General features: G+C 36.8%; 1 protein-coding gene and 1 long non-coding RNA gene across 2 annotated transcripts; one reads left to right on the forward strand and one right to left on the reverse strand.

The window, feature by feature from the left end:
* Window positions 1-9,359: 9,359 nt before the first annotated feature.
* On the forward strand, window positions 9,360-51,882 carry LOC149146390 (uncharacterized). Its single transcript, XR_016264327.1, has 3 exons — window positions 9,360-9,955; window positions 35,929-36,061; window positions 51,490-51,882. It is a non-coding gene; the product is annotated as an uncharacterized LOC149146390 (long non-coding RNA).
* Window positions 37,630-39,130, reverse strand: LOC149146391 (uncharacterized). Its single transcript, XM_089450090.1, has 2 exons — window positions 38,466-39,130; window positions 37,630-38,342 (listed from the first exon to the last, which is right to left on the reverse strand). The coding sequence occupies exons 1-2, from the start codon at window positions 38,591-38,593 to the stop codon at window positions 37,850-37,852; spliced, it is 621 nt and encodes a 206-aa protein (XP_089306216.1). The 5' UTR covers window positions 38,594-39,130; the 3' UTR covers window positions 37,630-37,849.
* Window positions 51,883-72,089: the final 20,207 nt, after the last annotated feature.

Below are 72,089 nucleotides of genomic sequence, written 5' to 3' on the forward strand. Positions count from 1 at the left end.
AAGGAGTGCACTTGGGACAAGTGCCCATGCTGAAGTTTGAGGATTGGGATCCCGCGGACCATGAGATGTTCCCGCATCTCACAACTGCGCAGCTCATGCGCTAAAAGAAAGGCGCGCTGGCCGAAATCATAGAACTGGAGCCGCGTAAATGGATGAGAGGAGTTGAGAAAGAAGGGTTGCTAAACCTACTCCGGGTGTTGCATTACCATCGTGCCCCAATGACCATTTTTGTCATCAGGCAAATGCTCTACCTGGTACATGATGGGTGCTTGTGGCTGGAGGAGCCCATCCCCATCACAGACCATTTGTTTCACAAAATTACTCGGATCCCTTGCAAAGGGGAGGACTCGGCAAACATCTCGGAGGGAAAGAGCGATGACTTGGCCATCGTGGAGGCCATGAAGAAGAAGTTTAATTTGGAGAAGTAGAAGAGAGGGTACGCCATTTCCAGCATCAATAACCCTGTGGCTAAAGTCGTGATGCAAATATTGGCAGGGAAGGTTATGCTGAAGTTTCGCGTGGATGAGGTGCCCGTGCCGGTGGTTGCACTCGTAGTGCAATGCGCAGAAGGGGTCTAGTTTAAGTAGGCAAACTATTTATGTGGAGAGTTCCTTGAGAACTACTACGAGGCACAGGAGCAGGGAAAAACTTTTCACTATCCGTGGCTTCTTTTGTCAATAGTACTAGTGGCCTGGGAATTGCCCAAAGATAGCCAATTCCCAACGATCGTGCAGGACCTTCCGGAGGCAGTGAAGTACGCTTTGCTGTGGGCAACTAGGGACACAAAAAGGATAAGGGACAACAAAATATTCTAGGTTCTCATGGAGATGAACATCATAATGAGGATTAATCGCAAGCCGCGGTTATCGCCCACGGTCTACAATAGTCTGTAGAGCTTCGCAGAGTTCAAGGCAGATTTTCACCATATCTACATTAGGGCGCAGAAGGACCTCGCGAAGACGTGGCGCGAGTTACCCTATTTGGTGACAGACGATGTCATCTTCGCGGTCCTGGAGTCATGGCCGTCGGAGTGGCGCGCTCTAACTGGCTCCATGGTGGAAGCAGAGAAGTTCGCCCTGTAGTGGAAGAAGGAAGAGGCAAAATAGTGGATGGCGTAGTTGGCAGAGAAACGTAGGAAGGAAGAAGCAATAGCTAAGGCCTAGGCGACACGCGACGCTGCAAAGTTGGCAGAAGAGCAACAAAAGGCGGTAGAAGAAGAGTGTGAAGGACAGAAGTAGCCTTCGCCTGAGTCAGACACTGATATAGAGTAAGGTGGTGCAGACCCACAGACAACGTCCACTCAGCTAAAATGTCTGTGCCCAAGAGAGCAGCTAGGGCTGCGAAAGAAGTCAAAGGCTTAAAAGACTTCGTTCGACCTAATCACCCTCATTGAGGGGGATCTACATGACATTGGCGAGATGGTGAGGAACGTCACCGCGGAGGCCCTCCAGCAGTTTGAGGAGGAACACCAGCTGGTGTTTGGGACTCTTCGGGCACATATATAGGAATTGTAGGTGCGCACTCCATAAGTTAGCACTGTGTTAACCAGCCTCGTAGTAGGCACGTCCGTGATTGAGGAAATGCTACGCGTCCAGATGACGAACACCATAGTGCTGCCAGGTGGAGCACTCGTTACAAAAAATGAGGCCGACAGGCCTATGGTCAGCAGGTTGAAGGAATTGGATTAAACGTAGCTGCGCTCCTTCGGGAGACATTCTATATTTTGCAGGATGGAGTTACTGCGTAACTACGAGCCAAGTAGGGTCACGCGCTCCAGGTAATGAGCGAGCAACGCATCAACATTGAACAATTGAGCCTACAACGCGATGAGGTAGTGGTGCATAATAGACAAATGGTGTAGGTGGTGGAGGAAGCCTGCCATATGGTCTTGGAATTGGCCATCCAAGTAGAAGAACAAGTGGAGGTGGGCGCTCGAAAATTAGTAGTAGGGGTGCGTGAGGCAAAATAGGAAATGATCAGGGTTCAGTTGGAGCTGAACCTTTAGATAATAGAACTGCAGTTGAAGGCGCAGTCTTTAACTCCGCCAGAGGTTAAGGAATAATGCACCATCGCGATTACAACAACAATAGTGGAGGTTAACAGTGTAGTGACAAACTGCACAAAGTTGTTCGAGCAGTTGTTCGAGGTCCTCACCACCCTGCAGGAGGACTTGAACATACAATGCCTAGAGACAGAGGCGCGTGAGCTGTAGCAGAGATATGATGAAGTAAAAGGGACGAAGTAGACGATTACCCTTACATATAGGCTCTCCAGGATGCAGCAGGCTAAAGCGCTCAAGGAGCAGGTGGATGCTGCTCGGCATAAGGAAGTAGTTTTGAAGGCGTGCTTATAGTTGTGGATTGATGAGGCGTACACCATTACAACCTCCATTGAAGCAAATCTCATGCAGCTGCAAACAACGCAGGAAAGAATCTAGGGCAGCAGTTCAACCATAGCGGTCACTGAACAACGCGTCGAGGAAGTACAACAAGCAGCCACTTAATGCACTACCGAACTTGCAGCGATCCAATCAGAGTTGGGAGGTCTTCACGCAAAGATCTCCACACCAACAAAGTGACTCGAGGGCAAGTCATGATGTTTGTGTTGGGGGCCTGTTGGGCACGAGATCCCCCAAGGGAAGTTTTGGGGCTTAGAGTCCAGATTTTGATCAAAGATTGTAATTCCAATGTAAAGACTCCACATTTTGTGGGCGTAGAGCGTGTAGTTTGTAAAAAAGTCATAGGGTTGTCTGCCCTTAGTTTTGTTATTGTGATGTCCGCTGTAGAAATCTACCTATGGTTCGCAGACCATGGGATTGTATAAATAGAGCAAGGCTCTAAGTAGTTAGGAGAGGAATTAATAAGAAAAGATGAACATATGATGTATGTGAGATAGATTTGTGGAGCAAAGTCTAGTTTTGCGTCGTAGAGTAGGAGAAGGCTCTGCAACTGAGTGCGCAGTGGCCTAGTAGTCTACAGCTGAGTGCACGGACCCCTGCAACTGAGTATGTAGAGCGAGTCGAGTCTTTAACAATTGGAAGTATTAATAAAGAGAAGTTTCCTATCATTTATGTGTATTTATTTCTTGTTTTATGCGTCTGTTATTTTGGGAATGAAATTCACTTTTAATACTTATATGATGCGCGAATGTGTATAATTGTATTGATTAAGTGAATGCAAGATAGATTCTCTGTTTATGCAAATTTAACTAAGATCTGTTAAGAAGATAAGTAAGATACGCAGTGTAGTTTGAGGAAATAGTGCATTTCGCTTCCCTAGCAGCGCGAAAGCATCTCAGTCCCTGGTTAGGGATGTGCGAAGGACAATTATAACAGATCACGAATGTATTGAAGGTTGGAATAGTGCGTGAAACGACCTGTGTGAAGACAGATCTAGTTGGACTAAATTGACATCTCAAACATCTCAAGGGTGAAAAACTTGGTTCCAACATCCCCCCATACTGCTTAGGGTGAGACTTCAGTCTGCGCTCCGGGCGCTGATGCTGAAAGGGCCAGTAGTGTAGGGATTTGTTTGGCTAAATAACTCCGAACCTGGGTCAGACCCCACAAGCCAACATTGTTCAAACTTCCGGTTAGTGTTTACTTGTGGCACAATGGAATGTATTGTTATGTTTGGAGAATATTGCCATTGTTTTATATGTGATATGAGGGGATGTATTGTTAAGTTTGAATATTATAATGGTAGTGGTCAAATTTAAGTGAGAAGTTTAATTTTGTTTTGGATTTTATTAATTTAGAAAAAAAAGAAAGTATACTTGATTGCGAGGAAAGTTTCATAGTTTAGGTTGTTTGAGTCAAAGGTGATTTTGATGGTTGATTTCTAAGAAACAAGCCCAGAAAGTGATGATTAACCTTATGTGATTCATGTCACTAGTTTCAATACCACTTTTTCAACCCTCTTAGCATCACCAGACGCAATGAGTGCTAAGTGAATTATTCAAAAATCATGAGAAATTAGTCAGTATCCACTACCTCTCATGAAAATGATCATAAATGAATAACTTAAGATTGATCGTGTCCTGAAGATGAACCATACTTGTTGGTTCGAATTGCGTCGACCAAAATCTTCAATGTGATTTCTTCCAAAAAATTCTTATACATTATGAATAATTTACTTAACGGAGTTGAATGCCAAAATATGATATCTATTATATTTGATAATTATCATTGTTATTATAAATAAGTAAAAAATATATGTTTATTTATTAGTCCCTGCCTGGGACTCTTAGCGATCGATTGTGCGTTGACCGCATATTAATCTCTTGTTTGACCAAAAAATATCGCTGTGCATCACAACTTTAACCAAAGTTTTCATAGTAGAAAATAATATAAAATTTATTATGTAATTTTTGATTGGACAACAAAGTTGGGGGTCTTATTGCGGGCTTCGCAGCTTTCAAGACATTATGTTCGGCTTAAAAATAAGATATCCAAAGTTTTCGGAGATGAAAAGTTTTTGTTATCCAAAGTTTCCTCATATTGCCGAGCTTTTCCAAAACAACCTTTTCGAAATATGAGAGGTTAAAAATATTAGACAAGCAGTAATGTATATTTGTAATAAATAAAATTTTTTCCGAAAACATTAAAATATATATATATATATATATATATATACAAATAATCAGGAAAATAAAAATTAGTCATCTAATTTTAATATTACTTTAATATTAAAAAAATGTAAAAAGTTAAAAAAAAATAATAATCTAACCTTATCATAGTTATCGATGTAAAAAGCTAAAAACTAACCTAAGCTTATAATAATTACATCACCACATCCTAAACATTTCCAATTTCTCACCCAAAAAAATTATAATAAAATTAGCTCTAATAACTTTTTCAGTTATCCGAAACTCATTTTTCCAATTATAACTCATGAAATCCTACATTTCAAATTTTTATAACAAATATATCTCATAAAAATTATTTTTTTGGGGGTGTATGTTTCCACTAATTTTCTGCTATTAATTTTTTGTTATTTTCGGTTACTTTTTGTCTTTTTTTTTACTGTTACCAAATTATTAGTAAGAACTCATATTTTACCGAAATATTTGACATTACTTTTTAGAATAAAATAAAACAAAAGTCACTAAACACTATTTAAATGATTCTAAAATTTTCTGAAATCTAATTAAATATAAATTACTTGATAAGAAAAACATAATAATAGGATGTTTATTGAAAAAGTTTTTGGCATATCAAAATTTATTTCTCCAGGGATTTCTCCGTGTCCTGCATGCAGTGTCGTGCATCCTGCAAGTGCCAGTTGTTTGCATATGCAGAGACGTCCACGGTGGTTTACAAATGCCTTGTCCGGAGTCCCGGTGGTTTACAAATGCCTTGTCTTGAATCTAGAGTAAGTTCAGAGCAGAGAGTGTCGAGAGTGTCGAGCAGCTAATTCTCTGGAGTAAGGTCAGAGCAGAGAGTGTGGAGCAGCTAGTTTGAGGAGTAAAGGAGCAGAGAGCATCGAGCAGGTTCACCTTTACAACTTGTAAGTTCCATTTTACAGTGACTTAATATTACTTTCCACGATTACAGCAGTTCCACCATTACAATAGTTGTTTTTGTTCATGCCATTTCTTCGTCTTGTCCAAGTTCAGCCACTCGTCTTCAATAGTTAGTTAGTTCCTTAAGTTGAATATATTAGTTCCATTTCCATTTTAATTTTGGGATTTGTAAGTTAGTTCCTTAAGTTGAATATATTAGTTCCATTTCCATTTTAATTTTGGGATTTGTAGATGGTGTTTAAGGGTTTTTTTAATTGCGAAAAACTCTATTTGTTAGGATCATCCATAACTCACATTCGCGGAATTTACAGCAATAGGCTCTTACAGTGACTTATATATTGTGTTTCGTACCTTTATTAGAACATCTTTTTATCATAGAACCCAACACAAGGGAAGGCGAGGTCACAAGTTGAGATCTTCCCTATGATATGTTGTTTTGCAGGTTCTTTGTAGTGACGAATGCAATTGCATGTGGGTACACATTGTTTTCATTCATCTTCTCCGTAACCGGCAAATTTTCCTCCTCTACACTGTCAACCTTTCTTCTCTCTGTCACTGATTTGGTAATGCCTTTTTCTTCTTCTTTACTATGAAGGTGTGAAAGCTGCGTTATAAATGTTGTTCAAATCTCGAATTGAATTTCATAACTGTGTGCAGGTGATGGTGGCGCTCGTATCGGCGAGGGTCTCTGCAACGACTGCCATTGCTTACGTCGGGTACACAGGAAATTCTCATACTCACTGGGGAAAACTCTGCGGTATATATGATTGCTTCTGCCACTCCATTAAAATTCAATATGCTGTAAGATATATCCTAAGGGTTGTTATACATGAATATCTCTATCAAGTGGGAGACAGCAGCAAAATAGGCAACCAGAAGCAAAGTAGAAATAATAAGGGTGATAATTGAGAAGCTCATTCTCTCCAACCCAATCTAACAGACAGAAGATAAACAAAGAAGTGAGTTTATGAGCGAAAATAGAGATTCATTTCTATATATCTGCTTAAATAATTTGTTATAAAAAGTTGTTGATTCATGATCTGTTAGATTTTTTTTTAATTATTTGAATATTCATAGTGGTATTTGAAACGTGGACAATGTTAGCAAACGTGACGCCAGAGCACGCATGGTGTGTTTTAGAATATAAATTCGCGTGTAGCCCATGAAGCTTTCTCATCAAATAGTTAATGACTTTCGTTCGCAAACGATGGTTCTGCGTGGCTCAACATTTGTTTATTTGTTTTAATTCTTTTATTATAAATTATGACGAGTATATAAATTTAGTTCTTAAATAAAGTTAAGAAAATAACATTTTATAAATTAATATTATTAATTATAAAAGTAATAGTTAGATATCTACATTTAAAGGGATTTGCTAGAAATTTTTTAATAGTGGAGATTATTCATCAATTTATTATATTTATTTTATAAATAAAATTATTTAAAATATTATTCGTAAATATTATATTTTATTAATATTATTTTTAATTTATAAATAAGCTTGCTTAAAATATTATGAGTCAATATCATACTTTATTAATATTAGGTGAGAAAAAATTATGATTAATTTCACATTTAATATATTGTAGATAAATGTCCTAACATATGACTAATATTAGCAAGGAACTAATATTTGGATATTTATGGTTCTTATGCTGCATTTTACTATTTATAGTTCCTTATCTCTTTATTACTATTTAAAATTTTCCTATATTATGATTTATTTTGTGTAACATAATTATTATAAATATACTCTTAACATTTTCTTTTTCTTTTTACATAAATCATATTTTATAACAATTTCTTAATTCTTTATCTTTATTCATTTTTTGCAATATTATAAATTTATTTAATATATTTAAAATTATTAAATACACTCTTAACTACTTTATAAATATATAATATCTTTATAGCAATTCTTAACCCTATCCTTTATAAATCTATTAAAATTTTGTTATTATAATTAGTTTATTTAATATAATGAAAACCTCCAACAACTACTTTATATTAAATATACTAATTCTTATTTTTTAGAGTTTTTTTTTTAATTAAACTGAAAAGTAAAAAACTTTTAAATTACTAAAATATTTTATCAATATTTTGTAAAATTCAACTCTTTATTATTTATCTATAATTATAATTATTGATAATTAATTAAAATTTAAAAAATTATATTTTAATTTTTTTTTTATACATTAAAATATTTGAAAAATATTTTTTTTTTATATTAAATTATTTATCAAATAAATTATATATATATATATATATATATATAATTTAGAGTTAAAAATTTATTTAAATAAAAATAATAAAGAAAAATATAATAAATTTATTAATTTTTAATTAATGAAAGTAAATTATTCCCATATACTTATTTGAATATACCTACAATATTTTTTTACTCGTAACGTTTCACACGCTCTTACGTGAAAACCATGTTCTAGGGATTTCGAAAAATTTAAGCTATTGAGTAATAGGCCTAAACTACAAGGAAATATTATAACAATAAAATCACATTCGTGAATGTTAGTTTTTTTATTATCATAAAACCATCTATTTTTATGTCTTTCATTATGAACATCCAGTTCAACATCTTATATCATGTATTCCAGAACATCTTATATCATGTATTCCAGAATGAACGAGTTATGAATAACAAGTTCAACGTCTTATATCATGTATTTTAGAATGAACGAATTATGAATAACAACTTTAGTGTCTTATATCATGTGTTTTAGAATAAACAATTAATTCAGTAATTACATCGTGTATTTCATAATGACCAACAGTTCAATGTCTTATATAGTGTATTGTATTTCAGAATGAACAATTAATTCAATAACTATATTGGATTTCCCATTCATGGTTATACCACCACTGCTTTGCCAACAATAGACAAGACATATTTGTTAAAAAATAAAAAAAATTACTTCCCTTACGATTTCAACATTGTACTCTGACCAATACAATTTGTTTAAAAACAAATCTGCAAAAATAATCTGAAAACAATTTCGACCCACATCTTTTTATTACAAAATAAAAAATTACTCTTACGATTTCAGTATTGTACTATGAGTAATACAAATCATTTAAAAATAATGACCTTCTGGCAGACCCCGGCAGGGACTACCGGCTGCATGCAACACTTGTTATATTATATTGATAATTGTTTTGTTTGTCAAATTGCATAATTTTTTAATAATTAACAAATCTAATTTATGGTTTGAGTAACAATATAATTACCCCTAGGTCAGGGGAAATTTTAAGGACGGAAATTTATTTTAAAGTTTAGAAACCTTGGCGAATTTTATTAATCCCTAATATGGAAATTGTAAAATGTTTGGTAATATTTTTATAAAAACATTTAAGGTTCTAATGATTTTATATAGCCTTTATAAAATTTTGCTGATAGTCTGTATAAAGTTTTGGCGATTTTTAATGTAAAATAATTTTATCCTATAAAATTTTGACAAATCGATTTTAGGAGAAATGAAAATTGGCGAATCTTTTTTGGATAAAAACATAGAAAATTAACCCCTAAAATTTATATGCCATACTATCCTTTAATATAATTAGATTTTCTCTTACTAAAATTCTAACAAGTGAATACATCTGCTTTAAACCTTCTAAGTAAACATAATAATTTTTTAAATAATACCTAAAATTAATTTTTTTTTTAATATAACTATAAATAAATTTCTTTAACTAAATAAAAAAGGTTATATGTGTCTATATATTTTCACCGTCTAAATATATTTTATAATGGTATTACAATAGAGTAAAAGATAGGAGGACTGAGAAAATGGAAAAGCATATTATGACGGTATAGTTTGACTCGGGTTGAGGGAGGGCTTGAATTCCAGCCAGCTAGGGGCGGAGAGGATGAAACAAAAGTAACGGCATGATGTCAATGGCGCGAAAATTATTCCTGCAACACGGTTAAAAAACTGTACTTTTGTTTAGGGGTTTCGGAGGGTGGGGTTCGAATCGCGCCGATGGTGAAGTTGACGCAAAGGAGCCGTTGCAATGCAGCACCTAGAATTAACGGCAAGGTCATTCAGCTGAAAATAAAGATTATTTTCTGTCGGGGTATATCATCAGGTATGATATTCCCTATCTAAATCGACCTTGGCTGCGGTCGGTTTTTAACAGTGGGAGACTCAGTGCTCATGCGCGTTCAGCATCGGAATCAGCCGCCTTACGCAGCGCGGGTGGAGAAGATTGAAAGCGGCGCGAAAAAGAATGTGGAGGTTGGAGTACGGTGGTCTTACAGGCCGGACTCAAAAGGGGCGGCGGCAGTGACCTCTTCTTGTCTCCTCACTACGACAAGCAGAGCATGAAAAACATTGAGGATACCTGCGTAGTCCACAGCTTCAACCATTTCTGTCGCTTCGAATACACAGCCACCATTGGCGCCTTCATTCATGAGCGGGTAAAGATTCAATGCTTTTCATTTTCCTTGTTAATTGTGTCTCGAACCCGTGACCTCTGGGCCTCTTTACCCGTGGCTTTTGCGTTGAGGCGTTTTGTTTTACTTCTTTGGACATGAATGTCGAATCCCCGACCTCACGCCTCGTGACCTATACATAATAAAATTTCTAGTGTGAAATGTTGAGTCTTTCTAAAAGATAGAATATAAAAACTTAGGATATTGATAGCTGAAGTGTTTATGTTAATCAACTGATTTACTATTTTGCACTTCTTCTGGTGTGGAAATAAGCATTTCCGTTTTTTCTATAATAGCATGAGTATCCTTAGTACAAGGAGAATAGCAAATATTTATTGAATACAACTTATTTACTAGGGAGTTTTCGAAGTTATAGCATGGACTTGAGTACTTTTATTTATAGAATCCATTGTCATATATGGGACAAGGTATTTTGAAGAATGTTATTGTTCGGGTTGTGATTTTGTTCAAGGTTATGATTTTTGGTGGATGCAAAATTCTATTAGGTTTAGGTCAACTTTGATGGGAAATATGCATGTTTGAGTAAATAAAGAAAATGTGTTAATAGTAAAATAGGTTACTAATAAACCTGAAATTTCAATCCTCAACCTTAATCCCTTGTGGATTGAAATTCACGCACTTATGAATCCTTGTTTGATGCAATTCATCGAAAGATCACGTGGCTTAGTGTTGTCATGGCTAGTGACCTTTTGCTATGTTGGCCCCGTAGATTTAGGATATAACTTATTTTGCACATAAAAATCCCCAAGCATCACACTAGTTTTGTTTTCAGAAATACAATAGTCAAATTCTATTCTCACCCTTAGTTTCGGCAACATCCCATTTCTTGTCATTTAATTAGGTCTTCCCTTTTGCTCATATAAAAGGATTTTACATAATGATTGATATGAATTCCTGTTGAATTTTTCAAAACACAATGGCTAATGAGAGACATAAACCCCACCTTACTAGCACGAGGATGTTTTTGCAAAGAATAGCCACTATCCATTGGTTATGCATACATATTAGCTTGGAGCTACAAGGATTTTAAGTGTATAAAAGATATCGGTGTCATGCAAATTTGATTACTAGACAATGCTAAACTAGTGTAGTAGTGCCCACCTTCAAGCCCTTGCCATCTCCAGATTGTAGTAAAAGCTAATATTGACAAATTGCTCGCAACAAAATAAATTTCCTCTATCCAAAAAGGTGAATGGGTTATCCTTAAGCTACTAAAGGATGGTCTCCATCAACTACTAGCTAAAATAGACAAATTGTTAGTCACTAATTGAATTTTCCGTATCTAAGAAAATGAATGGGTTGTCCTTATGCAAAGAATAGATCTCCTTTGACTGTTTATAGATTTTTGCACAATAAGGTAACAATTTGTGATTTTTTTACCATCCCTTTCATTAATAAAATCCTCACACATGTCCAAGGAACATAATGTCACTCTTTCATAATCACACTCAACATACACTTTAAGTTTCATATCATGTATTTTGGAAGATATTACACCATTTTCCAAACTACTCTGTCTCTCTTAACCACATTAAATTCCTTTTTCTCCCATTGGGAAATTTTTTGAACACATTATATTGCTTGAAGACTTTCTAGGGTTTTCCCTCACAATAACTTATTTCTATAGACAAGTTGTTTCATTTTTGTTGTTGGTGTACTTGTGTACCCCCTTATTTTTGTATGGGTGTCTCATGATTGCTGCTATCTCTTTACAACATAATTTTATTTTTAGCAAACATCAAGATTCAAGATATATTTCATTTCATTTCTATCGGATGTATAATGGCTTCACTGATAGGAGTCTCGGTAGGATTATGATCACCTATAATAGGTTTTCTAGGGTTTAAGGTGTAAGGAGATGAAGTAGGATCTCTTAAGGAATGATCAAAGTTATGATAAAAGGCTTCAAAAGGCACTCTGTTTCCTATAAGAGACATAGGAAAAAGAGGCACAAGATCTAGGGTTTCATGATTTTAGGTTGATGGAGATACTCTCGAGATCAAGGGAATGAGAAGGGCTTCTTATGATGTACTTCACCAAGTATGATTTTAGGTTGATGGAGATACTTCCGAGATCAAGGGAATGAGAAGGGATTCTTATGATATACTTCACCAAGTACTAAGATCATACAACCGTCAAAGAAGTCGGCAAGTTGAGGAAAACTATCTAGGGTTTCCCTCTTAGGGCAACACCTAGGGAAAAATATTTTGTGGATTAAATCTAAGTGGATGCCCACCAAACTTTGAGGTCATGTAGTCAAGACCCTAGGCTTGATGTTAGACATCCTACAATTTCTCCCTATGCCCTAAAGTTTCTCCCTATGCCCTAGTTAGACATCCTACATAAAGAGGATTGAAATTTTGGAGAGAGAATTTATGGAAGAAAAGTGAAGTTGACCACCAAGGACTTGGATTAGTGAGTCTTAGAAGGCTCAAGATGTGCTAAAAGGTTGCTAAAATTGATGCCCTAGGTACCAATTTCAAGCATTTACCCACTTCAAAGATAATAGAGTTTGATGGACAGTTAAAGGATTACTCCACTAGGAAGATTCGTTACATGTCATCCAATGAATAATATATACAATTCTCAACTAGAAAGCCTTTCCAAAAAAATGATATTCAATAATTAGGGCAATTTAACACATTCTAGAAGCAACAATTCCATTCATTAAACAATTTCAAGAGAAAAATAAGTTTCATCAATATAAAGCACGTACAAGATAACATGAAACATATCCATTTGTCATCCAAGAAATAGCTCCTAAGACAACATCGAATTAGCTTCCAAATATCGAAATGGATCCAAAAGATCTCCAATAGCCCAAAGAAACAAGTGTGAGTTCTCAAGAAGTCAAATTCCAAGTGTGACGATGATGAGAGGATCAAATGACCTCTCTCTTATTTATGTGTCTAATGAACTTTAATTTAGCCTAAAATCCCCTCATAGTTGTCAAATGATGAGCAAAAACTAAGTGTGGTTACAAGCCAACCGCATAGCCAATGCAAAACATACAAATACGCTGGTTGAATGCTAACATCATCACTGTGTGGGACTCTTGGAGGCATGCATTGAGCTCTTGGTGACAAACTAAAAGAAGTGAGCTCCAAAAATTATCCTCTAGGGGTTGGCCCCTAGATATCCATGCAAATCATCGTGTGGGCCCCCGATTTGTATTTGGGGTACTAGATGGGTCTCATGGGTCTCCTGGTGATCAAACTACATGATTTTGCTCCAAAGTTGAGGGCTCAGAGTCAACTCCTTCTTCATGGTAGACTACACTTTTTTGGCAAGGTGAGTTTACCCCAAGAACCATAGGCTTCAATGCCCCCTCTTATACTAGGTTGGAGGACAAATTAGGTTATAATCAAATTATATAAAAAACCTTTTTCTATATGAGAGTGACTACAAGTGATCACAACCAAAGAAAATTGATACAATTCAAGATAGAACACTTCTTTGAAAGGAAGTTTTAACAACTATCACCTCAACAAGATTCTCCACCAAATTTACTATGAAATTAGTGAAACAATCACATTGATAAGCAAGAACATATTTAAAAAAGATCAATACAATAACAAATTCCCAAAAGTAATGTATAAACAATCGTAGTCAAGCATTCAACTAGACAACAAAACATGCCAAATACATAACAGGCAAGTAGTCTTTTCCCTTCATATAAACAAAATATGTTGAAAATGAGTATCAAAGGATTCAACCATCATCACATAGTGTCTACTACAACACAACTTTTTTTAATTGGCATCACTATTGGCATTCTATAAATGAGAGTGGAAACTCATGTTTACTTGCACACTATTTTGCAATGACAAGTTAAATTAGTCTCTACATACCCCAACTCTCCTAATTAATCAAATAGACATCTCAATTTGGGTTTAATCATCAATAAATATAATTAGCATCCCCCCTTATAGCGCACAAGTCATAGGAAAAACATATCAAACACATCACCAAATAACAAAATCTTGAGTCAAAAATAAGTTAATTGATACAATTGTTTGAACCTCAATTGAAAAATAAAATGGATCAATAAGAATATAAGATCCTCAAATGTCAAATAAACCAAAGGTTTAGGACAATCCTACACATATAACATTGTCATCTGAATTAACAATTTCCAAATCTAGCATCTAATTGTCAACGAAATGTTCAGTTGACTTAGTGAAACCATCATTAGACAATTCCAATTCTCTTTTTGTAGCTTAGTCATATGGTATCCACTCCACCTACAACAAAGCAGACAATAGTCGATATAGAGGCAATTCTATTTGTTAATGAATTCCAATAATATGTAACACTTGTTCTAGGTTGTTTTAGCTCATGAATGGTTGGAACAGCAACAACCTTCCCACTCTGCCCAAGTCGACCTCTTGTGTATTCCATCTTATTCAATAGTCACCAGTCTATATCCATCTTGTTTCTTAACTGCAGATCTACCAAAGTTGCCTGGTGACTCTAAAAGACGTTTGCACCTTAATAGATGGGTGCTTGATAGATTTAGAGTTTAGATGGATCTAGGATGGTTTAATTATTAATTATACTTAATTTAATTATTTATTTTATTCTATTTAAACAAAAGACATATATTTTTTTAATTTTTATATAATTTGATAGATTCAAAATGTTTTAATTAATTATTATTATTATTATTATTATTTGTCAGTCAAAAGGATTCTATTAATTCAGAAAAACGTTAAAATAGATTCACCCAATTTTCAAAAGTCTTTTGGCCTCACTCCTACTAGATTTGTTGGCTAGAATGGAGACACAAAAAATGATAACAAAATGCCAGTAACGATCCATAACCTAGAAATGGAAGGACCAATGAAACAAAAATACAACTAGGATAAGAATATAGCCCACAATCATTATGGATAAGAGGAATTAACCTAAGCTATGGTGTCTGGTCCATTTCTAGGAGATATCGGGGTTTAAAGCCACAATGGACATGAGTTTCCATGTGATCCATCCTCCCTTCCAAGTAATCCATTTTCTCATAGAGCCTCCTCTGGCCTTGTTGCAATGTTGCCAACCGATCTTGAATGTGCCATTGGTTGCACTGCATATCATTCATGAAGCCAATTATCGCATTTCAATCATCATGGCAGCCTTGGCCTAGCCTTTCAAGAAGAAGAGTGATATGCCGCAGTTGATTCTCAAGAACATCTAAGGGTGGTGGAAGATCCACCCTGCTAGGAGAGAGCACTATAAGGGTGGTGGAAGATCCACCCTGCTAGGAGAGAGCGCTAAGTTGTGGTCCACCTCCTCCCACAGCTCCACGTCAATCCTCTTGTGATATGCCCTTCGTCCTCTTGGGCCTATGCCCCTTCAGGCCTTGCCACATTGGCAATCCATAATTTGAACGTTTGTTCCCCCCAAAAACTCCACAACTAAAACAACATGGAATGGACTTGTAACAATACCAAATTATATCTCCCAACTCCAAGACCCACGCAGAGCTGATGGTCAATACAATTCCATTTATGACCAAGCAAAGCCACCCCCAACTAGCACTTCCCCTTCCAAATAATTCTCCTCACAATCACTATAACACACCTAAATTGCCACAACTTAAACAACATTGCACCAATCTCCACACCCACCACCACTTTACCACACCCCCTCAACAACACACAAAAGCTAGAAGCCTCTAAGGAGGACCACTTCGCAGTAGACATCGGGCAACAAACAATAAGAGGCTTCAATCCTAACCCATAAGAAAGACCTCCATTTGCTAAATTTTGAAAGACCCATCTCCATAGGTAGCCTAGGAGATTTTCAGGAAACATACAACCATCCCAAGACCTATAATAGACCCCATACCTCTTGCCATCTACATTCAGGACTGCATGGGAGTCCCAAAAGTAGAGAAAACACCAGGATACCCAACAACAGATGAATGCAATAAGACCCAAACTCTTAATTCAGAAGAGTGAAAAGCCTTCTGGCTATAAACCTTATAGACCCAAACTAAAAGACTCCCACTGGTAGTAATAGCAGGAAGAAACCAATGGTCTTGCCCAATGTTGCACGAAGCGGGGACGTTTTTTGGAAGCGGGGATGCGGAAGCGTCATTTTCCAAAAATCTAGGAAGCGAAGCGTCTGCTATATATATATATATATTTTCATTTATACTCAAAACAAACATCCCAAACACCAAATTAGTTGTAGAAGACATGAAAAAATGCATATTTTTGCATAAATCAAGATAGATATAACGTCCATTGTACATTAATGATTAATTATTCGAGCATCAACCATTTAGATGCATCAACCATCTAGAATCTAGATTCGTCTCCTCTTGTCTAGCCTTTGCCTCTACCTCAATTGTTTAGGGATATTAGTCAACATTGCCCAATTTTGATCAAACTACCTAATTCAAGACTTAAAATATGGTAGAAAAAGCTTAACATGCTTGATTGATGATTTTTACTTGATTGAAAGGTAATTTTTTTGCTAAGGGCGTGTCGCATGACAAAGGAGTTCAACAATTAACACCACCAACACTAGGGTACATATAGGGCTTGGTGCTCTTGATTAAATGCTAATCGCATACCTTCATACTTGATATAATCTAATGAAATGCCACAATCCCATTGATCCTGAATTCCTGAAAATTGTTAAGTCTGCTGAATTTTGAATAGGATATGAAATTCTATTTTCTCCATATGAAGTCCAATGAGGCTGGAACCACTCTCAAACATCCTGAGTCATTTCATGGTAATGTTAAAAATTTAAGTAAAAGGATGAAAATGAAAAATAAAGGAGAATGTCACTTTTATTTTAAGAATTTAACATTACCATGAGGGAGCATATGCTATATTTATATTTTTTTTTTGCCTTCATTCCTCACCCTAACCCAAGGTGGACCCACCCCCAACAAGCAAACTCACCTAAAATTAAAAAAAAATTGATTTTTTTTTTTTTTTTTTTTTTTTTTTCTAAATAGTGCGGCACTTTTCCGGAATCGTACGGAAGTGCCATGCTTCATACTGCCGAAGCGCCGTACAAAGCATGCTTTAGAGGTCTGGAAGCGCGCTTCCGAAAAGTCCAAGAAGCGGCAAAACAATTCGGAAGCGCGCTTCCGGCGAAGCTTCCTAGGCGCTTCCGCATGGGACGCGCTTCCGGGCTTGGAACCGGGGGGGGTGGGGGGACGCTTCGTGCAACATTGGTCTTGCCCAAGGATACAAACAACTCACAAGGGAGAGGAGACACATCAATGAACAAGAAAAGTCTTAGCATGCTTATGAGACTATAAAACACAAGTGTGGGCTTCAAATTTCCTTTGCACACTAACAAAATCAGATTTGCTTGTATGAAGTTGAACTCTGCTCACATGAAAGCCACCTCCACTAGTACCCTGCACTAGGATCCCAAATTTTCCACCCCTGTGCTCCCTTCAAACAACCAACTTCACACCAACAGAATCCCCACTCCAATGCAGTGACCCCAAGCATAGGATGTCGTGCTAGGAAAAGCATGACAAGACTACCAACTTGCATAACCAAAGCTTGACATCTTCCTCCTTCTGTTATGCCCATAATCTGCCAACGCCATCACTGAATCTATCAACTAGTTAATATAGAATACACCCAAATTTTGGAGAGTTTTGTGCATTAAATCCTACATTCGAGTAAACTACTGCGTACCATGTGAAGAGACCGCATAAGGCAAGGAGTGGTGGGTCCTCCCCCAAACTCACTATCACCACACATCGCCACCCCCATCAGGGAAATTATAATAATTATTATTATTTTTTGTGTAATTTGACCAATTCAATATTTTTACATAACAGGACAGGACAAGACAACAACACATCTCTTCCATACTAGGCTGGAAAATGCCTCTTGGCACAACAACCCAATACTTGTAACATGTTTTTCGAAGATAGGAGAATTCATAGCAGTAGTAATTAACAAGGAACGAGGAGGGGGCATGCAATCATCCATTTTACAATAAACATGGCTACAAGCAACATCATTATATGCACCATCATAAGTGGTTTTTAACACACCATTAATATTCTCAACAATAGACTTCCCTACAACAATTTGTAGTCAATTAACTTCAACTTCAAGACCTTGTTTTCAATCTTGTAATCTTCGATAGTCTCATGTTTCTTTGTCATCTCCAACAATAAAAGTTACAATCATTTTTCAAATTGTGGTATTCATTAAGAAGCTAGAATTTATCTACTTGGAGGCTAGCAAATTTGATGATCAAAGAGTCCTGTAAGAAGGCATCCTCATTCTCTAATTGAGTATTGGATTGGCTTTCTCCAACCCATTGATCCTTTTCTTCTATCCTCCATTCTCTGTCGACAATTGAGCTATAGTATATTGCAAGGCAATAACTATGTGTCAAGTTAATCATGGAATTACCCCAATTTCATCAAAATCAATTCAAATTCACCTATATTTAATTAGGATTTAAAACTTTGTAATTCTATTGTTGCAATTTGTTGATCAATCTTTGACTAAGCCAAAAAATACACTCTCCAAGGTAGATAAGCTCAATACACGTCAATATACCAGAAAAATATAAATTCCCAAGGATAGGTCCTTGGTCATTTAATCACAAGCAACACATGAGGAAAAAGGTGAAGAGACAAAGTACTGAACTTTGTCCTTCTTAGCTCCAATGCACAATTGTCTACAAAGGATGTTTAGCATACAAGGCAAGCAAAAAGGCAACTATCAAACTTATACAAGGAAAAATACTATTGTTTGATATGATGACAACACTTAGTCTACTCAACAGTTGACCTTCTAGGAATTCACCTCAATTTGTGTAGGCATTGATAGATATCAAAGAGCTTGATATCAAAAAACTATGGTGCAAGACTATGATAGATTTCAATTTTTAGATAACAATCGTCTATCAACTATTCTTGTGCCCATGACATTTTAGTGTGCAATTAGTCCAAGTATGCCAATAATATTCCTTCTTGGTTGATGGATTCTCCACGCAATCAATCCACTACCAACAAAGCTTAACCATTTTTTTAAATCATGCACATAATTAATGTTCTTACTCTATCTTCTAATCTACACATTTAATGCCATAGCATGGATCAAATCTTGATTTGTTATCAAGAACTTGAATACAACATCTCACACTAATGTATACTAGTTGTCAATGCCACATATTTAATTGCAATTGATACTACTTGAAGTTGAAGTTGCACTTTACACACTTAATTAATGGAACCTTATTTGAACACATCCAACCAATCCACACTTAATTGATTACTACAATGTATTTGACATTAGCCCAAATGTATTTACTTGGTAAGAAATACCTATCATCCTCGAATCAAACCTTTTGTTGACCATACACAAAAAGCTTAGTTCAACACATTGCCTGTGGTTGATACTTCATTTGTAGAATATGATATCTACATTGGGGGTTGTTTCTATCTTTCTTCAAAAGTAAACTCTAGGGTTAATTTGTCAAACAAAATAGTTATTCATGGCAGTAAACTATACTTGCGATTTCTATTTAGTTGATCAATACATTTAGTCTACTACTAGTGCAGAAGGAGTTGTGCCCATAGTTAGTGGATGAGTAATGGCCCAATGGATTATATGTGTGGCTATAATTATGGTATGTAGTGTTGAAAAGTGTAACTAGGTTCGGTCTTCATAATGACATGTAATAGTGACCTTTGTAAATGGTGTAATAAAGGAAATATAATTATTTTTGTAAGCCTTGCTTCATGGGTTTCATGAGAAAGTGATTTTATTTTAGATGGCTCCCATTGAGAGCCTTAGGATTTGTCATTAAGGTCAAAGAATTAATGTCATGTATGAAGGGCTCTTCTTGAGCATACGTAAAATGTATATGAGTCAATCTAGTGTTTAGAAAGCCCTCCAAAAGACAAGCACAGTCCTCTTGACTTGATGTCAGCCTGCAATATAAAGTAATAACTTAAGTCGTCTCACCAGAAGTGTCACAACGATTCAAATGGTCATGTTGGGTTGAATACATAAACAAACCGCTATATGTAAGAAGCTACGCTCTTCACATAATCACAGAGAACATCTTCGCAAATCTCTAAGTTTCGGAAGAAGGAAAAGAGACTCGGTTACCTTTGTTTCGGTAAAGGTTACAAGGGAAATTTAGATCACTCTTATATAGAGATGACATCAACAACATGTTGACGGTGTTGGACCTGCCAACATGTCAAGGAGATCTCCCTGGTAAGGAGTCCCAATTAGACCTCAGGCCGTTTGGTATAGGAGTCCCAATAGTGGGTCATATAGCAATGCCTTGACCGTGATTTCGCATAGACGCAAGTAAGATAACTCTGTTGGTAGCAAGGGTGTGACTGCTGTAGTGAGTCAAGGAAGGTGCATGAGAGGTTCTAACACCGGTGGGTTGAGATGAGTGCACCCCTTGGCAACTTGTAATAGTACTCGGATGGGAAGGGAACACACGAGCGAAGATGCATCACACGCTGGAAAGCAAGTCAGCTGGTAATCCAAAGTGATGGTTAAACAAATCAACACATTTCATAAAGATTCATACATGCTCATACAGAACAATCCATACATGCGTGCGTAAGAAAGCAAATACATATGCCATTTAGAGTAAACAAGATAGCTGGAATACAATACAACATATGCATGAAACGAGTTGGCTCTTATTATATAAAGAAGTGTAAGTTCCAGTTATACAATACCTCCATGTACACTGCTAGCCCCAATAGTGGAATGTTGCAGCCACATCCGCCTGCTCCTCCAAAGAGATGAACTAGCTCCGTGCAGTGGAGAAGCCAAGGGGCGTTAGAATACTGTCCAAGCTCTTTCCAAGATAGTCTTATCATAAGGTTGGCTGACCAAAAGCCCATACAATGAGTTACGAGGTTCTATTTATAGCAAAGGGTGGGGTGACCCTTGACATTCCCCTTTGTGATAGTTCATCTACCCTCATGACTCTTCATTTATTCTATTACTGTTACATCCAACTATTGACACTTGAACTTCCACTTGACACGATGTTACATTACAATGCACATGTGCTCAATGGCTTGAGCAAGCCATGCAAGACATCACTGACACTTGGTCTGTTATGGTGAGACCAACTCTTTGACATGCTTGTGATGGTGAAGGTGGTGAGATGATGCCAAGCTTGGTCGTCCGTGATGGTGTGCATGCACCCCATGGTGACATCTTGCTGAAGTGAACTCTTGTCTCTGTTGCAACCGGTGCATTGGTTCGGCTCCTTCATCCAACTCGTCTGCTAACATGCGTATGGTCTTCTTGGGTGCGGCTGAAGTTTAAATCGACAACACACTGATGCATGGTGTCCATGCTAATCTTCAAGTGTTGCTGGTGGCCATGCGCATCAACTTGCTGAAGTACATGTTTAGCTCCAGTTGGACTTGCTTCTTGTCTTTGCCTTGGTGAGTGTGCTGAATGGGTTGGATCGCATGCGTGTGCACAATGACATGAATCCCTTGCATGCGATCAACAACACTGCTCACCATGTCTACTCTGTGCTAGCTGCTGGGATAGATCTATAACTTGTACGGGCGCAATTTCATCCGTGAGTACATGTTGCGCTCATTGCTGTTCCTGTTCCTGCTGCAACTCATTCATCTGTTTGTGCAGCTTCATGTTCTTCCTTGAGTTGCTGCATTGCATGCAACTCCTTCTTTGTTCCATTCTCTGTCTTCGCGCGATCTTCATGTCGCGCCATCACCTCATAGCCTGAGTCTCCAAAGTTGCTTTCATCATTAGTGGATCTGCTTGAGCTTGCAACTTTGTTTCGCCTCTGTGTTGTCAACAACCTTCCTCATTGCATTAGTTGCATTCATTGCATTCGTTTCATTTGTTGTGTTCGTTGCATTTGGTATGCTGCCTTCAGTTACTGTTCATGATCTTGCTTGCTGTGATGCTGTTGCTGTCATATCTTGATGTCCTTGTCTACGAACAACTTGATATCTTTGTGAGTAGGCAAGCTCATAGACATTTGATCGACTGCATCTCCAAGTGTGCTCTGGATGGTGTCTTCGACTCTACTCTCTTGGAAACCATTGTACTTGCACGACTGAGAGCCAGATGAACACCTGCAATACTTGGAGACATGGTAACACTCACGGAAAGCAATCTGTCAGTCAAAAACCAAAATGAACTTGAGAACTGACTTGCAACATACTTGTGTGACTGATCATGAAGGTTGCGCAATTTTGGCTGGGAGGTCGGGAGATTGATTGCCAAGATTGTGCAAGGCACAATCTTGGCTGCTGGGAGACTGACTGACTGCTAGAATTGCGCAATGCACAGTCCAGTCTGGCAGTTGATTGTCGGAATTGCGCAATGCGCGATCTTAGCTGGCAATGGCTGTAGGCTTAGTGACTGCATTGCGCATTTTTCTGGGCCAACAATCACTGTCCTTCAGAAATGCACAAAACAGTCTTGGAGGACAGTCATTGGGAAAAAATGCGCATTTCTTGAGAGGAAGATAGAGCCTTCCCTCTCAGGATTGGGCAATGTTGTCTTGGTGAGGCAGAGTCCGGGCCAACACTGCCCAGACTCGTCGACGGGCAAATGAACGTGAATGTGAGTGCGAATGCATGGTGATACTGAGTGTAAGCATAAGTGAATGATCATGCATGCAAACGGTGAAGTACAGATTCAGAAAACGGAACAACATGCATGTGGGTGAAACGAGTTGCCGAATCGGCGACCGTTCGTGAAAAACAATATCATGCATGCGACAATAGTGAGATAGCAACGAGAACTGAAACAGTGCTAGGACAAGCTAGCATACATGTAAACGACAACAAGGGCTCACTGAAATCAAGCAGACAATGTTCATATGAAGCGAAACACAAAAAGTGCCAGAAATGCAACACAAGTCATGGAAAGTGGGCTTACCCCAAAACAGTTGAGCTGAGTGTGCTGACAACTCCTAGAAGTGACGTGGGATGTCAAAGCTGCAAGGTTGATATGAGGAATGAGCTCTGTAGCATCTGGTTGATGAGTTTTGATAACATTGAGGTTTGTGACGCGCATGCCACAAATCTAGGGGAAGTGACACTTGGTGGGAGGTTTCTGAAATGATCCTTGCATGTAACCTCCAACTGTTTCCAAACCAATATGGTAAACTTACACCTAGTGAAACATGTGAAGTTCGCCATTGTTTACTTGAACAACAACAATTGGACGAATTTGATTAGACAAGCTACGTGCATGGTGCTTAGATATGTTTCATGTCTCCTTGTGCTTTTTCCCCAATTAATGATTTCTTCATCCACTCATCCACATCGAGGCTCATATCTTGTTCCTTGGCGATTGGAATTAAATGTCTTGATCCAACATCTCTAGGGCTTTGGGTAATTAGAGAGCATACTCATGTCGATATTGTGGAAGATATTATGGAGGATGGTTCATTTGAATTTTTAAGCTCCTTAGAATATCTACATATTGGCATTAGATCAAACAAGATGGAAACATTGATATGTTAGTCTGATAGGTTATAAATTTAGAACACTTAATTATAATGGCATACACAATGGTTTTTAAAGTAGAGTGAAAAATTGAAGCCAATAGAGAATTGTCTTCAAATGTGTTGGAGAAGAGAAAATTATTGTAAGATATCAACTGGTTCTTGTAAGAACCCTGATTTCAAATTAATTTCAAATACTAGAACATGAAATTTGAATACTGAAATTGAAAGATTAATCTAATGAATACCAACTTGTCTGCTCTGCTGCAAATTTGTTTGCTCTTTTGCGATTCTTGTCTGGCTACGTTACCAAAACAACCAAAACCTCCCTGCTAAACTGGGTACAACGTAGGTACTCAGTGTCAGAATGCTTTCCAATTGAAGCAATCTGATTCCCCCATGCCCAAAAACTCCAATATAATCAAGACTCAAGTTCCCTTCATAGCTGTACCATCGTGTTCCAAAATTGTTCTCATGTCTGCTCCCTCCATAAAAATGGTTTTTCTCCCCCTCTTTCAAGATTTCCTTCCTCCTTTTATTTCCTCATCCACCGTCTTCTTCCCATCTCCGTGTTAATATTTTGTTATGTGTAACTTTTATGAAATCAAATCTCATTTGATTTCGTTGATTTTATTTGGATACGCAGTTTTGATTTAATAAAGTTTATTTATTATTTTAATGAATTAATTTGATTTATTTAATTTATATTATTATTTTATTAATTTTTAAGTTTTATATTTTAATTTGTAAATTAAAATTAACATTTTTTGTTGGTTTTAAGGATTTATCATATATATGATACTTTGGTGAGGTATTATTTCATTACCTTAATTTATATCTCTTCCTGTAGTAACTAGCTTATATATAGTGCGATACATGCGGGTCCATGCATACGTAGCTATCATATGGAGGTCTCATATGTATGCTAATACTCGTATTTTATTTATAGGTGGGTCATTACAGTTCCTATGTGTCATCCTCAAGCTACGTATCCTTCCATTGTATTAGGATCTCTTGGATATTGTGGTGGTAGAGATGACAATATTTTTTGTCAAGGATGGCCTCTAGTTGCAACCAAATGGAACCTCCTTCATCTAGTTCTAGAAGGGTAGTTTAAACATGGAAATCAGATCCAACCACTTTCTTTAAGCAGGAGACATGAAATATTGGATGAATTATAGAGTGGTCTAGATTTATAATTTGTAGGCCATTGGCCCAATATGTTTGAGGACATTATAGGGGCCATAAAACCTTGGAGAAAGCTTCTGTTGGTGATTATTTTTAGAGAGAGGTTTTCTTATTAGGCTCTAGAAAAAGTAACACTCGATTCCCTCCTTTAAAATGGTGTTTGGGTTTATGCTTATCAATTTGTTGCCTTAGTTGATTTTGAGCCATGACCAAATTGTCTTTCAGAGTGTGAACAATGTTGGCTCAAGATGCGAGGGTTTTGTTGACCTCTTACTCTTAGACACTGTTCCTTCCATTTTCACTCATACCTTTATCTATCACATCAGTTGGATAAGAAACTATCTTACTTGTCCTTCAACATTTTTTTGGAATTTCTGTCTCTTGTGCTACCTACATAACATCATATTGTGCAACATTTTGCATTTTACCTTCTTGTCTAGAAATTGAATTTTCATCTTCAAAACTACCATAATCATCTATTAGATTATAACTTTAATTGATTCTCACATCCCTAATTACAACTATGTGATTTATATAAAGATCCAAAAAACCCTAGATGCTTTTGATCAGTTAAGGGGTCCAACAGACAATAAAAGGATTATAAAAAATCTTACCTTTGGTTTCTTTCTAGACCACATCTCCTTAGGTTTCACTTTTTTCTGTCCTTTGGTAGGACTCCTATTTGGGAAGTATACTATTGTATGCATTACTTTTGTGCAATTTATATCTGCAATTGATTTTCCATGCAACACCTTATTTTCCGTTTATTTTACTTCTTGTTTTTACCAGCACTTTTTGTTTTTGAACTCCCTCTTTCTTACAAAATCAACAAAAATATTGAACTTGTCTCCATTATTTTATTAGAGCATTCTTATCTTCTGCAACATTATTCTTCTATGAGGGCATTGAATTTCATCAAAGAGTCTAAAGCATTAGACTATTGTTTTAAAAAGAACCATAAATTCCAGAAAAGTCATCAACAAGTGAAACATAACTATCACCTCATAATGAGGGTGTGATCATTGTACCAAGAATCTCTGCATCCTTAAGGTCCAACGCTCTTCTTGTTCTTCAAGTTTTACTAGTGTCCACAATCTCATTGTGCTGCTCCATTGCATGATGTACTTCACAGTTCCCATCCTTCTCTTGAATTGCGAGTAGATCATCTATTTAACCCTTTTGAAAAGTGAGATGCACAAAACACAAATGTCTATACCTTTGATGCTAGAGTGAAGCAACATTGATGCCCCTTGGGCATTGAATAGTTAGCTATACAGTGTATTGTTAAAGAAATTATTTTTGTGAAGATTATCTATTCAAAACCCCATAGATTTAGCTAACAAAAAAAGTATAACTAGCAGTATTCATCCTTCTCTTAAAACTCATCACATCCTTTGAATTCTTCATTTCCATATCCTTACACTTGTACAACCCTTTCTTTTTCACTCCTGAAACTAAAATCTCTCATTTCTCTTTGTCCTTTTATTTTTATCTATTGGTTTCCATACCACACTGGTTAGTTCGTTCTCTTCATAATTGAGTTTTTATGGTTTGGGTGACCAGTTCATCTTGTTTAGACCAATGTTGTTAAAAGCGCGAGCGGGATTTAATCGGCGCCGGGAAAAAAGCGGAAAAAATCGACAAAAGCGGGAAAAAAGCGGGAAAAAAGCGTTTGGCACAAAAATATTCATTTTTTTTCATTTTTTTAATATCTAAACCATCTACAACATAAAATAAATACATTGACACATAAATATGATAAAAAAACTAATATATAAGATGTTTAATATCATTTCTAGCGCTAAAATCACACATAACATTGAATCATGTCCTGAATAGTAAGTCCTGAGTCCCAACTCAGCCTCAAAATATCAACAAAAAATATGATAATGTATCTCATCATGTCATATACAATAAAATGAAAGTCTAATCCTATTGATTTCCTCTGCCCCTCTTGCGAGAAAATGGCACAACTTTCTCTTTCCCTCTAGATGTAGAAGTTGGTGCCTGTGCTGGTGGAAATGGCAGTGGAGTCTGACGTGCTCTAGAAGCTGAAGAACTAGTAGTAGCAGCTACAGGAGGCTGAGGTAGACGGAGACCACGTCCTCTACTGGTGGTAGTGGTAGCCCGGGTAGGCGGTGTCACCTCCTCCTCCTGCTCCTCCTCCTCCACCTGCTCCTCCTCCTGCTCCTGCTCCTGCTCCTCCTGCTCCTCCTCCTCCCCCTCCTCCTCCCCCTCATCCTGCACTAACCAATCATCAGTGGGATCCATGAGAGGCCTCTCGGTCTCAACCCTCCATTCAACAGTGGTGTCAATCCCATCCAATGAGATGGCTTCCGTATCAGGTGTCTTCTCTAGTTGTCTCACCCACAATCGAAGATTGTAGTAGACATAGACCATGTCATTAAGTCTATGGGACTCCAACCTGTACAAAGTTCATGAAATAATAATTAATAATTAATATTATAAAAAAAATATTGTTTAAAACTTTAATGAATTCAAAAATTTATTTGGAAATTTGCAATATTTTAAATGTTTAAGTGTTAACCTATTGCGCTTCTTGTTGTGTATTTTTTCAAATACACTCCAATTGCGCTCACATCCCGAGGAGCTGCATGTTTGGCTGAGGATGCGTACGACAAGCTTTTGCAAAAGGGGTACTCTGCCACCATACATCTTCCACCATGCGTCTACAACAAAATTACAAATAAAATTTTAAATAAACATAAGAAAAAAATGGAATTTGAAGAGACAATGAAATTTGAAACAAAGTTACAAAGTACAAACTAAAAAATACCTGGCATTTTAATCGTCCTATCAGTGACAGCCATCTCAAAGCCAAATGTGCCACCTGACATCTTATATGTCTCAATTTGTCTAGAGATCTCTATACGTTCTTCTGGAGATCTCACCATCTTCTGGACACAGGTTAATAATCCTTCCACGACCTCAACATCAAAATCAAACCCACATGCATAAGAAAATGCAGGGTTCAGGAAAAGCCCAGCAGCATGAATGGGACGATGGAGTGTGTTGTTCCATCGCTCATCAATGACTTCCCATAGAAGGAGTTGTCTCTGAAACCCATCATCTCCCTTATCATCATAGTAGGACCGAATGGCTTCTTTGGCCCTGTCCATGGCTTCATACAAATAGCCCATTGCGGGCTTCTCACCATCAACCAACCGAAGAACCTTTACCAAAGGTTCAGTAACAGCGCACATCTCCTGCACTCCCGCCCAGAAGTCTTCCTGGTATGAAACTAGTCTGCACATGGCCTCTCCTTCTGGTTTGCGGCTCATTGACGAAGCACGCCACTCCTCTGAAAGAAACATTCTCTTCAAATCCCACATAGAATTCAAGAGGGATTGAAGAGATATGAAACTCGTCGCAAACCGTGTAATGGCGGGGCGCACCAACTCTTTGTTGTTTGTGCATTTTCTCATCAAGCTAAGCACAGATGTGTGATTGTAAATAAATTTTGTGATGCTTTTTGATGAGTCAACAATCTCTTTGACAAAGGGAATTTTCCCTATGTCCTCTAACATCAAATCAATACAATGGGCAGCACAAGGTGTCCAAAATAAAGTAGGATGCCTGTCCATAAGCATTCTACCAGCAGCAACATAATTTGCAGCATTGTCCGTTATGACTTGGACAACATTTTCTGCACCCACCTCCAAAATAAACACATCCAGCAAATCACATAAAGTTCTTGCATCTTTGATTTGATGAGTTGCATCAATAGATTTGATAAACATAGTCCCCTTGGGACAACTAACCAAGAAGTTTATAAGGGTTCTCCCCTTTTGGTCAGTCCAACCATCTGACATAACAGTGCATCTTGTTTGTGCCCATGATGCCCTAAAATCCTCCAATCTTTGGGTGCAGTCACGCTTTTCATCTTGAAGAAGCCGGCCTCTGAAATCATGGAGAGAAGGGATTTTGTACCCCGGGCCAACACTGGCAATAGCATCAACAGTAGGTTGGAAAAATGGATTATTCCTTACAATGCTGAAAGGAATATCACTCCAGAGGAGAAATTTTGTCATCAACCTGTCAGCTTGTTCTTTTTCAGTTCTTTTTAGCATTGAACCGATAGTTGGTTGTGAACCAGGTGTGGTTCGAGGAACAAAATATGATGATGCAGCTACCGGATTGACTGACGCTGCAGTAGAACCAGTGCCACTTGGCCCACTTCCTTCAGCTGACCTTTTTAGTTGCCTTTTGAGTTCTTCTTTGGCCTCTCTAGTGTGCTCTAATTCTCCCAATGCTCTCATGGCTCTTTGGATAATTTCAGGACTTGTATTTAGACAGGGCCCCACATCATGTCCAGGGATTTGTGCAAGGTGGAACTTCAACCTGTACACCCCCCCGAATATCTCCTTTCCACACAACTTGCAATACAAGTTTTGTCTATCATTCGGAGTTTTAGGTTCACCATATTCCCAGAAAGGATCCAATTTCCTTGGCATGTTTGTTTTTGAATTTTGAATTTGCAAACCTATGGAAAAATAAGGATTAGGAAATAGGAATTTAGGATTACATAATACAAATTACAATTTAGCATTTACAAAATTACAAGTTAATTATTTCCAAAATCCCAATTTCCAAACCCAAGTTACCCAACCAAATGCCAATGGCAAATGCCAAAAAACAATGAAAATTCAAAAAAAATAAACAATGTTTAAAAAAAATGAGAAAATAAAAATAAAAAATTGGTTCTCATAGTCATAACAAATTACCCATCCCAAATCAATGAAAAATTACAAAAAATTCTTTAAAAACAATGAAAAACAAAGTTTTTATAGAAGCAAAACAAAAAAAAATTAATCTACATAACTTTTTTATGGACAAATTGGTGATCTTGTCTTGGATTTCTCCTAAAAACACTTGGATTCGCTCCCAAATTCGACGGAAACCCTTCAGCTCCTCTCCCTCACCTCTTCTCCTCCTCCTCCGCGCGGCGACAGCATAATGACATAAAAAAAAATCGTTTTTGCCTATTAAAAGCCCGCTGCCCCGAGCCTCTGCGATTTTTATGGAAAAAATCGCGGTTTTTTTCCGAAAAAATCGGTATAAAAAAAGGCCGCGATTTTTTGGGATAAAAATCGCGATTTAAGCGGGTGGGGGATAAAATCGCGATTTTAACAACACTGGTTTAGACTACATCCTTCAAGAAAACTAAAAATCATCAAACAAAAAGAAAAAATGCATATTTCGTGTTTATTGGTTTTGCACATGAATATATACATATGTTTTATTTTTAAATCTTATTCTTTTTATTTTTTTTTTATATTTTTGTATTTCAGTTAACCAGTTGTTCAACCTGAATTTTCATCCCATTTTAGTCCAGCTTTGGTCCAGTAGTAGCAGGCTCTTGGTTGGTTTCATTCTGATAACTTTTCTCTTCTTGTGAAACAACTTCTTCATGCAAACTTAGCTGTACAATCTGGTTAACACAAAAGAAATTTCTACTTATTTGCAGTTGTACATCCTTTTCCCTTCAACCACATGGAATAGTTTTTCCTTGTGTATATGCCTCTATAGTGGATTTAGTTTTAACAAAGGAATGATACTAGTCCTTTCTATCCGTCATATGGTATGAGATGCCCATGTCAAAATATGAACTATCAAAATTCATCGCACATCTAGAAACACTTTACTAACCATAGTTATGTGAATATGAGCTTTGCAGGTTTTCAATCTTTAACAAGCATTCAAAAAGTGACAATTGAATCTCAAAACAAGAGCTTATCTCCTTTTGAAAGAAAATGACCCTCATTTTAGCTGCCTCCTAGAACTTTCTTTCACCTCCAGCTGTGATTTCTCTAACTGGTATTATTATATTATATTCCTGCCGATATAAAACATTATTTGTCTAGACCTATGGTTGTCTTAACAACTTTTCTTTCCCATCTTATTAGTAAAAACACTTCCTTTCATTGTCCCTGCTCCTCTTGTCCTTTGGTCTCACAGCCTAATGGATGTTGTGCTGGTAAGCACCAATATGTGCTTTCCATACTTTCTTTATGTGGCAACAACCAAAATTCCAGTTCTATTCATTTTAGAAACTTTGCATCGATTGAAAAATTTAGTTGTAAACACTCTATCTGTTCACTTCTCCAATTGCTCAGCTTTTTCCTGCCATGGCACATCACTGCCACACACCTCTTGTTGCTTCTAGCACTCGTTTCAGGCTTCTCTACAGCCAAAAATTATCGTCCTTCTTCCAAGTTGCTCATGGATATTTGATTGTATCTCCAATACACCATCACACCTTTGCAAATTTATTTTCCACCCAGAGGATTCACTTCAGGATTTTATGACCACCAACTCATTCCCCTAGCTTGCCAACCACTTCTATCAATACATAATTAAAAGTTTATTGTTTCAACATTACCCAATTATCTTTTGCCCTCGAAATCTATTGCTCTCTATGTAAGCTAGAGAATATAATTCAATTAAAAACTCATTGCAGTAATGTTAAAGTTACTATCCTAGGGTAAGTTGCAGGAAATGCACCCGCTCTGGTACGAGGCGCGTTTAGTAAATGCCCAAATGTGCCTGAAAGTTGTTTCAAAGATTGTACAATGTGTTTAAGCTACAACTGTGTGCAGAACACAAATTAAAAAAAAAAACAATAATCTATGAGTGGGGCAGTCTAGTATTCAACTCTAGACATCTAGTAATGCTATGTAATTAATGGTATTGTTAAGAATATGCTATGTATGTTAGGATCCCTAAATACCTATAGAAGTGGTGGTGTGATGGTGTCTAAAGACACTGTTGCTGGGATCTTAATGGTCACTAGGACAAATTAACATGGAGTTTTTCGGCATTTGTATATGCTGCATTGGAGATGAATACCATGGAAAAAATCACGGGTTCTCGTAAACCTAGGGCCAAAACCATGGGTATCTTGACCTAGTCAATTTTACCTAACCACCCTAACAATACCCCCTTAAACACTCCGGAGATTATCTCTTTATGTTGAATTCCATATAAAAAAGTTTCCCTCTACTAGATTGAATAGGTAACTAGCCATTGTATATGCCAATTATCTCAGATCCTCTTCACATACATGGTTCATTAACCATCTCACTTGACATGTCACATTCCTCCCCTCAAGCTAGGATACTAGTACACCTTGATAACTCCATTTGTGAGTGCACTACATTTGTGCCTGATCAAATGTATGCCTATCAAAGTCTTAAGGCCTTACAAAAATGCATGCTCCTTTGCAATATGTATGGCTGCAACAAATATACATGCTCCTTTGCAATATGTATGGCTGCACCAAATATACATGCCTCCGACCAAAACCTTTAAGGTGTTCACATATCACATGCTGACTCCTTCACTAAACTTTAAAATCATTCACTCCATCTTCGTTCTTTCTCTTGTCCATGCCACCTCTCTCTGCCTATATCTTGCCTGAACCATACCTTGACTTGGCTTTTAAATACCATTTATATTTTCTTGCTCCATGCAGACAGTCCAACTCTTCTTCATCACCATGCATTACGTTCAATCTTTCATGATTGCCAATCACTTTCTGTGTTGTCAAATCCAGTGTGCTGCCCCCAATATTAGCAGCAACTTCTTTCTCCTGCGACAGTTTTTTGACAGTAACATCATAGGAAGCCTTGGCAAATCCTTGGTTCTTGTGAGCATTTTCTATGTGCTCAGCTACCACTCCATTTCATTTCTCTCCCCCAAGACTCCTTGGCTTGTTTGGCTGCTTCGGCCGTTTTTTGCTCAACTGATTCTTTCATCTAGCCTGCCTTTTCTGCTATCTTATGGGCCTTTTCCCTATCCCACTGTTCAATTTTATATCTCTCTAAACTACCTTCTCGAACTTGACCCCTACCATGTCTTGGACTGTAGCTCCGCTTGTGACCTCTTCTACAGCCTCCAGTACTACGGATTTGAGTTCTCCGCCCACCATAGCCATCCCGATCATCATCACCATATCCACGGCCTCCACTGCATCTTCATGGCCATGGTCTGCAGTTTCCCACCTTAAGTCTCTTAACATTGAACCCCAGACAATGCATTAGCAATGAGTTTGAACTGTCGGATCTCCATCTATCGAGTTAATGCTACTGGCAGCTATGTTACCGGATCCGTGGGGCTAGGTAGTTGGATCCGCGGATCCCCGGATCAGATACGGATCCGGATCCGGATCCACTGGGATCCGCACTGTGCACTTTAAGAGTCACTTTCAAAAATAATGAACCTTTCGTAGTAAATAAATCCAAACCTACAAAATCATGTGTTCTATGGCGGCGGCTTGATCGATTCTGCAAATGAAGGTGCGTTGGTTGGACCAGTTGGGTAACAAAAGTCTGTCAGAACATATGTGCGACGATTATTCAAATGGGCATTTAACATATTATTTAACATTGATAAATGTCTGTCGGAACATATGTGTGTCACGCGATTGTTAGCCTCCAGTTTCCACGTAATATAATTTTGCCCACATAGCACTTAACGTGGATTTTAACTTCCCATCTCCCAAGTGTTTGGTCTCTAATACTTTATCTTATTAAATTTCTAATCCAATTCATTTTATAAATGAATCTAAATAGTTTTGTTCTTTAATTTAATTTATAATAATTAAATATTTTAAATTCCCAGCTCCCAAGAGTTTGGTTTCCGATACTTTATCTTGATAATTTATAATTCAATTCACTTTAATTTAATTTATAATAATTAAATATTTTAAATTCCCAGCTCCCAAGAGTTTGGTCTCCGATACTTTATCTTGATAATTTATAATTCAATTCACTTTATAAATGAATCTCAATAGTTTTGTTCTTTAATTTAATTTATAATAATTTTTTTTTAATAGGTAATTTATAAACTATAATAATAATAATTTTTATAATAGTTATTATTATGTTTTACGTTAATTATAAACTATTTAATTTGTATGAATACTTATTATTTAATACATAAATAATATATTAATTCTAAGCTTATTAATGGAATATATTAATTATTTTATATAAGTATTACATTTTACAAATATATATAAACTATATATTATAAAATTTATAATTCTTATTTTTAAAATTATAAAAAAAATATTTATATTATTTGTACTTGTTGTTTCCTTCGCGTATCCGGATCCTGACTTTTCAAAACATTGGCGGATCCGGATCCGGATCCGAATCCGTATCCGTATCCGAATCCTGGTAACTTAGACTGGCAGTTTATCCTCTTCTAGTGGTGGCTTACATCTATACATGTGACCACTGCAGCACAAGCTGGTCGCCTCTGCAACAGAAACCTCCTTCAGTACAAAAATATTTGTTTTTCCTTTTACTTTTCTTGAATCTGTTACTGAAGCCTAGTATCTTCATTGTCCTCGTCTGAATACGTAGTTGCTAGCCTTTATCCTCCTAACCATTGCACCTGTAGTCCCACAATGATCCCTTCGCACTCCCTAATCATGGTCAGGTCATTGAAGCCAATCTCTATCACTCCTCATCATGCCACCTTAAACCATTTCAGTAAGTAGGAAATCATATGGCTTTCCATGGGGGTTTCTAAGCATTCACCAGTCACATCTTGTCTGACCCTGTCGACTCGTTGTCTGAGGTGACAGATCGTGTTGCTGTCTGGGCTGGTTGTGGTATTGTTATTTCTGGTTGCCATGATTTCTTCTAGGTTATCTCGGTGGTTCCCCGTAGGCATAGAGCATCCCACTTAGGCTTACAGTGCCTAGAACATCTCCCGAATCATCTACACTAGATTCCATTCTTGCTGTTCAACAATGAAGAACGACTTCCATGGGATTCCAAGTCTCTACAGGAATGCAACTCACTTCATATTCCCTCACTATGTAGAATAAATGCACGTTCACGAGTATCCATATTCAATAGCTTCTGTCATACTTCCTCTTCAATAACCTTTGCCTTGCGGCACTAGACCTGGGTTTGCATGGCAGCTAATTCTTCTGTGCTGTGCTACACTGACTCCAACAGATATCTAGGCCTTTTTGCGCTAGAAAATCTCATTACTTACCTGTTCCAAAAATTGACATGCACATAGTTACTCATCCTCTGCCTGCCCATTGGCTCTCACCATGCTTTAATATTTGCCGGGCACTCATGGGCATCCATATGTTGATTGCGGAATCGGATGGACATGGGCGAGATCAAACAATTGACCTCACCCATTAACAATTGACTTAAGCTATGGGGGTTCTCATATATATATATATATTCAATTTCTTGATTTTTTGAGGGTCATATTTCCTGGGTCTTCTATACACTTTTGCAGTGCATACGCTTACACTCACAAGAAGAATTATGGTTATTTTTATGCAGACACTTAAGATTTTTGTGTTTGTTGATGCTTTTTAGCAGATTCCCTTTTGCTATTGTAAATTCAGTGAGATATTTTCCCATAAGTTCTAGGTCTATTAGGATTCTACACCCCAGGCTTCTGTAATCCCTATACTACTGTGTTATCTGCACATTCTATGGTAATGCACATTTCTCTTCCGTGTCTTGGAGACGTGTGTAGATGCTTATTCATGTTCTGAGTGCACCATTAAATCTATTCAACAATGCCTGGAGTTCTATGCACATTTTTGTTTTATGACTTGCTAAGTATGCCTCAGGTCGGGTGCCTGTCTTGTCCTATTTTTTATTGTTCCATATGATTCCATACTGTTCTATACAGTCCCTAGTTCTGTATCCTGGTTTGTGTGTATGTGATGGGATGAGTGCCTTTCTGGCCCTGTTTGTTATACACATTCTGAATTTTTGAGTTCCAAATTGACTATTGAACTGCTATTATTACATATAAATTTGTGGTTTTTTTTAGGCTTGTGGTTTCATTAAAGTGAGTGATTGTCCATATTTCCATACTAGGGAATAATTAAATGTTAAGGTAAGATAAATATGACATGTAACTTAAAATAAGTATTGTTTTTAAACTACAATTAACATCTTCCTATTATAATAATATAACTTTAATATTGTTATGCATTGTGGTTTCTTAGTCGTAATTTTTTCATATCCTTCACATTGAAGTGAAGCAAAACATAGGAAATAAGGTGTCACAAGATACATATTCCATGAGGTTTGTCCTTTTTTTAACTAAAGTCTTACTTCTGTTATTTATAGTTTCCATTTTAACATTGTAGTTTGAAAAGTGTGGTTTACTATAATCTATTTACTATGCTATTGTATACATTTGTATATGTATTTGATTTCAGTTTTCTAACTGTTATGATGATTTGTATAAATTTCCTTTAGGTTTCATCCTGAGTGCATAAGTGTCAGTATAGAAGAAGCAAAAAAGATGAAAGATTTCCTTTGCTTTGAATGCATAGAAGATGATGACAATAATGCAAGAATCTCTGTGAATGATTCTGTTCCTCAATAAATGGTGAGAAGACGCCATTTTTTTATGTAGTATCATTATAATGGTTTTATAGATTTGTGTACAAGAATCTCAAAAAATCTTCATTGCATATTCTATGTTTCTGACTTAGAATCTTCATTCCACTTTATAGGTTAAGGATACATATTTGTATGACAATTTTGAATGTGTAATTGTAAAAATTTACTGTTAAGTGATGAACGTAAAGAAATTATTATTTTCTTCTTAATATGAGATTTCAATTTAAAGATTCCATGTAGATGCAACTGGAAAAAGCAAAGAAAACAAAGGATATCAGTGCATCCATTTCCAGGATATTCCAGCCTTACTACCACCTGATGAAATTACATGGGAATTTAATAGAAATATCTAATGCACATATTCATAATATATTCTGACAAAGAATATACTAGTTCTCCTAAAAAAATTTACAAATGAATATGATCTACTTGAGTTACCCTTTCCTTGGCATTACCTTTTCCACCCTTTACTCAGCCTTTTCTTTGCTTTGATTTGGCTTTCTTAGCAAGATTTCATCAGTTTCATTTAAGACCCCTCCTTAGATGAGGTAGTGCATTGTTCATTGGGGCTGGAGGTTTTCTTAAGTCTCTTTTATTTCAGTAGGTGTGATAAACATGGGACTAGGGTGATTTCCTCACATGAGGGGTAGAGATCAAGTTACATTGGCTTTTAACATTCATGCCTTGCCATTATTTTACAGTTTCCAAGCCCCTCTTCTGCTAGCCCATCACCTCTAGGAATTTTTGAAACCCCTCTTTTCATAACATGAGGCAAATAGGGAACCAAGATTGGCTTCTTATAATAGCCAAACAAAAGAATGGACAACTCATCAAGGAAAATTGATGAGCATTAAGTATGGAGGGATATGGACTGGCTATCTTTATCGAAAGCGTCCTACTTATGCTCCCCCAAGTTCGTGAAAGAAAAGACACCATGCATGCACTTGACTACGGAGAAAGGATGACCCCCAAGTTGAATTAAGTCAAATCCCCTCATCCAATGTCAATGTCCTACAGGTATGAGAGAATCGTCATCAACCTCCTTCAAAGGACCAGGACCATATCCATATCATCAGCTAGCATTGGCTTCAAGAGTCAAGTAAAATCTACTAGCATGATCACATACGTCAATCAAGGATAAAAGGTGGACCATATTTGATGTCAAAGCCATATAAGTATATCACACAAAGTATCTTCTTCATATTTCACATTGGCTTAAGAAATTCTACAAGTTGTCAATTATAGGTATGGGAACATCTTCAAATGCCCCTATTTGGTGCTTTGAGTACTATAAGGACAAGTATTTACTAGTGACACTTGTCAATCAACAGTGGTCTGTGATATTTGATATGGTTATGGTTTGTGGTGTACTTCATGATAGGTGTCATAATAATAAACTAGGCTATGCAAACCAATGTTGTTAAAAGCGCGAGCGGGATTTAATCGGCGCCGGGAAAAAAGCGGAAAAAATCGACAAAAGCGGGAAAAAAGCGTTTGGCACAAAAATATTCATTTTTTTTCATTTTTTTTTCAATTTTTTTAATATCTAAACCATCTACAACATAAAATAAATACATTGACACATAAATATGATAAAAAAACTAATATATAAGATGTTTAATATCATTTCTAGCGCTAAAATCACACATAACATTGAATCATGTCCTGAATAGTAAGTCCTGAGTCCCAACTCAGCCTCAAAATATCAACAAAAAATATGATAATGTATCTCATCATGTCATAATGTCATATACAATAAAATGAAAGTCTAATCCTATTGATTTCCTCTGCCCCTCTTGCGAGAAAATGGCACAACTTTCTCTTTCCCTCTAGATGTAGAAGTTGGTGCCTGTGCTGGTGGAAATGGCAGTGGAGTCTGACGTGCTCTAGAAGCTGAAGAACTAGTAGTAGCAGCTACAGGAGGCTGAGGTAGACGGAGACCACGTCCTCTACTGGTGGTAGTGGTAGCCCGGGTAGGCGGTGTCACCTCCTCCTCCTGCTCCTCCTCCTCCACCTGCTCCTCCTCCTGCTCCTGCTCCTGCTCCTCCTGCTCCTCCTCCTCCCCCTCCTCCTCCCCCTCATCCTGCACTAACCAATCATCAGTGGGATCCATGAGAGGCCTCTCGGTCTCAACCCTCCATTCAGCAGTGGTGTCAATCCCATCCAATGAGATGGCTTCCGTATCAGGTGTCTTCTCTAGTTGTCTCACCCACAATCGAAGATTGTAGTAGACATAGACCATGTCATTAAGTCTATGGGACTCCAACCTGTACAAAGTTCATGAAATAATAATTAATAATTAATATTATAAAAAAAATATTGTTTAAAACTTTAATGAATTCAAAAATTTATTTGGAAATTTGCAATATTTTAAATGTTTAAGTGTTAACCTATTGCGCTTCTTGTTGTGTATTTTTTCAAATACACTCCAATTGCGCTCACATCCCGAGGAGCTGCATGTTTGGCTGAGGATGCGTACGACAAGCTTTTGCAAAAGGGGTACTCTGCCACCATACATCTTCCACCATGCGTCTACAACAAAATTACAAATAAAATTTTAAATAAACATAAGAAAAAAATGGAATTTGAAGAGACAATGAAATTTGAAACAAAGTTACAAAGTACAAACTAAAAAATACCTGGCATTTTAATCGTCCTATCAGTGACAGCCATCTCAAAGCCAAATGTGCCACCTGACATCTTATATGTCTCAATTTGTCTAGAGATCTCTATACGTTCTTCTGGAGATCTCACCATCTTCTGGACACAGGTTAATAATCCTTCCACGACCTCAACATCAAAATCAAACCCACATGCATAAGAAAATGCAGGGTTCAGGAAAAGCCCAGCAGCATGAATGGGACGATGGAGTGTGTTGTTCCATCGCTCATCAATGACTTCCCATAGAAGGAGTTGTCTCTGAAACCCATCATCTCCCTTATCATCATAGTAGGACCGAATGGCTTCTTTGGCCCTGTCCATGGCTTCATACAAATAGCCCATTGCGGGCTTCTCACCATCAACCAACCGAAGAACCTTTACCAAAGGTTCAGTAACAGCGCACATCTCCTGCACTCCCGCCCAAAAGTCTTCCTGGTATGAAACTAGTCTGCACATGGCCTCTCCTTCTGGTTTGCGGCTCATTGACGAAGCACGCCACTCCTCTGAAAGAAACATTCTCTTCAAATCCCACATAGAATTCAAGAGGGATTGAAGAGATATGAAACTCGTCGCAAACCGTGTAATGGCGGGGCGCACCAACTCTTTGTTGTTTGTGCATTTTCTCATCAAGCTAAGCACAGATGTGTGATTGTAAATAAATTTTGTGATGCTTTTTGATGAGTCAACAATCTCTTTGACAAAGGGAATTTTCCCTATGTCCTCTAACATCAAATCAATACAATGGGCAGCACAAGGTGTCCAAAATAAAGTAGGATGCCTGTCCATAAGCATTCTACCAGCAGCAACATAATTTGCAGCATTGTCCGTTATGACTTGGACAACATTTTCTGCACCCACCTCCAAAATAAACACATCCAGCAAATCACATAAAGTTCTTGCATCTTTGATTTGATGAGTTGCATCAATAGATTTGATAAACATAGTCCCCTTGGGACAACTAACCAAGAAGTTTATAAGGGTTCTCCCCTTTTGGTCAGTCCAACCATCTGACATAACAGTGCATCTTGTTTGTGCCCATGATGCCCTAAAATCCTCCAATCTTTGGGTGCAGTCACGCTTTTCATCTTGAAGAAGCCGGCCTCTGAAATCATGGAGAGAAGGGATTTTGTACCCCGGGCCAACACTGGCAATAGCATCAACAGTAGGTTGGAAAAATGGATTATTCCTTACAATGCTGAAAGGAATATCACTCCAGAGGAGAAATTTTGTCATCAACCTGTCAGCTTGTTCTTTTTCAGTTCTTTTTAGCATTGAACCGATAGTTGGTTGTGAACCAGGTGTGGTTCGAGGAACAAAATATGATGATGCAGCTACCGGATTGACTGACGCTGCAGTAGAACCAGTGCCACTTGGCCCACTTCCTTCAGCTGACCTTTTTAGTTGCCTTTTGAGTTCTTCTTTGGCCTCTCTAGTGTGCTCTAATTCTCCCAATGCTCTCATGGCTCTTTGGATAATTTCAGGACTTGTATTTAGACAGGGCCCCACATCATGTCCAGGGATTTGTGCAAGGTGGAACTTCAACCTGTACACCCCCCCGAATATCTCCTTTCCACACAACTTGCAATACAAGTTTTGTCTATCATTCGGAGTTTTAGGTTCACCATATTCCCAGAAAGGATCCAATTTCCTTGGCATGTTTGTTTTTGAATTTTGAATTTGCAAACCTATGGAAAAATAAGGATTAGGAAATAGGAATTTAGGATTACATAATACAAATTACAATTTAGCATTTACAAAATTACAAGTTAATTATTTCCAAAATCCCAATTTCCAAACCCAAGTTACCCAACCAAATGCCAATGGCAAATGCCAAAAAACAATGAAAATTCAAAAAAAATAAACAATGTTTAAAAAAAATGAGAAAATAAAAATAAAAAATTGGTTCTCATAGTCATAACAAATTACCCATCCCAAATCAATGAAAAATTACAAAAAATTCTTTAAAAACAATGAAAAACAAAGTTTTTATAGAAGCAAAACAAAAAAAAATTAATCTACATAACTTTTTTATGGACAAATTGGTGATCTTGTCTTGGATTTCTCCTAAAAACACTTGGATTCGCTCCCAAATTCGACGGAAACCCTTCAGCTCCTCTCCCTCACCTCTTCTCCTCCTCCTCCGCGCGGCGACAGCATAATGACATAAAAAAAAATCGTTTTTGCCTATTAAAAGCCCGCTGCCCCGAGCCTCTGCGATTTTTATGGAAAAAATCGCGGTTTTTTCCGAAAAAATCGGTATAAAAAAAAGGCCGCGATTTTTTGGGATAAAAATCGCGATTTAAGCGGGTGGGGGATAAAATCGCGATTTTTTGAAAAAATCGCGATTTTAACAACACTGATGCAAACCTTCACCCATGACATCATTTGTGAAGGGAGTGCTTGCATCTACATGGGTTACCCTTTCCTTGGCACTACCTTTTCCGCCCTTTACTTAGCCTTTTTTTTTGCTTTGATTTGGCTCGCTGAACAAGATTTCATCAATTTCATTTATGACCTGTCCTTAGATGAGGCAGGTTGGGAGGTTTTCCTAAGTTTCTTTTTTTTGGATAGGTGTGTTAAACATGGGACTAGGGTGATCTCCTCACATGAGCGGGTAGAGCTCAAGTTACATTGGCTTTTAACATGCACGCCTTGCCATTATTTTACATTTTCCAAGCCCTTCTGCTATTAGCCCATCACCTCTAGGAAATTTTGAAGCCCCTCTTTTCATAACATGAGGCAAATAGGGAACCAGGATTGGATGCTCACAATACCCAAACAAAATAAAAGACAACTCATCAAGGAAAAAGGACAAGTATTTAGGATGGAGGGATATGGACTAGCTGTCTTTATCAAAGCCTCCTATTTGTGCCCCTCCAAGTTTGTGAAAGAAAAAACCTCAAGCAATACACTTGACTAGTGTGAAAGGATGACCCCCAAGGTGAATTAAGTCAACATCCCTCATCCAATGTGCAATGTCCAAGGTATAGTGGAAGGCCCTCAATAGGGTGTATAATCAATGTCCTAGAGGTATGAGAGAATCATCATCAACGTCCTCTAAAGGACCATGAGGATATCCATATCATCATCTGGCATGGGCTCCAAGAGTCAAGTAAAATCAACTAGCTTGATCACAAAAGTCATTCAAGGATAGAAGGTGGGCCATATTTGATAACAAATCCATTTGAGTATATCACACAAAGTATCTTCTTCAAATTTCACATTGGCTTAAGAAATTCTACAAGTTTCCAATTATAGGTATGGAAAGATCATCAAATGCCCCTATTTGGTGCTTCCAGTCCTATGGGGAGGAGTATTTACTAGCCATACAGGTCAATCAATAGTCGTCCGTGATAACTGATATGGTTTATGGCGCACTTCATGAGAGGTGTCATAATAATAAACTAGGCTATGCAAAATCTTCACCCATGACATCCTTTACCCTTTCCTTGGCACTACCTTTTCCGCCCTTTACTTTTTCGTTGCTTTGATTTGGCTTGCTTAACAAGATTTGATCAATTTCATTTAAGACCCCTACTTAGATGAGGCGTTCATTGTTCATCCACATTGGGAGGTTTTCCTAAGTTTCTTTTATTTTGATAGGTGTGATAAACATGGGACTAGAGTGATGTCCTCACATGAGGGGGTAGAGCTCAAGTTACATTGGTTTTCAACATTCATGCCTTGCCATTATTTTACATTTTCCAAGCCCCTCTTCTGTTAGCCCATCATCTCTAGGAAAATTTGAAGCCCCCCTTTCATGAGATGAGGCAAATAGGGAACCAAGATTGCCTGCTCACAACAGCCAAACAAAAGATGGGACAACTCATCAAGGAAAAATGACTAGTATTAATTATGGAGGGATATGAACTGGCTATCTTTATCAAAGCCTCCTCTTTGTGCCCCTCTAAGTTTGTGAAAGAAAAAACCCCAAGCAGTACACTTGACTATGCAGAAAGGATGACCCCCAAGGTGAATTAAGGTAAGAAGTACATCTTCCAAATATAACCATGCATTATGTAATTTCAAGCTGTGATTCTTACTTAGATGCCCTATGATTTCTCACAAAATAAAGGCTAATGTAGCTCATGGTTAGTGACATACCTCTATTCGGTGAGCAATCGGATCAAATGGATGAGTTGACCATTGTGTGGGTGAGAGGCATATGAAAGGCTGTTGTTTGAGGATCATATGAGGCTGGTTATCTGCATCTTGGGAGAAAATTTTTCTGGTCAAGTTATCAGTGTATATGCAAGGTATATACATGGATAACAGTGTGTTAAGCTAGTAATACTAAATCTGAATCTGAAGTAAAGAACTTTGCAGATTATTTTAAGATATGGTGTGATCCACAGTTTACATATCAACAAAATTCCTAATAAAGTTTTGGAAGAAGTGCTTTTGTCTATGTATGTTTGAAAATAGCTTGATGTTGCAGGGAATAGGAAAATGGTGAAAATTCCAGTCATTGCTTCTTTCTCTAATACAATTTTGAGGTTGGGTATGTTTTTAGATATTTCTGACAGGATCTTGCTCTTCTTTTGCACGCTTTATTTCTGTTCAAATATTTCTGGTGTTGCTTCACTTTAAAAAACTGTTTACTAATTGTGAACACATCTGTTCTGTTATTTTGAGTTCAAGTCTAATGTAAGGGTCGAATTCATGCAAACACTTTTTGCTCTGTTCTTGGTTTCAGATCAGCACCTTTTGCATGGGTATGTGGGTGAGTGTTTATATTTAAGGTTCAAATGGAAATGGTCTGCATCTTTTGTTTACAATCTCTTCTTTCGTTTTGTCAGACTCCTTTTTGTGTATCCAAAGTGCAGGTGGTCTGTATATAAGCACAAGCTCTTCTTTGTTCGAGTATGCATTCATTTTGAAGTCTAGTCTTCTTTGCTTCCGTGTTTTGTAGTGTCCTTCCATTAGGCATCATCTACTGGGTAGATGCGGCTCTTCATCCACAGATATATGTCATCCCCATTGGGCATCATACTTATTTCTACATATATATCCTGTCTGATATTCTGTTTCTTTTCAATGTGCTTGTAAAGCCCTTGCCCGAGTATTAGAAAATGCTTCCTAAAATTTAGAAGGCTAAGGTTTTAAAACCTTATTATCTCTAATAACTTGCCTTTTGAACTTTCATTAACTTTTGCCTGACAGGATCACCTTGGAAAATGACTCTTTCCTTAACCTTCAATAGAGCTATGGTTTAATTATAGCTCTGATGCCACTCTTGGTAATGAAATTACTGGATACATCAACAAGGCATTTTTTATGTACAATGAAACAAGTAATCTAACTACTTATATAATTAATCTCTAATTTGGCATTTTTTTTATATACCATGAAAAAAATAATCTAACTACTTATATAATTAATCTATAGTTAATATGGGTCTTCTGATCAAGCTAGCATTAAGACTCCTAAGAAAATTGTATTTGACATTAGGACTGCTAAAACTACTTTAGTGTTACCATTATATAGCTTCGCAACTTTGCAGTAAGGTAGTAAGGACGCAGTGTATCTTTCTTGAAATTTCATCTTGGTAGGAAGAGTGGATAAGCTTAGGATTATTTCGGCATAACTTTTTCATTTGGAAGGAATTAAAATTGGTTATAAATTTAGTAAATCTTGAGCAACTTTTAATATGCCCTTCTTGTTTTCTGTAAAATCTTAATCAAATACCTTTTCTATACTGCCTTTCACTTCTGTATAGAGTGCTCTTTGTTTGTAGTGTTCTTTTCCAAACACACTTAGTTGTCATTCCTATACTGCGTTTCACTTCTGTATACAGTGCCCTTTGTTTGTAGTGTTCTTTTCAAGACACACTTAGTTCTCATTCCTTTTGCAGACAAAGGATATGAAGAAGGCTAAACATTCTACCATTTTGTCCTTTTCCAGTTTGTCATTATGAGAATCCATCCATAAAAACTTTGTTGAATTACAATTTTGGATTGTTAAAAGCATTTTTTTTAATTCAAAAAGAGATTCACTACCCTGAAATACCCATACTACACAACTTAATTATGTAATGTTAACAAGTGATACCTGCAATTCCATCAATCCAAAATGAATTGTCTGTTTAGAATGTTTTGAAAATGCTTACTTTAAACTCAAGAGGAACAATATATCCCTTTGGAAGGCAATTAGCCTGAAGAGGTCAGGTACCACAACCAGCCCACTTGCAAAGTCAAAACAAATCTTGAGGGCTGAACCAACGATCACAAGCAGTTCTGTTCTGCTAATCAGCCACAATAAGTTTTCCTAGGATTCGTACCTAGTCCTACATGTTCATTTATGCCTTCAGAGAAATTGACCTTTGGTGGATTGCCCTAACATGCCACCATGACCTTTGGTGGATTGGCCTAATATGCCACCATGTTCACTTTGGAGCATGATAAGATTGAGATCTTCAATGACATTGAAATGACCTCTTCAGGTCAAAGGAATCTTCGAGAGTATATGCATTGGTTACATTCCCAAATATGTTTGCCCTCTCTAAACACTGCTTACCTAAACATTTCACCAAAAAAGTCCTAGAGCTATTTAATGTAGAATCAGTTAAGGAGAGATTATGTTGTTTGAAAAGGTGAATGAGTAAAGAAAGAAGGCATTTGCAGTTATACATTAACCAAGAAAAGAATATAACTAACAGGAAAACTGAATGCAAACACACAAGTAATAACACAGGATTTACGTGGTAAAACCTTGACAGAGTGTCAAGGAAACATCCACGGGGCAAGGGATTGGAATCTCTATTCAATCAATAATGATTCTCCCTACAATAGTTTGGGCATTCATTAGTTTTATATGGGTCTCTTCAGTTACATAACCGATGTTTCGATATAAAACTAACTTGTTACATTTTACCCAAATTTACATAATTAGTTGTCAAACTTCCAACAAACTCCACCTTGACAACAATTTTCCTAATCCCTTGCCCATGCCCATTCATCATATTTTCTGCAAGCTAAGAGAAGCTAAACACCATCGTAGCTTCTCTATTGTAACTGGCTTTGTGAATATGTCTACACAATTCTCTCGCGTATGGACCCTTTGAAGAGCTACTTTTCCGCCATCGATCACATGTCTCAAAAAATGATACCTTACATCAATGTGCTTGGTTCTGGTGTGATAAACATGATTTGTAGCTAAGTGAATAGCACTTTGAATGTCACAAAGTACATTCACTTTCTCCTGCATCCTTCCAATCTCATCAAGTAAACCCTTTAACCAGATTGCTTCTTTACTGGCACCTGAAGCAACTATATATTCTGCTTCGGTAGTGGACAACGCAACTGTTTCTTGAATCTTTGACATCCAACTGATTGCTCCACCTGCAAGAGTAAAGACATAACTTGTAGTAGATCTTCTTTTGTCCAAATCACTTGCATTATGAACATCTACATATCCGCAGACTGATCCTTCACTACCATTAAAGATGATGCAATGGTCACTTGTGCCTCTTAGATATCGAAGCACCCATTTCACTGCTTGCCAATGTTCTTCACCTGGATTTGCCATGAACCTTCTGACAACTCCAACTGCATGTGAAATGTCAAGTCTTGTAGATACCATCGCATACATTAAGTTGCCTACAACATTTGCATATGGTACATGAGACATATATTGATTTTCTTCATCAGTTCTAGGACTCAAAACCGAAGAAAGCTTAAAATGGGAAGCTAATGGAACATTAACAGGTTTCACATTGTTCATACAGAACTTTTCAAGTACTTTCTCCACATACTTCTGCTGTGATAACCAAAGCTTAACATTTTTCTTGTCTCTATGTATCTCCATGCCTAAGATATGTTTTGCTGCTCCAAGATCCTTCATATCAAACGTCCTAGAGAGCTGAGCCTTTAACCTGTTGATCTCTTCCATGCTTTTGCTTGCAATAAGCATATCGTCAACATACAAAGCTAAGATAATGAATATGCCATTGAAACCTTTGAAGTATACACAATGATCATACTCACTTCTTATAAAGTTTTGGCTCACAATGAAGTAATCAAACTTCTTGTACCATTGTCTGGGAGACTGCCTCAGACCATCCAATGATTTCCTGAGCTTGCAAACTAATTTTCTGCTGCGGCCTTGTACAAAACCTTCTGGTTGTTCCATATATATCTCTCCATTCAAATCACCATGTAGAAAAGTTGTTTTAACATCTAACTGTTCTAACTCAAGGTTAAGTAATGCAGTTAGTGCCAACACAGTACGAATAGAAACAAGTTTTACAACTAGTGAAAAAATCTCATGAAAGTCTATACCTTCAACCTGAGAATACCCTTTTGCTACCATTCTCGCCTTATACCTTTCGATACTTCCATCAACTTTCCATTTCAGTTTGAAGACCCACTTGCATCCAACAACACTTCTTCCTTCAGGAAGTTCTACAAGATCCCAGGTTTTGTTCTTGCCTAAGGAATCCATTTCTTCTTTCATAGCTGTTTTCCATTTTTCGCTATCTATATCATCTACTGCTTCCTGATAACAAGAAGGTGCCCCATCTTCAGTAATCAAAGCAAAAGATGAAGCATAATCTTCATACCTTTTGGGAGTTTTTCTTTCCCTTGTAGACCTTCTTAGAGTGACTGGTTCCTGAACTGGTTCAGAAACTTCAACAACTTCCTTTGTATCTTCAAAATCTTTTTCTCCAGAAGTCTCTCCTTCCTTTTGACTGTCACCGAAAGGTCTAGCCTCCAACTGAACTTGTTGATTTGGCGATACCTGTTCCTGTTCAATTCTTTCAACATTTGATTTTAAAAGATAAGATTCATCAAATGTTACATCTCTACTAATGACTATCTTCTGCAATGTAGGATCCCACAACCTGTGTCCTTTCACTGCATAGTCAAACACAACAAAGACATAACATTTTGATTTTGGATCTAATTTTGAACGCTGATTTTTAGGAATAAGAGAATAAGCATCACAGCGAAATATCCTTAAATGTGAATAATCACAAGATTGACTTGTCCAAACTTCTTCAGGAATTTTACAATTAATCGCTACTGAAGGTGATTTGTTAACTAAATAACAAGCAGTGGATACTGCTTCTGCCCACAACTCCTTTTGCAAGTTAGCATTGCTAATCATGCTTCTGGCTCTTTCCATAAGAGTCCGATTCATACGTTCAGCAACACCATTTTGCTGAGGAGTATAAACAATGGTTTTGTGTCTAATAATTCCTTCATCCTTACAGTATTGTTCAAATTCTATTGAAGTGAATTCACCACCATTGTCAGTTCTTAAACATTTAATTGATTTGCCTGTTCTTTTCTCTACCATTGCTTTAAATTGTTTAAAGATATTGAATACATCAGCTTTCTTTTTTAGCATAAAGACCCAAACTTTATGGGAGAAATCATCAATAAACGTTAAAAAATATAGAGCACCTCCATATGATACAACAGGAGATGGTCCCCACAGATCAGAATGAATATAGTCTAAAATATCTTTATTATTATGATTTCCAGTTTTAAATCTCTGTTTACACTGTTTTCCATACACACAATGTTTACAGAAATCTAACTTCAAAGATTTTAAATCGGGAAGAGATTTACGTTTCATCAGTATCTGAAGACCTTTCTCGCTCATGTGACCCAATCGCTAATGCCATAGACGAGTACTTGCTTCTTTTTTTTCTGACGCAACTACTGTTTCACTGACCTGAGTACTTCCTTTGAGTCTGTAAAGATTTCCGACCTTTTCTGCTTTCATAACAACTAGGTCGCCTTTAAAGACTTTCAGCACGCCATTCTGACCTGTAAACTTATAACCATCCGAATCCAACACTCCCAAAGAAATCAAATTTTTCTTCAAATCAGGTACATGTCTAACACTAGTTAATGTTCTAACCGTGTTATTATACATCTTAATCCTAATATTTCCCATCTCAACAATCTGACATGATACATTATTACCCATAAACACAGAACTACCATTTACATTTTCATACGAAGTTAACGAATTTCTGAGTGGACACGTGATGAGAAGCACCAGAGTTTAACAACCAGCTTTCTAAACCCTGAGAGACGTTACATTCAGGTGAAGTTTCATCTATCTTACATAATTCTTTAGCAGGTAAAACTTCGTCTATCATCCCTGAATCGACCTGATTTGCTTCCTTCTTTGGGTTATCAGATTCCTTTCTTTTCCAACAGTCTTTCTTCAGGTGTCCAATTTTATTGCAGTGCCAACATTTTGCCTTACACTTCTTTCCCTTCGATTTAGACCTGGAAGACCCCCTTGTTTTTTCTCCTCTTTCCTTTGACCATCCTCTAGCTACCATGGCTTCTGATGCAGCTGTTTCAATACTGGATTTCCTTCGTACTTCTTCAGACAAGAGAGCTCCCACAACTGATTCAAATTTCAAAGAATCAGCGGTGCTCAAGCTGATTGAAGTTACGAAGTGGTCCCATGATTCGGGCAGAGAACACAACAAGGTTATAGCTTTGTATTCTTCCTGAATTTTAACTTTCATATCTGTTAATTGGCATATGAGTGTATTGTATTAGAAACATTCAAATGTTTTGCAACTTTTGAACCCTCCTCCAATCGAAGACTGTCCAATTGTCTTTTCAGATAAATTCTATTGGTTAACGACTTTGTCATATAGAGTTTTTCCAGCGTTTCCCATAAACCTGAAGCTGGACTCTCTTCAACAATGTTGAAGAGAACCTCATCCGCCAGGGATAACCTGATAGTACTGAGAGCTCGGGCATCCAAGTCCTCCCAGTCTAAATCAGTCATGGTTGCAGGTATCTTAGTTGCCCCATCCAATGCCTTGTGCAACCCTTGTTGCACAAGTTGATCCCTAACTTTTAGTTTCAGTGTTTCAACTAAGGTTTATATTTTTTCCTTTCTTCAAAAACTTTTTCTATATAAAAAGAATAATTCCCCCAAAACAACCCTTCAACAGATATTTTTATTTTCAAATCCTTTGTTTTCTTTCCTTCAATTTTAATGGAAAAAAGCCCTTTGATTTTTTTCCTTCAATTTAAATGAATTCTTTCCTTCAATTTAAATGAAAAAAAACCTTTGATCTTTTTTTTTCTTTCCTTCAATTTAAACAAATCCACCACAAATTTCTGGAAAAATTTTCTTGAAAAATGTCTCTCAAAATTTAACAAAAATTACCCGGATCCATAAGCCAGGCCTCTAGCAGAACTCAGGCTCTGTTATGGTTCAATGGCTCTTCCACGCAGAACACAGGTCTATGGCCAGCAACACGCAGAGAGCAAGAGTTCGAAGGTTCCATGCAGCACGCAGAGACCACTGTGGCAGCGTGCAGTGAACGCAACCCCCTCGACGTTTTTCAAACCAGCAACTGGTAGGGCAGAGGGTTCTTCTCCAACACGTTCAAGCCAACAACACACAAGCCAACAACACACAGATCACACAGGGTCTTCAACTCCACCAGTCAACGCTGGGCGTGTGACATTTTCCAGATCAACAACGCAACCCCTTTTTTTTTCTCACGACTGTGGCAACATGTAGTCAACCCAGCGCTTCAACGGACACATAGAGGGTGACTCCTTCACTATTCCAGAATCTGGCAGCATGCAATCAACGCAGCTTCACTAGACACACAGAGGGTTTGGTGGCTTCCTCTTTACGCTCCTCACACAGAGATCACGCAGCAATGACAGAGGGTTTGGCGGCTTCCTCTTCACGCTCCTCACATAGAGATCACGCAACAATGAGCTGCTTTTGCTCGCCTTCATGCAAAGACAGGATTTGGCGGCTTCATCTTCACGCTCCTCATCCAGAGATCACGCAACAATGAGCTCGCCTTCATGCAGAGACAACAGCTCCACGCTTTTCCACTCTCACGATTTTCCACACTCCTCGCCTTCACGCAGAGACAACAACTCCATGCTTTTCCACTCATAACTCCTACTCGCCTTCATGCACAGGCAGATTGCTCTGCTAGGCTCACGCATAGGCAGATTGCTTTGATACCATTTGTTGTTCGAATAGGGGAATGAGTACATAAATAAGGCATTTGCAGTTATACATCAACCAAGAAAAGAATATAACTAACAGGAAAACTGAATGCAAACACACAAGTAATAACATAGGATTTACGTGGTAAAACCCTGACAGAGTGTCAAGGAAACATCCATGGGCAAGGGATTGGAATCTCTATTCAATCAATAATGATTCTCCCTACAATAGTTTGGGCATTCATCAATTTTATATGGGTCTCTTCAGTTACATAACCAATGTTTTGGTATAAAACTAACTTGTTACATTTTACCCAAATTTACATAATTAGTTGTCAAACTTCCAACAGATTAGCGTAGCCATCTTTCTACTCTAATGATGGACACAATATGAATGACATCCCTCGTCTTGTATACTGGTATGAATCAGTTCTGACTTGAAGAAAGATCTCTTCTCTGTTTCAATACATTACATTATAGTTTCGAAGAAAGATCTCTTCTCTGTTTCAATACATTACATTATAGTTTTCATGAACTGGGGTTTGGGACAAGGGGATGCAAAACTTACTAATAAATTTCTTTCCTGGAGACGATCTTTACAGACGACCATCTTACTGATGACAATCTTCACAGATGACGATCTTACTAATTAAACCACTGTAGTATACTATTAGTGTAAAATAGCAGATGTGTACTGTTATTGCATATATTCCCAATTAAATTTAACAGATTTTAAATGTCTATTCCTTTTATATAGATATTTATTAACCATGTGTATTATCTTGAATCGCAGCCAATGATAAAATGACAAAGGAGGTGAATTACCATGTGGCAATTCATCCTTGTGCAGGACAGGATCTGTATGATTATTGGGACTGATATTGGCACATTGTTTCAACTAAAGTTTTCCTGAAGGTGTTATTGATTTGTTTGATGTCCAAGTGTGTACTGTCCGAGTAGTTTTAAGTTTGGCTTCTTGGCTAATACTGTGTTATAGTGACGTTTGGGACCGTATTTTCACTGTCTGGGTATTAGGTTGTTGACATTGTGTTTTGTCAACTCTTAAATATGACGTTGTTTTGAGGTTTATCAATATCAATATCTAGAAGGTTTCGAGGATTCAGAGCGGTACCAGAGCTCCTGAGGTTACCAGGTAAGTTGAATAATTTTTAATAATGAAAAATCGTTGGTCATGTGATGTCAATTGTTTAAATCTTTTGTATAATTATCTTGCTACATGATTGCGATATCTTTTATTTTATTTTTTAAAAGTATTCTTTGTATGTTTTAATATATCATTTATGATTTAAGATATGTTATCCATGTCATTTGAATGAAATACTCCTTGGATTAATGTTAAATTGGTTTTTTTTGTCATAATAAAATGCCCAGACTATGTTGTATTCATTGTTTAAATCATTTGTATAGCTGTTTTTCTATGTAATTCTGATATCATTTTGTAGGAACTTTTTTATTAATTTTGATTGGGAATTGCTTGTATTATTTGAAATATTTAATAAGATATGTTTGACATGCAACTTGAATGGAATTCTTTTAAGATTAAGGTACCCAAATCCTCATTTTTGTTGTATGATTCTTCATTGAAGATTTCTAATTAGGGAAATCCTGATTATGTTGAAGCAAAACAAAATATGATTGTGTCAATTTTATTATAAATTTTCTATAAACAACAGAGATTTGTAAAATTCATGATTGAGCTGAATTTTATTATGAAAATGATAATACATTTCATCTCAGCACTTCTATTTAAAAACCCCTTGGGATTAAATAATGAAAATGATCTGTAACGTTTACCTAAATCACCAGAAAAGACCTAGTAGTAGACAGAAATTTCAGTGATTAATGGAAGATATTGAAACAACACAACCTATCATCCTTTATCAGCAGGAACACACAATAGGTAAGATATTGAAACAACACAACCTATCATCCTTTATCAGTAGGAACACACCATAGGTAGCGTTCTCTAACAAACTCACTTCAAGAAAATCTGCTTTCATCCAAGCCAAGCTTGAGGCCATTAACAATGTCTTGGTAACTGTGAAGTCATACAAATTCCAGAACTCATCATTGTTTGTTGTCTCATATTTTTTTTTTTCCTGGCAATTCAAAATGCTTTGAATAAAAAAATAGAACCGAATATGCTCGAGAAGTTTCCTGATGTTTTGAATAAAAAAATAGAACCCAATATGCTTGAGAAGTAGAGACTTTAAAAATTTGGGGGAGCTTTTCCTCAAGAAAAATCCAATTACCCAAAAGAAGTCCATCTTGTCCCTAGAAGAATTCAAATTGGAGAAAAAAAATATTATTGCGGATGAGCTTGGCACTCCTATTTAATGTATCATAATTTAATGTTGCACAAGCAATCTTCAAGAGGGCTATCATGGATTCAAATCAAGTAAATATGTGGCAATTTATAATTTACTGATGGTACAAGTTCAGGTAGACCTCACAAGTTTAGGTCAGCTTCATTTAATGAAGGGTCATGTTGAAAATTTGATGAATATATAATAGAAGAATAATTAAGTATTGGGGGTTTTCGCAGTGCATTATGTTAGATATCATTTTTGGGATTCAACCGCGTTAAGTAAGTTATTCATCTATGACCATTTCCATGAGCGGTAGTTGTAACTGGCAAATTTTTCATGATTTTTGAATAGTCTACTTAACACTCGTTGCATCGGGTGATGCTCACAGGGGTGAAGAAGTGGGATTGAAACTAGTGAAATGAATCACATAACATCAATAATCACTTCCGGGGCTTGCACCTGGTAACCAGGTCTTCCCGGGAGGTCACCCATCCCAGACCGCCTCTGGCTCAAGTGTGCTTAACTGTGGAGTTTTCCCCACAATCAAGCCCATAGTTAAATGTGGGGCTTGATTGTGGGGAAAACTCCATAGTTAAGCGCGCTTGAGCCAGAGGCGATCTGGGATGCGTGACCTCCCGGGAAGTTTTGGTCACCGGGTGCAAGCCTCAAAAGTGATTATTGATGCTATGCGATTCCTTTCACTAGTTTCAATCCCACTTCTTCACCCCTGTGAGCATCACCCGATGCAATGAGTGTTAAGTGGACTATTCAAAAATCATGAGAAATTTGTGAGTTACGACTACCTCTCATGGAAATGGTCATAGAAGAATAATTGATTATGGGTTTTCCCCCTTGTGGGGACTTGCTTTGTTTTTGACTAAAATCTTAGTGTCCCTATTGTGCATGCTTTTCTTCTAATGTTTCTTATTGTTCCGTTGCATTGTTGATGTTATTGTTCTCTATATATAATTGCTTGTGATGATGATTTGGGGTGAATGTAATACGTGAATTGATCATAAAGTTAAAAATGCAATTATCTACAACTTAGAACAAACTAGCCCTAAAATTAATAGAGACTATGTGGGAAATGGTTTATTTGTTTAACATGTCTTTTTTTGTGTTTGAATTTGGATCCAACATTTTGGAATTAGGTTGTTCAGAACATCAACTTATGTTGCACAACGCTAATTTTTTTTGGGTGTTATAAGTATGCTTTGCAGAACAACAATGGATAATAGAAAAACAAGCCATAAACCCTAAAGAAAGCTTCATAATCTCAATGGCCTTGAACAAGGCCCTGAACCACCAAAGGAATCATCTCTAGTGATTTGTGGTCTTGTAGTGCAATACCAATGCTATTAGTAAACATGGATTGTCACTCTACAAAGGTTCCATATTCCCTAAAGCAAGCTTCATATTCTCAATGGCCTTTAACAAGCCCTTGGACCACCAAAGGAATCATCTCTAGTGATTTGTGGTCTTGTAGCGCGATACCAATGCTATTAGTAAACATGGATTGTCACTTTACAAAGGTTCCATATTGGTAAAAACAGGGTGCAAACAAAAAGAACCTTTGTATATACTTTTAGAGATTATAAGTTACCATGACAATCTTACCATGGTGTGAATTGTTTTTTTTTAACTAAAATAGCAATTTTGCATTCAAAGAACATGAATGTGCTTAAGATTTCCTATTGATTGTTGACTGCGGTTTCCTAAATTTAAAAAAAAAATCATGGGATTGGATTTTTTTTAGTATGTGTTTTTTTACTTTGTTGATTTAAATTTAGGTTTAGCATGATGACCTTGCTAGCTTGGGGTGGAAAGAAAATCAAAAGCCTCTAATTTTCTGAATAAATCCAACATCCTAGAAAGTAAGCACACTTATAAATCTGAGTATATATATATGATGTTTTGTATTTTTATATAATTTTTCCTAGATATATAGGATCGTCTATTGTTACATGTTATTTCCTTATTCATTTTTATAAAAAAATTACACTAGCATACTATCTAAATTAGAATCTTTATAAAATAAATGTGTGATTATGTTAAGACTCAAATTTGAAAGTGATCCTTATCCCAATTTTTTAGGACCATGGTGATTTTTTTTTTTTTAAAGAATTCCAAACATCAAAAGATTTGGAAGAGAGTGGTGGGCAACACAAATCACTGTCTACATTTATACAAATTATTTTAAGAAAATTCCATCATTCAAGTATTCAATAATTGTTGTAATTCCTACATGCCCATTATATTAGGAAAAGTAATATATAACTATTATAAAAACTAAAACTAATATAACAAAAGTCATAATACTTCACTTGCTTTCCTACATTTAGTTTGTTACACCATATCCAAATTATTTATGGATGTACGTTAGGTCATCTCTCCAAGTTATTAGAAAGTTGCTTTTCCATATTTTCACTAGATCATGAAAGGTCATTATTAGATTGCACTTTCTCTAGAATTTATTTATTTATATTTTTCTACTCCTTTATGAAGCAATTCTATATAATATTTAGTGAAAATTCAAAATGGTGTCAATGATATTATTTGTCCCCCTCTTTTAGAAGCAGCGACGTGTTTCAAATAAGAAATTTTGAGTAACATCTCAACATTTTGATTTTGGTTTGGAGGGTTTTGATTTTAATTTTAAGGATTAATGTTGATTGCAAAAGTTAACGTTCCAATAATTTTCCATTAAAATGAAAATGGGTGTCCAATGTTTAATAAAATAAATCCGTCACTACAAACATAGATGTGTTAAATCAATTTTAGGATAAAAAACAATTAATTACTATAGAGAAAGGGGGCAAAACCCTTTGATCTCAACAATGTTTCCCACAAATATGATATTGATCCTTTTGTTGACATGCGATTATTATGTTCTTGTTGAAGAGATGGTAGTGTTGGTCATTTAGGGGTGGGTTGTTTTGAAATATTCATGTTTATTTTCATCTATGTTATCTTTTTCTTGGTGGAAAGAGGAGGGGTTGGGGATTGAAAACCCTTTTCAATTTTTAGGTGAAGGTAAAACATTTACATGTTATATGATGCATATTGAGTGGGCCTAATAGTTAAGAGTATGTGTTTCCTCCTAAGAGGTCACAGGTTCAAAAATAGAGGGGGGGGGGGGGGGGTAGAGTAGGTATGCCTTCGTAGACTTAGCAGCCAAATCATTGCGTGGAGGTGGGTCCCTTGTCCCACAAACAAGGGGGTCTCATACACCAATTTGGTGTCTGTCTTTGCCGTGACCTTAAAATAGGATAATAATAATAATATTTTATCAAAGTGTCCATGTTGATGGCTTAGGGTTAGGTCTAGCATCCCTAAGCCTAGTTCTTGATAATGCATATGCATTATATTATTTTGTTGACTAGGGTCGCTGGCCTAAAAAAATAGGACTATAGTTTGTGTTCATGTTTGGAAATTACTTAACACAAAACCATGCTCATAAGCATTTATATTCTTATGTTATAGATCAATTTAAATGTTTAATCAATTTACATTATAGAATGGGAAACATATACCAACTCATCATATGCTTGTTGTTGATTATGCATCATAATCTAATCTTAGAATCTTTAATTTAGTAAGCTTGATAAGTTTTAGTGGAAAATTTAGAAGAAATAAAAGACACTTTATAGTGCACTCATGACCTAATATTCAAAGTCCTTGCATACCTAATGTTAACTAGTTGCTAAAAAGAAAATTCAAAAAACACAATATGAAGTGCCATGGATATACCTTTATAACTCTAAGTCCTTGGTTGTAATAAGAGTGATATTTTGTAGTTTAATGTGGTGTATACCTCTTTGTGTGTGTGTGGAGAGAGAGAGAGAGATCCATGTGATTCCGAAATCTATCAAGCATTGAGAAGGATTAAATATTTTAAGGTGCAAACCTTTCCTCAAAGTTTTCATTGTATTAAAGTTTGAACCTAAAGAAATATGAGCCCTCTTGGTGTTTTATAAATCCAAGATTAAATTGGATGTAGACTAGTGTAATTATAGCTTTGGATGCTTTAGATATTTTATTCTGAAACAAGTCATAAAAATATGTAAGGAATGCACATTTTCATATGAAAAATGCATATTTCATAATCCATAGCTCACAAGGCTCATGCAATTCAAGTTTACATAGATCATTCATTTTTGACTTTGAAAAGCCTAAAGGGGATTTGAAATAAATTTCCATATTTAAGGAAACGAGACAACATATAAGTGGAAAAATGAATGGATATATTTATCATTCTATATGTATGTGCACATGCATTTTTACCCACTTTGAATTTGTATGTATACACATAAATAAACACACTTTCACCTCCTAAAGAAGTGAAAGTGAAAGTGTGCTTGCACACGCACACTTACCCCCTATTCTCTACTCACATGCACATCTTCATATCTTGAAGGGGTGGGTGGTCAAGACGAATAGCGTGTGGGCCCTCTCCTTGATAGACATGCACATTTTAACTGAATATCGGTAGTGTCTAGGCATAGTTTCAATATTTAGGATTAGCACATGAACACATATATTTTCACTATAATGGCTGCCACATTCACATACATATGATTATACATGTGCATTTTCATGCGTGGAGTGTGTGTGTGTGTGTGTGAGTGAGTGATATACATAATTGCACATGCACAAATGTAACTAGCTTCACCCCTCAAGAGGTTTGGTAATGGGGGTGAAGGTGTGTATTTGCACGTGTGTGTACCAAATACATAATTTAATCCTAAGACATAGTAGGAAAATGCACATATTTCATCCCTTAGGTCCACCATTTGTACATTAACCTTCACCCCTATGAGGGCAGGTGGTGTTATTAAAGCTGTGTGGGTGATATGCAAACTTTTGTATGCCCCCAAACACACACACCCTTTCACCTCTTTTGATATTTTGATGGTATAAGGTAAAAGTGTGTGCATGCGTGCAAGCACATGCATACCCTAACACACCTCCACACTCAAGAGGATCCATGGTGTGGGGATGAACGTTTGTGTGTCGATGTAGACACATGTACATGGAGTGCGTGTGTGTGCGCGCACAAGCATAAGCACACACAAACCCCTTCAAATTGCATATGGTTAATGATGCACGAATGAATGTGTGTGTGGATGCAAGCAAACACATGTAACCTACATCCCCTCCTTACAATTCCCTTGATCCATACTATACCATGGATATTCTATTGGACAATTAGTCACAATAGATATTATAGAATTATGGTTAAAATTTGAAATTTACATTATGATGGTTAAATTCTCCATAAATTTATGGATTAGTTAATTATTTGTTCCTACCTTATGCATGAAAATTACAATTATGCATAAGATAGAGAATATAAAAATAAAACTCATAAACCACAAATTAACACAAGATATAACCATTTGACAAAAAACCTAGTTAGATGGCGAGGTTGCTTTACTCTCTTTCTTTGAATGGAAAAATGGATGAACTTACAAAGAAGTGAGGCCTATGGCCCATGCTACTACAATTCATGAATCCTTTATATTTTTTCTCTCTTTCTATCACCTCTTGAATTCTCTTCTCATCTATGGAACAAAATGCACTAGAATAGAATGAAACCCCATTTTTCTCCTAGTGGTTTGATTATAATACAACCTGATAACCTACTAGTGGTTAAGTTTGATTCATTCAACTCTTAACTAGAGTTATAGTAACAAATCTTCTAGATTCTTCATCATTATCATATGACTACACATTTTTCCATAAATGATGGGGACTGACATGGCATCCTCTCGAATCATGCTGGTCAAAAAAGGGAGGACAACTTCTAGATGGCATAACTTTTGCATATTAGCTATGATTGAGGTGATTCTTGTGTCATTAGAAAGTTATTTGTGTAGAATAGTGTTAGGGGTACCTCAAACTACTTCCTAAATATTTCATACATGAATTTTCCAAATTGGGACCCATCGATAAAAATAGTCCTATGAGATGTTTCATCCACCTTTTCCACTCTAGAAGCACCAAGATGGATGACAAATAATATAATTATCTAATCTAGATCACACCTCCCCATTTTGGGAGGCCTTTGGTCCCCACAAGTTTCTATTGAATGAGGTGAGGAAATTGTTCATCCACCTTCTCTTATATGTACCGTTTAGGTTTGCTTGTAATTTTTCCATTAGAAACAAATTAGGATTGTTTGCGTTGCACCTATCTTGTAGTTTTAGACTTATTCTACAAAACTAGATCCTATTTCAACTATGACTGAACATCAAGTGCCAAATCCTCCACATAAGGTATGACATGTTCCTCTTCGTGATCTATCATGGAATGCTCATAGAGTTTTAGATTCTCTATATTCACCACTAATTAAATGCTCATGTATGTTGGTAGATTTAGTTTAGAGGCATTATCTCCCACCATTTCCAGCGTCTCAAACTTACCATATCACTGAGCCTTAATTTTCTTACCAGGACCTTATAGCCTCTCCTTATTCAGCTATAACCATATCCTATCTCCCACCTTCAATGAATTCTCTATTCCGTGCTAATCATGCCAGGGCTTGTATTTCTTCTATGACTTTTCCAATGTGTCCTGTACTTGAAGATGGATCTTCTAGTCTTCTCAATATTTTTTTTCCCATTAAGGCAACTCTTGTAAGCCAACCCTCACTCGCTACCCTTATGCAATACCCAAAGATGAATGGGCCAAATATCCAAAACAGTTTTCAAATGGGGACTTATGAGTAGAAGTGTGGACTTCTCATTTACAAGAGTGCTTTATATATATATTAGATTTTCATTAGGTCTTCGGATATTTTTTATTATACCCCATTAAAAGCTACACCAAAGTCTTGTTAACTACTTCTATTCACCCATATATTTATGGATGGAATATTTTATACTTTAACTATGTGTCCATCATCTCCTACATTTTTTTCCAAATTTCATTGAGAAATCTTATGTCCCTATTTGAAACCATGCTCCGTATTATCTCAAAGTGCAACTAGACCTATACAAAGAACAATTTTAATACTTCTTACCTACTGACAATATTTTTACAAGGCATTAGAAAACACATCTTGATAAAACTATAAACCACCACAAGCATGTAGTAATGTCCCTACCTAGTTGTTAGTAAACCTCCCATAAATTCCATGGAAATTCTTTTCCAGGGATGAGTGGGTATAGGCAAGGGATGAAATAAACCACGTTTCTTGCTATTAGGCTTTCTTGTACAACAAAGCATGCATCCTATAATGAACCTAGCTACTCATTCTTGCATCTTGGGCTAGTACACATATCTCTACAGGTTGGTCATTGTCTTCCTAACCTAAATTTCCCTGCTACCTTGGAGGTGTGAGCCTCTCTAATCAATTGTAATTGCTCACCTTTAGGAACACATGACTTGTTTAGATTTTAAGGTAACCCATCCTAGAGATTGTGGTCAAATGTGCTGTCACCATTGTGCACATGACTCTTGCTCTACAACTACTGAAACACCTCCTTGAAGTCTTTATCCTCTGAATATGCCTCTTTATAAGAGTCATGGGTGAATAGCTCCATGTGCATCAGAGTTCGCGAAAGTTGTAATATTTGATGTGGGTGGCCTTGAAAGCATCTCAAACAACTTTTTTGTGTTGCAAATTTTGTGCTTGGTCACTAAATCAAACTGTTGTGGAAACCCCATACACCTGTAATGCCTTGTTTGTTGTAGCTTGCTTCTAGCTTATAGATGCTATAATGTATGGTGATCTATGCAAATTATTTTCTCATTTCCCATCAAATAGTGTTTCCACTTCATAATAGCTTGCACTAGTGTGTGTAGCTCCTTATCATAGGTAGGGTAGTTGAGAACCACCTCATGAAATACTCTAGAATGGTAGCATACACGCCTTTCTCTTTACATAATGTTCACTCCCATACCAATCTCACTTCCATCTGCCTCCACTTCAAAGGTATATTACAAGTTTAATAATGCTAGAATCGGTGCTTGAATGATATTTTTCTTTAACTCCTCAAAGACCCTCTATTGACCCTTTCCTTGTTAGAAACCAGGAAAATACTAAGGGGGCGGCGGGGGGGGGGGGCTGGCGCGGGGGGGTGAATCTATATTTAAACCATTTTGAAAATTCCTTGTTCAAACTAAAAATACTTAACAACAAAGTAATTAATAACATCACACCAATCTAATAAAGTCTTGAAACAATATTTAATGTGGAAACCTAACTAGAAAAATAATAATATCTTTTTGATTATAATGCAAAATAAATTTACAACTTTAGATTACATCAATTATTATATGCTACAACTTACCGAAGGCTTCAACATCCTTTCCATTTAAAAGCATCAACTTGCTGATTTTTTAAGAACCAACCTGAAGGAAGCACAAACTCTCTATTTATCATCACCAATTGAAAGGAAGCACCAACTCCCTATTGTGCAAGCACCAACCTGCATATCCTTTTAGATCCCTATTTCATAAAGTTTCAAACTTAAATATTGAGGTTTCTTTTCTACAAAATATTCCTGAAATAATTCTCTGTTTAGATCTTTCAGACACCCATCCGTTGCTCTCTCAAAATATAGTTTATGCAATGTTGTTACTATTTATACTTATTTAGAGCTAGTTCTATTCTCAGCTGATATGATAATTTTGGGTTTGATAATCATTTTATTTTTAGTTCTTTTTTGGATTTAATTGTTGTTCATATTGTTGTTGAGTTAATTCGATTTTTTAAAATTTATTCTCAGTTAACCTCTTCAACTTTGCTGAACTAATGTTGTGCTGATTTAGATGCCAATATGTCATTCTGTCAATTTTATTTTTCTTACTAGAAGACCATGTTTAGAATGACAAAATTTCAATACCAAAATTTGTTAGAAAGCAAGATAATGCTGAGAGGTGGGGGGAGTGGGGGGGTGAATCAATATTATAACAATTTCAAAATTCCTTGCTGAAAGTAAAAAATACTTAGTCATAATAATAATAATCAATAGCACACCAAACACATAAATCATGACAAAATATGTTAATGTGGAAACCCAACTGGGAAAACCACCAATTATTTTTATTTATGACACAAAATAATGCTACAACTTCAAGTTACATCAATTTTTTTTGTGTAGGTTACAACCCACTGAAGGGTCCAACATTCTCTCTGCATGCAAGAATTACTTGTTGATTTCTTAGGTACCAACTTGCAGGAAGCTCAAACTCCTCGTTTACCAGCTCCAACTTAGAGGAAGAACCAACTCGCTATTATTCAAGCACCTGCTTGCAGTAACCTTCAAATCCTTCTTTCACATAATTTTCATACTCAAATCATAAAGGCTTCTCCACTATAAAACAATTCCTTGTTTTTCTCACTAAAATCATCTATTCATTGCTCTCTTAGGCTCCAAAATACTCAATAACTCAATTATTTTTTGTCTATCTGCTTATACCCTGTTGTTGCACATAAAGATTTAAAAATACTCAATAACTCAACTATTTTTTGTGTATCTGCTTATACCCTGTTGTTGCACATAAAGATTTAAATATGGTTCCTTACTCGATTGATGTTCTATTTCTCAGTTTAACAATTAGTTTCGCTGCAATTCTGATCTTCAAATTAATTGATGTTTGTTTGATATAATCTCTTTGATTTCTTGATATTTAATTAATCTTCATGTAAACAAGTTGATTTTATTCCCTTCATGATGTCTTCAAGCAATTTGTTTGTTCTTTCATAGTTATAATTCAATTATACAAGCTGGAAGAATTCTTGTTATTGATGTCAAAGGGAACACTTGCTCAAGAATTCAATCACATAAGAGTGTAGGGGAATCCAAGTGCTTTCCAATGATTATTTACTTGCCCTTTAACTCCTCTTTTTTAAAGAAAAATAAAAAATTTAAGGCTAAAAAAGTCCTAATTTAGCCCCCGACAGGTCGACCTACACAAGTCAACCTCCTTAAGAGACATGTCTATTAAAAAATGGTCAAACAAGTGGAAATAGAAACTACCCATCCTTCATTTTGGTCATCAAATTCGATTAATTAAGACAAGGAGGAGTTTAACCTAAGGTGAAGTTCATAGCTCATGAATATGGAAGGAAGAAAATGCAACGATAATGGAATCATTTGGTTTTTTCATCTCTATGTTTTTGGATCAAATTAGTTGTTTTTGGTTTTTGAATAAGTACTTTAAGCTATATTTTGGAGAAACTTTTGACTGCTCTACATTCACCTTGAGCAGACATTTGAGTAGAGTTTTTGGCCTTCCACAAGCAGTGTCTTGGCCTGTTGGAGCAGAAGTTTTCAAACTTCTTTTGGAGCATAATTTTTAGCCTATTGGGATCAGAAAAAATTTCCCTTTGTGCCACAACTCTTGGCCTTCACAACCACAGATTTCTTAACTTTGCAAACTTAGGCTCCCCCTGTTAATCTCAGTCCTTGAAGCACATTCTTATGAGAACTATTAGAATCACTAAACCTCAGAACAATGGCATTATATTAGACTTGTATAGGAGAAAATATGCTCAGATCTATTGTTTAGAAATTTAGCTTCTCTTAGAGAAGACCTAATCGAATTGATTGAGGTGACTTTTTCCTTCTTTGTAACATATCTTCACATCATTGTTTGAACAAACTTCTTGGAGCATACCTAAGCATCTTATTGAAGCTGTCGACAACCACCTTGTGCAACATGCATCCTTGTCCAATACTTAGATCAAATCTTTAAGAGTGAATACATTTTGGAGCATTATTGAAGACATGATCTTTGAAGACTTCATTGGAGCATTGTTTAAGCACCATTGTTGAAGACATTTTGGAGCATTTTTGAAGAAATTATTTCTTTTAAAGTTTTGGTTTGCCCAAGTTGAAGCTTTGAGTTATTGAGAAGATTGGAGTCCTCATATTGACCAAGTTAGATCTTGGAGTTTTTTAGAGGATTTGAGTCCTCATTTTGACCAAGTAGGAGCCACACAAGATCTTGGATTTGTTCAAAGTTGGAGCCTTGAAAAATTCAGAGATTTTGTTATACAGGTTGGAGCCTAAAATTGTTTACTAAAGAGGATTGGAGTCCTCACTATTTTTTATCAATAAAATTATTTGTGTTCTATATCTTCTATTACAGTTTATTTTGTGATACAAATATTCATTGGAATAATATAGCAATTAAAAGAAACACTGACTCATCCCCCCTCTCATTATTTCCAACAACTTAATTATAGTTTTGTTTTAACTGAACTTCTAAATTTTTGGTGAAATGCCAAATATGGCATAAAGTGCCAAACATTGGTAGAAAGCACCAAAATGCTTTTAAACTATCAAGCACACCCAAAATTCCATATAGCGTCAAAAGCATTAAATTATAAACATAATAGGAAAAAATCTGAAACTGTGCCTTTTACATGCTCAAGGGCATCTTGATGCTGACTTCATTATGATGTTATTTGTGCCACATGGCCTCCTATGAGTGGTCCAAGTGTCTCCCAAAATTGGCCACCAGAAAAATTCAAAAACATGCCTGCCATGTTTCACATGTATGCCATGTTTCACATGTATGCCATGTCGTCTATTGTCACCATGTTGATGTAAGATTTGATGTGTTAGCATGCCATGTCATCTACCACTTGTCCTTTTCTCATTGGTCCACATCATTTTTGTGCCACGTCATCATTGAATACCCCATCGATTGTTGGAAACCTATTAAACCCCTCGCATGTTGTTTACCCGATGTGATCCTAGCCATCCGATTAGATAATCCTCCATCATTGGATCCCATCGGGTGTAAGATTGCGCTTAACCCTCACACATCGATCCACTCGATAATTGTTGATCTGCTAGATTTCAATTAATCTACAGTAGCCAGTGCCCCTTTCTTACTCACTATTTAATGGGGTTGGGTCCACATTTTGTCATATTTATGTCTAAACCTTGTGTACCTTCTACAGAGAGTGCCCATGTTGGATTTTTTCCATTGTTGATCTGACGGTCTCTATTAAGTGAACTCTCCATGTCTCATGTTTAATAGGGTCAAGGGGTTAACGCTCCTAGTTTCCGACCTGGACCCTTGCATCGGCAATGCCAAATTTTGACACATGTTTGTGCTATATCCATCCACCTCATCGTTATCAATGCTACATCATCTTGTGAACCTTTTCACTACTACGTCACTTATGCCACATCAATTTATACTGTATGTTGTTAGGTCAACATGGAACCCTAGTATTTAGAACTCTTCCAAACTTCAAGTTTCCATACCTTTTGATCCTAGAGGTGCTGTACAAAGTTCCATATACCATTGGAAAAATATTGAGGGCTATCCATTTGAGAAATTTGTAGGAGCATATGAGTTGATGTTTTATAACTTAAATTCATCCAAATATATGATCCATCCTTGACCTTTTTTATGTAACAACTTTCCCATAAAACCAACAGTTAGGAAGGCATGAACAATCACTAACTATTGGAAAATGTAACTAGTTTCGGTCTTCATAATTGTCACTATACTCATGTTAATATGTGTATATTATGTAATAATCAAAATAAGAAAGATAAAATATTACTTTAAAACATGGGTTTTAGGCTTCTTTTGATTGGTATTCTAGGTAAAGCATGTTCTTCATGATTCTAGGGTTTGCCATGTCATAAGATTTATTGTCATGAGTCAAAGAGAGTCAATGTCATGTATATAAGGCCCATTTGGGCAATTTTTACCATGTAAAATAATTTATTTTGAGTCAAAATAGTCAAAATAAGCCTCCTAGTACACGTCGGCCCTGTCAGAAATAAGTCAGCATCCACAGATGAGTATAAATAGAAGTTGCTCGACCTCACTTGGCAACAAGTTTGATTTGCAATCAAGAAGTTCAATCTGGGGTGAAAATTTCAAGAAGGAAGTCAAGAAAGGTAAGGGGAAAAGAAGTTAAGAAAGAAGGAAGGAAAATAAAATTTTTGGTCAAGGATTGCCCTAGTTTTCTCTCACATGTGTGAAATTTCTGAGCATCTACAGGAGCCAAAGTTTCAAACCTATTGCAATTCCAAAATATTGAAGTTGGGGGCCGTAATTTTGAGTTTTGTGCAATTCTGGAAAGGTTTGACTCCTATTAACTTTACTGAAATTTGACCCAATTGGAAGGGCTTCGTAGAGCGATGACTTGGTGCTGGAGGAGGCTTTGGTATTGAGTTTTGGGTATATATTTTCTCATTTGAAGTATATTCAATAATAAGAGGATATATTTTCTAGGTTTTCCCTTTGAGGGGTTTTGCCTTGGCTTGGAGCCTAATTTACATGTCCATTATCTTTATTGTTTTTTCACTTGATAATTGTTTGATGAAGAATATCTAATAAAGAAACACATGAAGATAAATAAAGTTAAAAATCAATTGTTAAGGTTAAGGATAAATTGAATTAATAGCTACATTATTGCATTCTTCAACGTGGTATCATAGCTAAGGTGAACAAGAGAAGGCAACTGGAAGGACACAAGGAAAGAAGAAGAAGACCTATTGACCTAGAAGGAGGGACACTACATTGAAGGAGACCCCATCATCAAGTTCTCATCAAAGAAAGAAGAAAGTTCTCATTATAAGTTCTCTAGTATGTCTCATCTTTGAAAGAAGGAAGAAATAAGGAGTTTTGTGATCATCATTCACTCTTTGAAGTTGTTTGAAGACATCATTATTGAAGGCATCCTAGAAGACATCTAGGGAAATCTTTGAAGTCTCCTTGAAGGTCTTGAAAACTTCAAGATAGTTGGAGACATCATCAAGAAGGAGGAATATTGGTCAACAAAATAACTAGTATATTGTATTCTGTCTCAATCTACAGATAACATGACTACATTTTGTAAGGAAAGAAACAATCTAGTTGGGTCAACAAACTTCCCAGCATGGAAGAAAAGGATTAGATTAGAACTCACAAAGAATGAAGTCATGGAGTATGTACTTGGAGAAGTAGTTGTGCTGGAGAAATAAAATAATCAAGTGTTAGCAAAGTACACGAAGGGAGAAGTAAGGGCACAAAGGATCATTGTTGAATCCATCAAAGATCATCTTGTTCCCTTTGTTGTTGATTTAAAGACATCAAAGGCTATGTATGATAAGCTGGTAACCATAAGTACACAAGGTCAAAATATTTCCTTGAGGAATCAACTATATAGAATAAGGAAATAAAAGGATGAAGAGATGACCACCTATCTAATGAAGATATCACAAATAAGAGACCAGTTGCAAGTGCTTGGGGAGACTATTATTGACTCTGCAATGTTTATCTATGTATTACATGCCCTGCCACATTATTGGAGTAGTTTTGCAACAAGCATATACTCAAAGAAAGATACTACACCATTTGATGAATTGCGGGCTCAATTTATCTTGTAAGAATATAGGATCAAGGAAAAGGATGATACTTAATCAAATGAAAGATCTCAATCCTTCATTGGAAGAAAAAAAATGTTAAGGAAAGGGAAGTCTGGAAAGTCCAAGAAGAAGACAAATGCGTCAAATATTCAATTCTTTGGATGCAATAAGCATGGACACTTTAAAATGGATTATCCAAACAATAAAGTGAACAAAAAAAGGAAGGAAAGAAGTGAATATCACATTGTTGAGGAAAGGGGAGAACTTGAGAAGCACCGAAAGGAGAATATACCAAGGATCTATATTATTGAAGAAAGTCTAATCTCTATCAGGTTATTTATGAATTGTTGAATTTTTCTATTAAGTAAAAAGTAGAGTAGAATGCATTATTAATCTAGAAGAGTCTTGGTTTTGTAGAAGCATTGATCCAAGATCTTTTGCTTATAGATGTGTTAAAGAACTACATGCATAAATTGTAGCTTAACATAGAAATTTAATGTGTACATGAGAGAAGAGGAGAAACACATAAAGCATGAAAGAAGACAACAAGACTTGATAACGAAGTTCATCTGACTTGGACTACGTTTCCGGGTCCTGCTCGATCAATTGGGAGGCCTTCATTCATTAAGTGGAATGAGAAAGAAGAGTACAAGCATCAATTACAAAAAAAAAGAGTTTTATACTTCCATATTGAAAAATGGCTGGAAAATGCAGAACTCTGATGGAGAAATAGATAGCGCCATTGCATTCATGGCATCGAGAAATGATGAAACCATAAAATTTGTCAAAATATGACAAAGTGAAAATTCGGCCCTCTAGCAAAAATCTACCTCAAACTATGTGCACATGCTCCTCTGCCTGGGTGCACTGATGAACTGTGTTTAAATAAAAATTGTGGTGGCAGAATTCACAACAAATTAGTTGTAACCCAGTGGTTATGGATCCAAATATTGTGGAGGAGGTCGGACGGTCAAACCTCGCCTCCCTTTTTATACAGAACAAAATGTTAATTTAAAAATTGGTTTGGGCTGGGCCCACCTTGGGTGACCCGCCCACCTCACCTACCCTGGGTCGTATGCTTATTAAAGCGATGGGTTGAGGTTGGGTCCATGCCCCAAGGGCCGACCCAACTTTCCTGTTCATGAGTCGTTTTAGTGGGATTGGCCCAATCTTCAGCGGTAGTTACGCTGGTTGGGGAGAGGGGCCGGGGGTCATGGCCCGCCCCTCCATAAATAATTATTTTTGATAATATTTGGGTTGGGGTGGCGTGGTTGGTGGCTTGCCACCCCTCTTTTTTATATATACATTTTTTTGTTAAATAAAACAAACATGGGCATTCTTGAAAATTCGAATTTTGACCGAAGGATTCGTTTTAACCAGGCGATAATTTCGCTCGGAATCTGGCCGGAGTTAGCCGGATCCCGTCCACCAGAAAATTCAAAATTGTGTCTTCATTAATCTTACCCAGTAAGAAAAAAGTCAGCCCAACTTTCACTGCCTCTATCTTCTTCATCCAGACTCAGATTGGAGTGCCATTCACATTGTTGGAATCACAACGATGAGAACTTCGATCTGATGTCAAGTTAATCGTCTTTCCACCACTTTGAATTTTTAGCCTTTTCCATGCCACTGGTGTGTGGAGATCCACCTAGATCAATCCTCCCCATTAAGGAGATTTTGGACCGCCAAAATCTTTATCAGTCAATTGGAAAATGAGGGAATTGTTTCCTCACTCTTTCTTTTTCCAGCCATTTTGCCTTGCTAGGTTGCATCCCCTTGAAACCAACTCTAAGGTATTCCACATTTTCCCATTGTGAAGTCCTGGTTCTTCTGTCAAGGATGATGTCTTCAGGTAACTCATCGAGATAATCTGGTGCAAAGTCATCAACTGTAGGAACTGTGCCCACCTCTTCGGTGTCCATGATCAATGGTGGCTCATACAACTTTAAGTTTTCCACATTCGCTACGGACTACATTTGCATATATATCGGAAAATCGAGACAGAAGGCATTGTTTCCAATCTTCTCCAAGATGGTGAATGAACCATACTGGATTGGTCGCAACTTATTCCCTTCTCTCTTCATCATTTCCTTGCTGATATGGAACCACACTTTGTCGCCCACTTGAAATTGATGGTCGACTCGGTGTTTGTCATGTTGATTTTTGTATCGGGCTTGACTTTTCTCCAACTGCTCTTGCATTGCTTGGTGAATCAACTGGATCCGCTGAATGAACCACTGCGCTTTGTCCCTATCATCATGTCCACTGGAGTCATCTTCCCTTCCAAAGACCATATCAAAAGGATCTTTTGGTAGGTAGCCAAAACATGTCTCAAATGGTGAACGATGCGTAGATGAGTGCACTGCTCGATTGTAGGAATGCTGCACATATGGAAGATGCTCATCCCACAACTTAGGATGTTTCCCACAATAGCCTCGCAACAATTGTACCACGGTGCGTTTGCCAACCTCTGTCTGTCTGTCTGTGAGTGAATGAAATTCCGTGCTTCTTTTCAACTTGGTGTCCATCATCTTCCACAAGCTGGTCCAAAAATATCCAAGAAAGCCAGAGTCCCGATCTGACACAATCGATGTGGGAAACTCAAAATGGACCCAAACATGTTGAAAGAAAAGATAAGTAGTCTTCTCTGTAGTGATCTGCTTTTTACAAGGCATTAAAATACACATCTCACTAAAACGGTCAACGATGACATACAAATACTCGTGAATTTTTCTAGACAAAGGCAAACCTCCTACAAAATCTATCGACACACTTTCCCATGGACAACTCAGAATAGGGAGTGGTGTGTAGAGCTCGAGTTTTCTATTAGAGGGATTTGAAACATAACACATCACACATCCATTTACATAGCGATTCACAATGTTTTTCATATGAGGGCAAAAACAAAATCTATGTACATGGCACAAAGTTTTTTCAATACCAAAATGACCAGACACAAGGCAGGTGTGGGCCTCTCGAGTTACATGTACCCTTTCTCCTGTGGGTATGCACAATTTACCAAGGTGATACAACAGTTTCCCCTGCAAGTGATAGTTGTCCACCTATGAACCATGGGTTAGTTTTGCATAAATCTCCTTAAAGTCATCATCGTTAGCATATTGTTCAACATAACTTTCAAAAGATAACGAAGCATTATGAAAAATAATAGAAGTAGAAATAGGAGGGCGAGATAGCATATCAACCACTTTGTTGCTAGTACCCTTCTTATAATTTATTACCAGATGAAACTATTGAAGAAAACCCATCCACCTGAAATGATGAGATTGCTGAAACTTGGTCTGTGACTAAAGACACTGCAAGGGTTGATGATTCATATGGATGATGGTCTCCTTGCCAATCAGGTAGGGTTTCCACTTTTTCACACTCTGGACCAAGGAATATAACTCCTTTTCATAGGTGGGATAGTTTATCACAGCCTGAGATAACTTCACTGAATGGTAACATATCGACGTCTTTTTCTGCATCAGTACAACTCCCATGGCATATCTGCTAGCGTCTGTCTCGATCTCGAATGGCTGTTGGAGATCTGGTAAGGCTAAGACTGGTGCGGTGCTGATCTTTTCTTTCAATGTCTTGAAGGACTTCTGATGCTTTCCTCCCCATTGAAAGACTTGCTTTACACTTGTCAATGCGTGTAAAGGTGCTGCAATAATAGAGAAATTGGCAATAAATCTCCTCCAATACTGTACTGCACCCAAAAATCTGTGAACCTCGGTTACACTAGTAGGCTTAGGCCAATTTACAATGGCTTCAACTTTAGAAGGATTAATTTTTAACTAACCATGACCAGCAATATGACCTAGGTAAACCAAAGACGTTTTCCTGAACTCACACTTTGACAATTTTACATAGGGTTTTTCTTCTTTCAATACATCAAGCACTTTCTTCACATGACATACATGTTCGTTGCAACTTTTACTAAAGATAAGAATATCATCTAGATATACAAGAACAAATTCATCAATGAAAGACCTAAAGAGATCATTCATGACCCTCATGAAAGTGGATGGAGCATTGCAAAGTCCGAATGACATCACCCTCCATTCGAACAACCCCTGTTTGGTCTTGAAGGCAGTTTTCCACACATCTAGCTCTGCAATTTGGACTTGGTGATAACCACTACGCAAATCCAATTTGGTGAAATAGATAGCATTCTTTAACTGATCTAATAAGTCATCAATGCGGGGAAGAGGGTAACGATTTTTCACCGTGATTTTGTTTAGTTGCTCGATAATCCACGCACATCTTCCATGTACCATCTTTCTTTGGCACTAAGACAATTGGTGAGCCGCATGGAGAAGTGCTCGATCTGATGATCCCTTGGTTCAATAGTTCCTACACCTGCTTTTTGATCTCCTCCATCTCAATGGTCGACATCCTATACATGCCAATATTTGGTAAAGGAGCATAATGCTGCAAATGGATCTCATGTTGGATTTCCCTCTTCGGAGGTAATCCCCTTGGTTCCTGAAACATTTCATCATAGTTAGAAATTAATTCACATAATTCCTTTCTATGCACATGATCACTGCCCTGGAAAGAATCAGATAATTCTGCATCTTTTCCCCTTACAACCATAAGCATGCAACCCTTACTGGAATTCACCAACCTCTTCATTTGTCTTGCACTTACAAGGCTGGCATTAATTTTAGTTTGATGAGCCCTTACAATATATTCTACCCCGTCTTTTGTGGTTTGGTATTTGTTTT

Source organism: Pinus tabuliformis, chromosome X, assembly GCF_031772625.1.
Source record: "Pinus tabuliformis cultivar Carrire ecotype Pingquan chromosome X, CPIR1, whole genome shotgun sequence".
NCBI lineage: Eukaryota > Viridiplantae > Streptophyta > Pinopsida > Pinales > Pinaceae > Pinus > Pinus tabuliformis.

What these genes read in the sequence shown, in the direction of transcription:
- LOC149146391 (XM_089450090.1), bottom strand. Translation starts at nt 38,593, where the DNA reads ATGTATGGTGGCAGAGTACCCCTTTTGCAAAAGCTTGTCGTACGCATC. An exon ending in CACAACAAGAAGCGCAATAG is followed by an intron (nt 38,343 to 38,465) that starts GTTAACACTTAA and finishes AACTTTGTACAG; the next exon opens with GTTGGAGTCCCATAGACTTA.